General features: G+C 36.7%; 4 protein-coding genes, 2 long non-coding RNA genes and 1 pseudogene across 11 annotated transcripts in view; 5 read left to right on the top strand and 2 right to left on the bottom strand.

Moving 5' to 3' along the window:
• LSH4 (LIGHT-DEPENDENT SHORT HYPOCOTYLS-like protein (DUF640)) overlaps positions 1-1,471 on the top strand; it is a 3,862-nt gene extending 2,391 nt beyond the window's left edge. Inside the window, exon 3 of the transcript XR_015955171.1 lies at positions 1,222-1,471. The gene's annotated coding sequence lies outside the window, so the exon portion shown is untranslated. The remainder of the gene's footprint in view (positions 1-1,221) is intronic.
• A 2,476-nt stretch (positions 1,472-3,947) lies between these two features.
• Positions 3,948-4,993, bottom strand: LOC148691849 (uncharacterized). Its single transcript, XR_015955216.1, has 3 exons — positions 4,923-4,993; positions 4,539-4,794; positions 3,948-4,381 (listed from the first exon to the last, which is right to left on the bottom strand). It is a non-coding gene; the product is annotated as an uncharacterized LOC148691849 (long non-coding RNA).
• A 63-nt stretch (positions 4,994-5,056) lies between these two features.
• LOC148691848 (uncharacterized) lies at positions 5,057-7,137 on the bottom strand. 2 transcript variants are annotated; one of them, XR_015955158.1, is made up of 5 exons: positions 6,855-7,137; positions 6,658-6,768; positions 6,522-6,548; positions 6,401-6,426; positions 5,057-5,384 (listed from the first exon to the last, which is right to left on the bottom strand). It is a non-coding gene; the product is annotated as an uncharacterized LOC148691848 (long non-coding RNA). The 2 variants fall into 2 exon arrangements; XR_015955157.1 differs by having other exon boundaries at positions 6,658-7,135.
• Positions 7,138-18,882: 11,745 nt separating this feature from the next.
• Positions 18,883-21,969, top strand: LOC137738098 (putative methyltransferase PMT8; annotated as a pseudogene).
• A 13,385-nt stretch (positions 21,970-35,354) lies between these two features.
• LOC137737452 (uncharacterized) lies at positions 35,355-43,994 on the top strand. The gene is made up of 14 exons (XM_068476929.2): positions 35,355-35,670; positions 37,721-38,100; positions 38,272-38,446; positions 39,902-39,985; positions 40,072-40,313; positions 40,442-40,661; positions 41,009-41,088; positions 41,173-41,257; positions 42,360-42,491; positions 42,588-42,701; positions 42,816-42,863; positions 43,004-43,088; positions 43,173-43,229; positions 43,654-43,994. Exons 2-14 carry the CDS (start codon positions 37,880-37,882, stop codon positions 43,749-43,751), a joined length of 1,641 nt encoding a protein of 546 aa, XP_068333030.2. The 5' UTR covers positions 35,355-35,670; positions 37,721-37,879; the 3' UTR covers positions 43,752-43,994.
• Positions 43,995-44,755: 761 nt separating this feature from the next.
• Positions 44,756-48,439, top strand: LOC137738192 (Tetratricopeptide repeat (TPR)-like superfamily protein). Of its 2 annotated transcripts, XM_088682169.1 has the most exons (3): positions 44,762-47,549; positions 48,000-48,087; positions 48,168-48,439. In XM_088682169.1, exon 1 carries the CDS (start codon positions 44,953-44,955, stop codon positions 47,290-47,292), a length of 2,340 nt encoding a protein of 779 aa, XP_088538295.1. In that variant the 5' UTR covers positions 44,762-44,952; the 3' UTR covers positions 47,293-47,549; positions 48,000-48,087; positions 48,168-48,439. The 2 variants fall into 2 exon arrangements, with proteins under 2 accessions (XP_088538294.1, XP_088538295.1); XM_088682168.1 differs by having other exon boundaries at positions 44,756-47,549; positions 48,000-48,439.
• A 1,939-nt stretch (positions 48,440-50,378) lies between these two features.
• CKL10 (casein kinase I-like 10) lies at positions 50,379-57,628 on the top strand. 4 transcript variants are annotated; one of them, XM_068476257.2, is made up of 14 exons: positions 50,379-51,251; positions 51,402-51,442; positions 52,278-52,347; positions 52,455-52,603; positions 52,686-52,781; positions 54,047-54,117; positions 55,194-55,255; positions 55,362-55,425; positions 55,525-55,609; positions 55,884-56,010; positions 56,140-56,213; positions 56,326-56,386; positions 56,776-56,909; positions 57,032-57,628. In XM_068476257.2, the coding sequence occupies exons 1-14, from the start codon at positions 51,176-51,178 to the stop codon at positions 57,308-57,310; spliced, it is 1,389 nt and encodes a 462-aa protein (XP_068332358.2). In that variant the 5' UTR covers positions 50,379-51,175; the 3' UTR covers positions 57,311-57,628. The 4 variants fall into 4 exon arrangements, with proteins under 4 accessions (XP_068332358.2, XP_068332359.2, XP_088538543.1 ...); XM_068476258.2 differs by having other exon boundaries at positions 50,399-51,251; positions 56,779-56,909; XM_088682417.1 differs by having other exon boundaries at positions 50,523-51,251; positions 51,402-51,515; positions 56,779-56,909.
• Positions 57,629-71,772: the final 14,144 nt, after the last annotated feature.

Here is a 71,772-nt window from a genome sequence, read left to right as displayed (position 1 = left end):
GCATCTGATAAACGCGTGTATCAAACCTTATTTTCACAACCTTGCTCATAGTAACATAAGCATTGATATACTTGCACTTGTCTACTTGTTTGATTTTTTTAACTAAGTTGTGCATTGTATGGATTGAAGTGTTCTCTGCCGTGCTATTGTTTACATTTTTAATATAAGCTGTGCATTATGATATTTTTTTTATATATGTGGGAGATTAATTTAGACTTATGTATGATATAGATATTTGCTATCGGGGACATGATAAGTAGAGTAGTGATCAAGAATGCCCAATTAAGGTTTAAGTCCACCACATTAGGGAGATGATAATTGGACCTAACACATCCTCTTATTATCAATTGATTTTAAGTTGAATGCTGACATCCTAATAGTTTGTTGTTATTGCACAATTGAGCGTTAATTGAGGCAGCTAAGTTTTCTTGACTATTTTGCAACCAGGTTCTATATTTAATTCAGGGTGTAGGGTGTCTTATGAATGTTAATTTTACTCCTCTATGTAGATATGTGCGAGCGCACATAAGAGAGTATGAAGCTTATTTTCGGGTGCTTGTATGATGGACTCTCAGGTTCTTCGATCATAAAATTTTGTTTGGACGATTTCAACTTAGTTTATGAGCTATGATTGTTTGTTAAACATGCATGTAAACATATTCAAATGGTGACTTTTAGGTTAAGTCATTGTTAAATGAGATCCATCTATTAAGGTTTTGTTTATTTTTAATTTCAACGGAAGTTTAAGTCTGAATTTTCCCCTTTGTTTGAATACAGATAAGGGATTGCAAGCATGTCAATCGTATTGACTATCTATGCATACTATATTTATATAAAAATTAGTGTTGGTAAAAGCTAGAACCCCAAGAAAGCTACCTTGTTGCTAACTTGGGGATTAGATTATTACAAGCTAAGCTACCTAACAAGAATTGATCTTCTTTTTTCTTTTACATTTTGCTCCGGTCTGAAACCATGCTATTCATGTATCACTGTATTTTTGGTAACACGGTTGGCAATAAACAGAATTCCTCAATGACAGTGGCAAAACTGTATGTATCCCTTCTCCCCCTTACATTTCCATTAGTGGATCTTATATATATTGAAAGTAATCTCTATGTGGTTGCTATTGTCAACTACAAGCATTCAGTTATAGTTTGGCTGGAAGTTTCTTTAGCCTCGTTTCATAGGATCTGATTGGAATGAAAAAACAACTACTTTCAGGTATTTTGAAGGAAGAAATGAAAAAATTGTGGCCAACATAGAGGTAGGAGATGGATTACTCAAGAAGAAAGCTTATCCATTCCAATCTTCCCCAAAATGGTACGATTGGAAGGGAGTAGTTTCTTTCGTGTCTAATCCCTTTCTAAGTCCTCAAATGAAAAATCATTCTCCACTACCTTTGATATACTTTGAATTTAGAAGGTAATCCATTTCACTTTAATCCTAGACACCAAACAAGAGATTTTGATATTATCTTGTCGTTTTTGATAGTGCATTTGCTTAGTTTTTAGTTCGTAGTATACTCGGGAATCATTAAACATGTCCAAATTTGTGTGCGTGAAATGTGTTAGCTAGGCTGTTAATTAGATAGCTTAAGAGTAATCACTAAAACTGCGAGCTGCCTGGATTTTTCAAATTTACAACGAAAAATGATGTAAAGGGTATATTGACAGTGTATTCGGATCATGTAAGTTGTTCTTCAAAAATAAAATTTGTTTTTGAGCTTAAAAAAAAATAAAAATAACCATTAATAATATAAGTTTTGTCATGGATAGCCTTTGGAAAATCTTCTGGACGATCGAACTTCAATATTGTATTTATGTTAAGCTTTACATTTTTTTTATAGCTCTAAAACGGAATGCTTTAAAACCTACACAACATCGTAATTGTGTTACAACATGATGTCAACATACAAGGTCGAAGTTAAGGTTACACCTTAATCTTTCAAATTTGAGTCGAAAGTTACATAATTATATTAACATTATATTTAGTTACATCAAATAACGTTCATATTACTATACCAAGGTTGCCCCTTACGGTGTTAATGTTGGGTAACAACGTAATCGTTCAAATTTACATTCCAAAGTTACATAATTATATTAATGTGATATTTAATCATGCCAAATGACTTTGGTATCACTATACCAAGGTTGCTCCGTAAGTCATGGATGTTAGATTACATTGTTTTTTTTTTAGAACATACGATAGTATCTACACTAAGAGGATGGGGGAGTGGGCTAAGCCTCGTAATGGACTAGCAATAATGTGATTCAAATTTATCTTTGGTAAGAATCGAACATAAGACTCTTCAAAAACATGATCAAAGTGGGGCAAGACTAGCTCTCCACTACCATTCAGATCACACAGAATCAATAGGCCAGGTCAAGCCAATCTAACTTCCCAATGCAAGTAATGAATAGTGTAAAATGGCGATGATCCGAGATGGTAACTGGAATTTAAGTTGCTATCAATATAAATTGCAGTCATCTCATGTTAGTCTTGAGTTTACGAATATAATCGTAAAGTTGAAACCGAGATGGAAACTGGAAGGCTATATGTTTTGCAGTTAAAACAAAAGAAGAACTGTCTTTATGTCAGAGAGAAATAGAATCTGTACATGTTTGGGCTTTGTGTACCAGATTTGGTTAAAAAAGTTAAGCTCAAATAAATAGGTACAACTTTATAAGATCTGGCTGGATCATGCAAAATGCAACACTTTTTCTTTGCTATATGCACTCTTCGTTTGATGGTCACAAAGCATCAATCCTTCTCTTGTGAACAACCAAATAGTCAAGTTACGAAATCCAATAAAATGTTCATTCTTTGTTGGAAAAGTAAAATAAATTGTTGAGAAAATGATGCATGGCAAACTTCTATCTAAGCAACAATTGGTACTTAACCATTTGGGGACTCCTGTGTGGTATTCTTTTAGTGAAAGAAGCATGTGGTATGAGTCGTGTGACAGCCTGATAAACCTACACCATATGTATCACCTATCTAGTTTGGATTGGAAAATTCGAAGAGAAGATCAGTGTGGAGTTTTCTGATCCATCGTAGCTTTGGGAACAAGCCCGTATTTTCTCCAGTGCATCCTAGGCCAGAAGGCCTCCAATGCATCTGTAACGAAGAGAACTAACTAAAATGAAACTGTCAGCGGTGACCCGCTACGAGTTAATATGCCCCTGTTTTCTTTACGCCTGAGATTTGTGTTGAATCGAAGTGTAAAGATGTGAAGAAATATTCTGCGTCGGAAAGTTAAGTAAGAATAAAAGAGCTATAGTTGCCATCGCCACTGATGATATACCGTATGACATTATGTCATTATATATATAATAGACATAATTAATTATGTATGCATGAATTTGGGATTGGAACCTCAACATTTTATATGGTATCATAATAAATTCATCAGTGTGTGAATTTCATAAGCCACATGTGTGCTATGTAACTATATCATCCAATTAAATTATGAAAGATAAACACTACAAAAAAAATGAGCACTGCACACAAAAAATTATATGTGCCTTTTGAGGCCAAAAAACACCAACATTTGTGCTCATAGACCAATAGCAACAGTGCAGCAACTAAGTTTGTATCTGTGCCCTCTATGGGCGTCACCATTACTTATAGCACACAATATGATGTTTTGTGCCCAAAGCTAAGCACAAATACAACCCTTATTGTGTCTTACCTCTAATAAAGGCTACTGAATGTATGGTGTAAGATGGGCACAATTGCTATTTTAAAGGCTTAGATTGCTGTATAAATGTTAAAGCAAGGGCACAACTTTAAAATTGTGCCACTATTATATTTTAATAAATACAATAAAACTCCAGCACAATTAAAAATTTGTGGCATAATTGGATATTTTTATTTAAACATGGAAATCATCAGGTTGCTCATAGAACCTAATTTCCACCTAAATTTAGAAACTTACAAATCATCCATTACAAACTAAACATAAATCAACATTAGCACTAAAATAGTGAAGTTAATATATTACATAACTCATGTTCTCGGCTAAGACCGATTCATGCAACCTAACAATACAACCCATCCAAATGTTAAACCAAAAAATACATGTTATCCTATGCTGGACATACCCGGGATTCTCTATATACAACAAAATATAACATATCCAAGCTTGTATCCCCAAGTCAAACGTACTAATGGTTAAACTAGCAATATATAAACAAAATACACATCTACAAGGGCTGCTTGATGACAACTAACCAGTATTCTCATAGACCAACCATACATAAACATGCAGCAAAAACATGCAGCAAAAAGAAAAAAAAATGTCGGAAAAACTGACCTTTAATTGTGATTCTAACGAAAACAGCGAGGTTGATTGAACCTACAGATCATGCGCAACCCTCTCCTAAAACCAAAGCAAACGCAAGATAAGCTAAAAATAAATAACTTCATTCAATAAATTCACAAAATTAACTCCAAATCACTAAATTAGCCTCTTGAATTCGGCTAGAGATCTCATCAGGAAGCCCAACATTTTTTTGGAATATGATTAGCATTCTCACCTGTCATTTTCAATGTGAATTTCACACTTGCTTTCGACTCTAGCATTGTCAACCACTTTTGTTCCAAATCTTGTATTCCAGTAATGGGCCCCAACATCTTGCAATTTAATAAAGGAGCATTGTAAAGACAAACGAGATGCATAGAACAGATAAAGCTAATGACAGAGAGCTAAGCTAATTCACCTCTTCCAAAAGTCCATGTCTCCACCCAAGCCTAAACATCCCAACATTGCCCCGATAAGTGTGTTGTCCTGACCTGCAAGATTTATAAAGAAGAAGCAGAGAAATTGATGCATAACCACAGATTAAAAATTGCAGACAGAATAAAAGGAACAAATTGAAAACACTAAAAAGAAACAGCCAACTGACATCAGAAACCTTTACCTCTGCTTCCCCTTTACATGCTGCTATAGTGTTTGTTTTTCCTTTTCGATTTAGAAATCTGCAATTCTGCTATAGAAAATGAGAGAATTCAACACAGTCGACTATTACAAATATATAAATTAACAAAATGCAAATCAAAACTAACCAATTCAATTAGATAATACTGCAGATTTCATAGGTATTTGTTAAGGTGTAAGCTTAAGGCATTAAATTTATGCAAACACGTTAAGTATGTGTGTAATCTATCATAAATCAAATGTACACAAAATATGAAAAAATAAATAGGTAAATATGCTTTAAAATCAGTTCACAAAAAAGGGAATTAACATGCCATCACAACTTTTCAAACCGCTATTTTATTTCTTCGGTCTCACCTTCAAGTGTTCTAAAATCATGGAAGGTGTTGCATATGTCCTTTACTTTGCAAAAATGGAACGTGCAAAACGAACAGCCAAATGAAACCTGTAATCATAAATTTTAGAAGCATCAGAACCATAATAACTTGTTGTTTCATACACCTTAATTCCCTTAAGGAAATAAACTTTGAAAGAAATGGAGCAACTCGAAAACAGCAACTAATATTTCTAACGAAAAACCTCTTTGCTTACCAGCATAGAATATATATTAAGGTATACTTTACAACATTTGGTTATCGGCAGTAGAAACACAAAACACACTTCAGTAAAAAGCATTTAAGCATCTAGAAAAGTCATTCTAATCCATGTAATTTCAGACTTAAACTTTTTAATGCATATTTCCAATATGTATAAATTGTTATATTTTATATGATCAAATTTTAATCTAATTTAATCAAAAAATTCTAATCTAATTTGATATAATATACATGTCCCCAAGGATTGATCATATTACCAATTATCAAATCACATTCTCTATTTCTCTCTCTAACATTTTTCTACTCAGTTTCCAACTCATTTCAAACTTATTCAAAAGGCCAATTCAGTCTACTTCTCTATATGCTGCTGGGTTTTCCTGTGCGAGCTTAAAGCAGCTAGCTTACCACCAAAGTTCAAATCTTTACCAAAATCCCAACACAATTCTCTCTCTCTCTCTCTCTCTCTCTCTCTCTCTCTCTCTCTCAACATTTTCCACTCAGTTTCCAACTCATTCAAATGCAAAGGAAAGCTGAATCTGCATGCAGTAGCTAAAGCTCAAATCTTTACCAAGTAATTTTCTCTTTATTCATCTAATTATATACCAAAATAAGAAGCTTTACCAATTCAATTTCTTCTTCTTCTTATCATTTCTTCCCAAAAAATACAAATCCATTTTAATCCAACAATTATCAATGCATATGCAAACTGGTTCCTTGAAAACCATTAAAGTAGAGTTGGAAAAAATGGGTCAGTCATGACGAAATTTAAGAAGTCACTAAAACGAAAGCTCATACAGATAACAAAGTTCAAATGTTGTGCAAATAATCGAAAATCGTAAATGTGGAAAAGTGTGAAATTGCAAACCTCCTTGTATTCCATGTATCCAATGACTGCAAAAATAATAATAAAACAAAGATCGATCTCATGCACTAAAAAAACAACAAACAAATATCAGAGCAGCATTAACATAATAACAACGACATACCAGGGGAACCAGCAGAAGTGGCAGATACTAAAAAAACAACAAACAAATAGGAAAAAAGAAGTAAGCAATCAATCTTAATTTCCAAAAAAATCTATAAAATGAATAAATAAAAAGAGAGGAGAGAAGAAAGACAAACATCCACAGTCGGCCATAGAAGGAGAGGAGACGTTGGAAGCAGCGGGAAGGGAGGCGGCTCTTGTGATGTTCAAAACGACATCAAACGGAGCACTGCTCTTGAAGACCACAACTAACCCAAAACAAAATTATTACAGTTTCATCCAAACTAACAAAATTACAGAATAAAAACTGAAAGACAGTAGTTATGAATCACACCTCAGCTGTATAAAATTTATTTCCCAACAATCTAAAGACAGCCGGCGCTCAAACAGAGAAGAAAACAGGAAACAGATCCGGCCAAGATTCGCGAATCCCAGACAAAGACGAACGCAAAAACTGCGAAATATTTGCCCCCCGATCGCAACTCTAGAAATAGAGGAGACCAATTTTATGAGGATGGACAAAACACCCACAACTCTAGGTTTAAAAAGATGCAAAACCCTCCTCAAATCAGAGACCAGAAATAAGATCCCTTAAAACACGAAAAGCAGGAACTTTCCCCCAATTTTTTTTGATGCAGAGACCAAAATTTTTAAGAAGAACAAACAATCGCAGAAGAACACAGCTAGAATAAGGCAGGAATCAGAGAAGGACCAGAAGAAACAAAGGGTTAAACGCAGAAGAAGACCCTCGAACTCGAAGCTGAGAGTATTTATTATTTATTAATATTTACTGGACACAATTTCTAACATTTGTGTCAGAAAAGAGGAATTTATAATTATTAAAATATATTCTCTATTTGAAGACCCAATGAGAAGTAGAGTGATTTATTATTTATTAATATTTAGTGGACACAATTTCTATCATTAGTGTCATAAAAAGGAATCTACAATTATTAACTCATTTGTCTATCTGAAGACCAACTAACTTTTGCACAAAGACCAACCCTAAGGGCACAATTGTTGGTTATGTGTCACTGCAGGTAGGACTTTAAAACCAAAAACCATATCACCAAGTATAAAAAACAAACCTGCAAGAAGATAACAATCCAAAAAGCAATTCAAAAAGATACGAATCTAACAAACATTCATTGCACCTGGAAATGATCCTTTGTAAATCTAAAACATGCCACTTAGTACTATGGTGTAGTGGTATTCTTCTTTACTTGTAAGTGAGAGATCTGAGGTTCAGCTTTCGGGAAAAACAAATTTGAACAACATTATTGCTAACTTATTTTGAGGCTAAAATATTGCACGGTAATAAACAGCTTCATACCATTATTTACCACAATTTTATAAATTTTAATTATTGGTGTGCTAGTGGAGGTAAAGACAAACGAGAGAGAACATATAGTGCCTTTGACAAATAATTTTTATAGACACAAAATATTTTTTGTGCCCATTTTCAGTAAAAAAGTTGTCATGTGATCCCACTCGACACGATTTCCGTGCCCATTACTGTTTTGTGTCTGCTTTTTTTAACATTGGGCACAATAGATGGTGCCCTCTATGGAATGGGAATTGTTTAAGCTTTTTGGTGGTCAAACTGACACAAAATTCTCAATTGTGCCCTTTATTTTGTACCCAAAGCTCATTTTTCTTGTAGTGAAACTGTTATGACGAAACCACTAGATGATCCTTAAAAAAAAAATCTGATATATGCCACGAAAGGTTTAATGCTCAAACCATTTTATCAAGGATGACAATCTATTTTTTTTATAACAAAGATGATGATTGTATTGATGAGCAACCAATACAAGGCTAACTACAAAATGAAGGGATTATGCCAGTTCAGCCAAAGTTTTTTATTCGAAGCAAGGGATAAAGAACAAGAAGTTATGTGTCTTTGCCTTTTGGTCTCCTCTTATAGTTGTCAATAATCAATAAAAACAGTTGCCAATAACCTATAAACAAAAAAAGCCTCGTGGCAGATAATGATTTTGCTCAATATTATGAAACAAATGAGAGGAAATTTAGGATTTTATCGATTGAATAACTTCTAGCTTTTTAGAAGTGCTTTTAAATGACTAAAAACATTTTTAGGGAAAATACTTTTGTGTTGCAAAAGCACTTGAAGTGTTTTTTGCAAGAAATACAAATTATGTGCTTCTTACATGAAGCACTTCAAATGCTTTATAGAATTAACTTGTATTTTTATTAAACATTGGTTTCAAATGTTCTTTTTTAAAAGAGCTTAAAGTCATATAAATGAAATGTCCAAACGAGCCATTCATATTTACACTAACTATGAATATGAACAAACAAATAAAACAATCTTACCTCAAAACCCTTGTGCATGCCTGCATGGTTAGTGCAAGCGATGAGAAAGTGTAAAATTAATAATGAGTTTAGATTAAAGTAGACTCGGGGTAAGTCTCCAGTGTGAAGAAAAAAAAAAAAAGGCAATATCACCATATTAAAAAATCTAATAGTCTTGCCAAACACGATCGTATATTGCTCATTTTAATGGTAGCTGTAATGAGAGTAATTTACATGATAGTAGCATACTAGCACCGTGTTATTTTATGTCAAGATATCGTTATATCTTTAGCGACGGAACGGTAACAATATATACTCTTGTCATAAATTGTTGGATTAAGTATCTAAAACCTCTTAGCTTTTTAGTGTCATTCTAAATTGGTCTCAACCATTTTAAACATTCCAAACAAATATTCAACCTATTGAAAACGTCACGTCCTTTAAGTCCCAATAATTTTTTGTCACATTAACTAGGGTTTATTTTGTCTCCATCATCAATAGAAGGTTATGAAAGCATGGCTTCCACCAAGTAACGCTCACCATCACACCCTTTAGTCCATCACTTCCAACCCAACGCACAACCACAAACTCCATCCTACAACTCAAGCTACCAATATCGAGAATAAGGTAATAGAGCCTGTTGAAATGGTATGGACTACTATGATACGGCCACCAAAATATTTTCATTGCCCACAATAAAGAACTGGAAGCTTGACTAGCAAAAACTCGGCAAATGAGGAAATCACATGAGTAGAAACAAGCTCTTTGATATCCTATATGAATTCTTAACCCTCTTCTTTATTAGGAGATTACCCGATCTACATATTCGTTTTCAATTTTATTCATGGATTTGTTTATTTATTTTTATTTTTTCATCTTCATGTCTTTTTTGAAGTTATTTAATTATTATTTTAGTGTCAAAGTAAGCAAATGAGTGGGACTCATTGTTGCCACATGTAAATTTAATGAAAAAAATCAATTGGGACATAACGGATATGACATGCTTAACAGGTTGGGTACTTATTTAAAATTTTAAAAAATGTTGAGATCAATTTGAAATAACACTAAAAGGTTATGAGTTTTAGGTATTCAATCTTTAATTGATAAGTTGGTGGATAGGGAGTTATCCTATACATGTTATTGTTAGACAGGGTCCTGATCATAAATCCAATCAAACCTTATCTCAGGTTCCAAATCGGCCAGCAGTTCACACCACACCGAAGATGGTGCATGGCAACTGGCAAGTCACATGCATGCTAGCTTTCCAGAAGGAAGTCGGCCAATCTTTTTAATGATAGTCTTCATCCTACTGTATATTACCGTACTTAATGACTTTTTCAAGTATATTGTTTATACAACTTATATTATTAAAGAGTGTTATTAAACTATTAATCAATTGGTATTTTAATAGAGTGCTTACCACAATTCAAGCCGTTTCATGAGAACATTTTCCATTTTTTTTTAACTTACCCTTTAAAATACTACGTCAAAATGTTAAAGATTAAAGGATTGAAGATTTTTTTTTGCGACGGTAATATTGTTATATAGACCTGAAATCATATTTTTTGATGAAAACACAAAGATTAAATTGACTGAATAGATAAATGTAGAGACTAATTAAGCCGTTTCATGACATTTACCGATAAAAGGGACTATATAGGCTAACAAAAACCATAGATTAGCTAAGTTGGCTAAATAACTAAAATAGATAGACCATTTTGACATTTACCCATAACGGCTTAATTTAGAGAAGTCAGTGATTCTAGTCGGTGCTCCAACTTAATAACAAAGTGGTTAAATTGGGGGGAATTATAGAGTGCTATGGCAAGAAGTTCTATACCATGTTTGCCATTTCACAAGTTTAGTTTCATACCGTCCTTGTGGTGCTTTGCTTTCGAAGGCTCCATAACCGGCTGAGAGGCTAAGCAAATCTATCCTAGCGCCGGAAAACAAATCAAACATATCATCATATTAACATATCTACAAATTTGTAAACGGTGTTTCGGGTGTGAAGCCCACCATGCAGAATATAACTACATCAATCAAAAGAGTTATGATGCGCTTAGTGTCGATTAACTGAACCAGAATGTAGAACTCTAAGTGCTTCACCTTGCATTCTTTACGAAGCACTGGTATATCAGTATCCAATATCTTAATAATATAACTCGTTAACTCCTTATACAAAGTGCACTCAAGAACTGATAATAAAATTAATGTCGAGAGTAGCCACATCGAGTTTGCATACGCCAACTAGAAGCATATTGAAAGATCTAAACAATTAAGGAGCCCTAGGCTTTTACTATATTGATAAGAGGGATTATCATGCCTCCTCTTCTGCTTGCATCTCTAGTCTCTACTCCCTCCTTTGAAATCTTGAGAGAAAGATGTTATTTATACGTTCAAAAAAATCATTGCATTGCATGAGGCAAGGTACGTAGTATGTGTAGAAGAATAAGAAAAAAATAAAGTATTAGAGATTGTTAAGTTTGAGATTAATTGTATTTTATTTCCTACCTTTCGTTATTTATAAATTTGATTTGATACCATAATAACTAAGGAAAAATAATGAAATGGATTTGAAAACTTTGAGTTTTAATGATAAAAACAAAATAAAGGGTAAAGTGAATAGTACCAGAATTGACTTTTTAGTGTAAAAATGTGGTTTTTCGTTAAAGTGAACAGTATAGTAGGTTTTTCGTTAAAACTCCCTAATAACTAACACAGTACCGTGGGCTTTTCGTTAAAATTTCCTAACTAAGGAAAACATCGAATCTTAATTTATCCAATGTCTATCTAGTAATGCCTATGACCAAATTTCTGGTTGTATAAAGTGATGTAAATGATAGGTTAATCTTTGGTGCTGCTACAGTTATTTTACCATTGTCGCTGCTAACATCATAATCGTAACCTTTCGCTTGACACATTCCTTCTTAATATTTTGCTTCCAGTTCTTCGCCCATAGTTTGTTGGGTTGTTACAATGTTGTTCTCTCTCCGAGAAAAACATGCAACGCTGATGATAGTTGATGAATCATCTTCAGTTAATGTTAACCCAAGAACAGGCTCTTTGGAAGATTCGTCTCTTCTTCCTCCAAAATTCTTGACATCTCCCTTCTACCAACTAAGAAAACAGGAACGTTCGCCAAGATTTTCATGTTGACTGTATTCAAAATTTCTTTCAATTTACAACACAAGAGGCTCGCGTTCTAAAATATCAAAAACCACAGTTGAATAAAAATCCGAGCAAATTTCTCGACCAACACCGAGGGACGCATTAATCCTTGTCTTCAATCTCATGCAAGCACAAAATAGCCAAGTTCCATCGTTCAGATGAGCAGGACAAATTGTATGCATGGTTCCATATTGTTACACAAAATGCCGGAGTAATTTCTTCGCATAGATGAGTGAAGTAGTGCATGTTCTTAATTGTTTCATCACAAATATCGCGAATTTTTTTTGCTTTGGAGTAGTTGGAGTACTCTTTTTCTTTGTATAGCTGGTTTGGATAGATGAAGATTTAAGACTTTCTTGATTATTTGTAGAAATTAGGCTGTATACTCGCGGACATAAAAAGATATATTACATGTCAATTGGTATAGAGAAAACTCATAATACCACACTTTAGAGCGTCAATTTTCGTCTTCATCCATAGAATCCTCGATCCGTAAAATAAATCATACATCTCATCACTAACGTCTGCAAATTTATTGTGTTTCTAATGTGAAACGCCATGTAGACGGTGACTACATTTGCTACGCTAACTGAACTGGGATGTAGCGCTTCGAGTGCTTCATCTAGTTTTCTTTACAAAGCACAGGTATATTAGTAGCCCCTATCTTGATAGTAGAACCCATTAACTCCTAACGGAGAGGGCTCAAAAACCGAGACAATGCCACTGTTACTCACCTTCATCAATGCCACTGTTACTCACCTTGATCCCAGAAGTCCGACCATGCATGTACCTCTCCTCCTATCCATTGATGGTGCGCCGGTGCATAAGTCTCATCGCTGCCGTTCTTTCCGTTATGAGGAATTTTGGGTTAACCATGATGGATGTGAGGAAGTCATCCACAATGCTTGGGCTCAGTATACGGTGGGTACTCCAATGTTCTACGTTATCAACAAAATAAAAGCTGTTAGAGTGGCGTTCCTCAAATGGCAGCAACTAGTGTTTCAGGGGAAGACAGGAGGAAATCTCTCAAGTGAGGGCCAAATTGGGTTTCATCTTAGCCCAACCCTTATCGGAGAACTCCTTAGCGGAACGATCAAATTTATTGGCTCATCTTGATGAGTTGTTGGGGCTCGAGGAGTCTTTCTGAAGAGTTAAATCTTGCTCACTCTGGTTACGAGATGGTGACAGAAACACCAAATTCTTTCATCAAAAGGCTAACAATCGGAGAATGAGAAATCATATTAAGGGAATCACAAATGCCCGAGGCCTCTGGGTGAAGGATGACAGAGGTATTGAGGGATACTGTGCTTAATTACTATAGTGATTTGTTCACCTCCTCACCAACACATAACCCTGATTTGGTGCTTAATTCTATTGAGCCCAAAGTTTCGTCCGCTATGAATCAGGAGCTGATCAGGGGTTTTTCTGCAGAGGAAATGAAAACTGTTGTTTTCCAAATGAAGCCATCGATGGCATCGGGCCCTGATGGGATGACACCACTTTTTTTTTCCAACGCTTTTGGCACATTGTGGGTTCCGATGTCACGTCTGCGGTCCTCTCCTTCCTCTCTACTAGGAAACTACTCAAACAAATCAACTACACACTTGTCTCTCTCATCCCCAAACAGAAAACTCCTAAGGATATGACCCAATTGCACCCTTTCAGCTTTTGCAATGTTCGTGTCCAAGGTTTTGGCTAACAGACTATAAGGCATCCTACCGAATATTATCTTTCTCTCTCAAAGCGTTTTCATCCCTGGAAGGCATATATCAGACAATATCATTATTGCATCTGAGATCTCCAAATTCCTAGCTAAAAGGCGTTGGGGGAAGAACGGCTTCCTGTCATTGAAGCTTGGCATCAGTAAAGCGTACGACCGCATTGAGTGGCCATACCTCCGGGCTATTCTTCTTAAGCTGGGCTTCTCTCCTCTTTGGACTAACCTGGTTATGGCTATGGTTACTACGGTCTTGTATTCCTTTATCATAAATGGATGCTCACGTGGTTACCTTCACTCCTCTCGCAGCCTTCTGCAAGGTGACCCCCTCTCGCCCTATCTATTCCTCCTATGCGCCGAATGCCTCTCGGCATTATTGGCAAAGTCGAAAAGGGATGATCTCCTCACTGGTATTTCTATTTGTCCAGGTGCCCCTACGGTTAATCATTTGCTTTTCGTAGATGATAGTCTTCTCTTCGGCCGGGCTAATGAAATAGATTGCCTTTTAATTGCCAAGGTTCTTTATGATTATGAATCAGTCGCAACATCAAATCTCCCCTCCATGCGAGATTGGCTGCCCTGTTAGGTGTACGGGTGGTTAATTACCACGAGAAGTATATGTGTATGCCGTTTTTTGTTGGGAGAAACCGTTCATGAAGTTTTGGTTTTATTAAGGATAGACTGTGCAAAAGACTCCAGAGTTGGAAATGGAAGCTCTTAAATGTTGCTGGAAAAGAAATTCTAATCAAGACTGTTGCTCAGTCCATCCCTATCTTCACCATGAGTTGTTTTCTTCTACTAAAACACCTCTACGAGGATTTAAATAAAATTGTGGCCTCTTTCTGGTGGAACGGTTTAGAGGGAGAAAGAAAGCTTCATTGGTGCTCTTGGAACAAACTTTGCACCGCAAAATTGGAAGGTGGACTTGGGTTTCGTGATTTGCATGCCTTCAACCTGGCATTGCTAGCTAAGCAAGGTTGGTGTATCCTTACTACTCCCCAATCTCTAGTGGCTACGATCCTAAAGGCGAAGTATTTTCCTAACTCGTCTTTCATTGAGACTTCTATTTGCCCCACTGATTCTTATTGTTGGAAAAGTATCTGCGCCGCTAGGTGCATCTTTACATTGGGTTCTCGGTGGCAAATCAGATGAGGGACTACTATTAGAATCTGGGAAGACCCATGGGTACCTTTACCTTGTACATTTGGTCCCTTCTCTGCTAAACCGAAGAGATGCTCCTTAAGCCACGTAAATGAGCTTATTGACCCAATAACCAAATCTTAGAACACTGATCTTTTACTATCTGCTTTCTCGGTAGAGGAATCATGCGCCACCATTTCCATCCCTATCATTTATTGTTAAACTCAAGATCTCCGGGTTTGGTACTATGACAAAAAAGGCATCTTCACTGTCAAAAGCGCTTACCATCTGGCAAGAGCTCGGGCCTTACAACATAATTTGGGGGCCTCTTCGTCTGGAACCACGAATCCTTATCTTCGGTTCTGGTCTAAGGTCTGGCATGCTAATATTCCACCCAAAGTAAAAATATGCTTCTGGCGCCTCTTCAATGATTTGGTTCCGGCCAAAGCTATTCTTTCTAGGCGGCATATTGTGGTGGATACTTCTTGCGTCCTCTGTAATGGTCCTAACGAATCTATTATCCACCTCCTTAAGTTGTGCCCCTTTGCCAAGTGCGCTTGGTTGTCCTCGACTTTGGTTAATCTTATCAAGGATCACAACCCACCTTCCTTCTCATAGTGGGCATTTGATGTTGCTAACAAGATTCCCAAGCATGACTTTAAGGCGTTTCTCATGATTTGTTGGGCAATTTGGGGAGTTAGAAACAACAAACTTTAGAACAGATCGTGTGAGACCCCTGACTTGGTTGTTTCCTGTTGTATAAATTGGTGGCATGATTTTGCTCGTACTTCTGCTCTTATCTCTCCACATACTATGAGGCTGATGGCCCCTCCCAAATGGATCACACCACCTTCAGGGGTTCTTAAACTTAATATCTATGGTGTTTGGAATGATATCACTAAACGAGATGGCTTTGGATGTGTGATCCACACAGATTCTAGTTCCTTTGTGGTCGCCAGATATGGAAGCATTAACAATGTTTTATCTCCTGTCCAGGCAGAGGTTCTAGCAGCTTGTTTGGCGGTGGTTTGGGTGAGCGAAATCAGATATCAAAATATTCTATTTGAGTGTGATTCGCTCCAAATTGTGGATTCGCTAAGAGATCCATCTACCAATATCTCCTTTATTGGACAAATCCTAGAAGACATCAAGGCTTTCCTTCCCACAATCACTGGAGCTTCTTTTGCCCACTTTCGCCGCCAAGCCAATGAAATCGCCCTTAGACTTGGTCGTTTAGGCCTTACTCTTAATCATATTTATACCTAGCTAGAGTCCCCTTCTAGTATAATTTGGGATTTACTCGAGGTGGAGGCTAGCTTGAATTAATTTTGACTGCTTGTAATGTCTCCCTTCAATCAATACAACCTATTAACTTTTCTTTGAAAAAAAAGAACTGAGAAGAAGAATCATTGGTAAGAGTAGCCACACCGAGTATGAGTGTGCCAATTGGAAACATATTGAAAGATCTAAACAATAAAGAAGCCCTATACATTTGTAATACAATAAACAATTTTATCCTAAAGCACAATGTAAGCTTGACGATTCATTTGGAGCTTTTTCCCCCTCCATGGAATGTTTAATAATCCTCATTTTGTGAAAGTCGTGACATTAAGTTGAGTATTTCAGTATCGCACAATAACTTATTTGGCAAAACCTGTAGGTTTCATAAACTCATTTCTAAATTGTAAATCAAATCTCCTAATTTTTTATGTATAAATTGACTAAAATGATCGGAAATCAAATCTCAATTGTTGAACTACTTGACAAGATAATGATAAGATATTGGCAATATAACGATCAAATACCAACCACATACAGATAAATATATCATTCCATTTATGTGTGCAACTTGGGCGAGTTAGGTAGTCAGCCCAACCTTAACCTCGCCTTCACAATTTGGCCTTGGAGTTTGGTTCATGTTCATTCAAACTCGGCTTTCAATTGAATCGGGCTTGCTTAGGTACAGTTCGAGTTTGCCAAACTTTATCAAGATCAATCTTGCAACATCTTATTTGTAGGATTTTTCATTATTTGTAGGATTTTTCAATTTTGAACCAATCAACATCAATACTAATTAAAATTCAATTGTACACATCATCATCCACACCAAAGTTAAACCAAATGGAAACCGTTTATAATGTTTCAACTATGCGAATTGGAAATTAAATTATAAGACAGTATCAAAGCTTCAAGCACATGAAATGTAAAAACAACTCTACCATTCATAATTCACGCGAAAACTAACAACAAACTTCAAGTATAATCATTCCAAAACCTACACCTAGCTTATATAATAGAAGTAAGATGAGTAATGTGTAAATGAGGGAATTTGGGCTAGAAATTAGGTTGAGTTTGATTTAACATGGGTGGGCAAGGCAACAACCCAACCCAATAAATGATCAGATTAGGTTTGGGCAAGTATTTACTTCTTTTAATCTGTCTAATCTGGTTGGAAAATGGGTTGAACATGGACAAATTCTGTTTGACCCTACCGTTGCACCCTTGATTTTAGTAATTTAAATTTAGTAAATAATCATTTTTATCAATTTTCCTAAATTTTATCCTCCTCTACCATTAAAATAATTAAACCTCAAAGTGGCCATATACAACATTTTATTTGGAAATTGACAATTAGAAATCAAATTCCAATTATTTAAGTGATCAAAATTAAATATAAAAAATATTACGAACAAAGTTTGAGAGTATAACCCGATATTAACTAATTAAGCTATAACTCACTTGCATTTTACTGAAAAGGCAATAATGGGACTTGTACATGAACCATAATGACGAAAAAAATTTCAGTGTGACCAGGACAGCTGAACACAACTTATCCCTCTCTCTCTTGTTTACTCAAACTCTCACAAATATCTTACCAAAAAATTGTTTGAAATCCGATCTCTCCCACTTTTCATTCTTTTTTACTCCCTTTCATCCCTTTGTTTCTATAAAAGTACCAAAGCCTCTCACTTTAGATCCTTTCAAACCAAAGCAGGGATCTTTATGGACCACTGTTAGAAAACACCCACTTCGTTATTCCAAGTAAGCTCTTGCTCCCACCTTTTCTTTTGCATAAATTTTCAATTTTATTTGCATCAATTTTCAATCTTTTGCATAAGTTACTAATCTTTTGGTGGATTTGGTTGAATTTGTACCTTATTGGTTTTGGTCATTTGTTGGGTTTGATGCTTACTGATACCAAATTTGGTAGTTTTAATAGGAAAAAAAGTATGAATTTCATAGTTTCTTGAGTTGAAGAATGAAGGGTTTGTCATGATTATGTTTTTTTGTTTTCCTTTCGATTGAATTGTTATCCCAGATCCGTGAATTCAACTATTAAGTGCTGTCATTGTTTCGATTTCAATTAAGTGGAGAAAAATTGATTAACATTTATTTTGGTTTATACAATTTAGCGGATCAATCACTTACATTGCTTGGTTGCCAATTTAGTTGATGCAAGTGTACCTGGTCGGCATCGAATAACGTTTCCCATTTTATCAATTGATGGTCTACATATTTGACTTAATGTTTGAACTCTTGTTAGGCAAGGAAAATTAACATCTTTACATTTAACATGGAAATTTTACAATACTATGTTCGGTCGGGAGGTTACATTTAAACATTATGGCAATACTATGTTCTGTTAGAGGGTTGTATTGGCATAAGTTAGCAAGAGCAATTAGGCGTAGTTGTTAATAGAAAAGTGGATGGTGTTTGATCTGTCACATCCATTCAGTCTTTTTCTTTTTGAACCAGTCATATTTGAAACGGTTGGAACCATGGAGAGGTATCTTAGTTGCTTTGTACATTAAGTGTAGGATTCATTTTTCTTTTCTTTGTGCCTTAAATTGTTTGTTACATGTTTTATATGACTACTTGGTCGCTTAACTATTGTATCTTGATTTCCGGTCTAAAGATTTTCATTGCCAAGATTGAGCGAGAATTTTGTTTTGTTGCAACAATAAATTGAACCTTTAATCTTTGAGCTTTTGAACTGCGTATGCTTGCAACAGAAGAACTAACACCTCCTATTTATATGTTCATATGCACTACAAGTTTTGATAGTGTTGTTTGATACCTATAACAGGTTGTTCGTTGTATCTAGTCTAATGGATCTCAAAAGAAAATTTGTACCATTGTCTTTAGTATTAGAGCTGTGGAAAGGCAGCACTTGGCATTTGTAATAATTAGACATAAGACAATTTTAGTTAGAAGAACTTCAAAACTACATAAATGATGAGAGGGGGATTTGATCCGGCCCAAAAGAAGCATATAATCACATCTCTGTGTATGGTGGCAATCCTTCTTGGTTTCTTATGTGTATTATGGGTTTTAGCTCTCAAAGTTATGGTGCATCATCACTAAAATATGATAGCAGATCTTTGAGAAAGCTTGGTTCATCTTGTTTGGGTGAGGATGAAGATAACAATAAGAAGCAGGATGAATCTTCAACAAAATTTGGGCAGGAAAACGGAGAGGACAATGTCACATTGAAGAGCTTTCCTGTGAGTTATATATTACTAAACTTGGAACACTGAATCCTCTCCCCCACCCTAATTCTCCAAACGCCCTCTATCTTCTGATAAAAATATCTAGTTTTAACATGTCAGGTTTGGCCTATTTTGTTTGGCATCTACTCATCTTGTTTCATTTGTCTACTCATGACTTTGTAAGGTTTGTGATGATCGCCATTTGGAACTTATTCCTTACTTAGACAGAAATTTAATATACCAAATGAGACTGAAATTTGACTTGTCTTTGATAGAGCACTATGAAAGACATTGCCCTATCCCAAAAGGGCGTTTCAATTGCTTGATTCTTCCTCCACCAAGTTATAAGGTATTATTGTGTCAAAGCTGAATATTTAGACTGCTATTTAATAGCTTCTTATTCTTGGAGTTATTTATTATTCCCAGATTCTGCAGATGGTAAACATTATGGTTGTTTATCTTACAGATCCCAATCAAATGACCCTCAAGCAGAGATGAAGTTTGGAAAGCAAATATACATCATACTTACCTTGCACATGAGAAATTCAGTCAGAATTGGATGGTTAAAAAATGTGAAAAGATAAAGTTTCCTGGGGGAGGCACACATTTCCACTGTGGAGCTGATAAGTATATTGCTTCAATTGCAAATGTAAGGTTTCCTCCCCTTAGTGTGCCAAAAAAAAAAAAGTAATATTGGTGGATGATATTCTCTCTTTATAGATTTTGTTGAATTTCCACTTGAACTTGGCAATCCTTTATAGGATTTTGTAATCTCTTATCTACTCATTTTGATGGATTTAATGATTTTTTTTTTTATTTTTGTGTTGCATGAATGAAGCATTAATATTTTATGTTGTTTTCAATTGGCAAATGCTCAACTTTTCCAAAAACAATTTGAACAATGAAGGAAGGTTACGAATAGTTTTTTATGTTGGCTATAGAGTTGCAAGTTTTGGAGCATATTTACTTTCATCTTATATTATAGCAATTTCATTAGCACCTAATGATGGGCATCAAAACCAGATCCAATTTGTTTTAGAAAGAGGAATACTAGCCTATGTTGGTGTTGTAGGAACTAAAAGGCTTCCTTACCCTAGAAAATCCTTTGAACTTGCTCATTGATCCCGCTGTAGAATTGATTGGCTTTAACAAGATGAAATCTTCTTTCTTGAGCTAGATAGGTTGCTCAAACCAAGAGGCTACTTTGCATACTCATCTCCTGAAGCATATGCACAAGATGAGGAGGATCTTAAGATATGGAGAGAGATGAGTGCCTTTGTGGAACGCATGTGTTGGAGAAGAGCTGCAAAGCAGAACCAAACTATCGTTTGGCAAAAACCATTACCAAATGATTGTTATGTGGAAAGAGAACCTGGTACTCAACCTCCTCTTTGCCAATTTGATAATGATGGGATGCAGTATAGGGTGTGCCAATGGAAGCTTGCGTCTCAACATACTCTGGTCATGAGTGTTTCTTTCTTCTACGTCTTTTATATCAGCAGTAGGACTTTATTGAAATAAACTAATGTCAATCTCTTAGCAATATCATTGTGCATTTAAGGTGATACTTTGCCAATGAGTTTGGTAGTTTACGAACTATTTTGCAAAACAATGTTTTTTCTCGATATAATCAGATGATCATACAGAAAAGGGCAGTGGATTGGCTCCGTGGCCAGCTAGATTGACAGCTTATCCTCCACAACTTGCTGATTTTGGCTATTCAAATGAAATGTTCAAAAATGATACGGTATAAATGACAACACTATTTTTATATGTTTTAGATTGCAATTTTTAACTGATTGCACTACTCATAAATATTTTAAATAAATGTATTGCTTCAGCATTTTTCTTGTTATGCAGAAAGTTCGGCCATATATAGTTGAGAGTTATTGGAATCTCATGAGTAAAAAGATCAAGCCAAACACTCTGAGGAACGTAAACATGAGATCATTTGCAACTGCTCTGAAGGACAAGGATGTTTGGGTAACTGAAGATGGACCAAATACACTTAAGCTGATATATGCTGGTATGCAAATCAAGTTACTAATATGCTGAGCATGTCACTTTGATAAAGTAATTCACTTAATATTTTGTTCGTTTCCATCATGCTCTTCACACATCAAGTCATAGAACTTGTAGAAATCAAAATCAAAATCATGACCGTAAAGATTATTAGGATAAAAAGGATCCATATTGAAGTTTTGACGCATTTGATATTGTGTTAGTAACTTGATTCTCTACTTTGACAGGTGTGAAGCCTATTCAACGTACCCTCAGACTTATGATTTACTCCATGAATGCAATGTTGAGGATCTGCTACTTGGGATGGATCACATACTCAGGCCCACTGGCTTTGTAATAATCTATGACAAACAATTAGTAGTAGATTTTGTAAAAAAGTATCTAACGGCATTGCACTGAGAAGCAGTGGCAATATCTGACGCCAGTTCAGATTCAGACCAAGATGGAGACGACGTTATGTTTATTATCCAAAAGAAAATATGGCTGACAAGTGAAAGCCTCAAGGATTCGGAATAGGAAAGTGCCTCTTCAGTTCTTCGTTTCAGTTTCCCTTTAATTATCTGCTATCCCAAGGGATTAAAGTCATGATCTAGTAAACACTACATTTTGTGGCATTACAATGATGTTTACATCATTTCTTCTTCTTCTTCTTCTTCTTCTTCTTCTTCTTACGTTCGATTCTCGTCAAAGGGGAAGTTGAACCACATTATTATGGCAAGCCCATTGTGAGGCTTCGATCACTAGTGTAGATACTATTATTTGTTCTAAAAAAAAAATATGCATAGATGTTCTGCTTTGGCTTCCAAATTATGGAAATTTATTTTTTTCATGTTCTTTTTTGTTTGTTATTAGTTATTTTATTATATATTTTGTTTTTGTTTTTTGTCAACATTTTCTATTTGTTATTTGTGGGATCACGGAAAGACATGTTACATTATACTTTGGAGTTTTGAAATAATGTTATCAGCAATTGACAATTACACTTGGCTATAAGATATGCACGCTCATCAAGCAATATCGCAACGCAAATATGACTTTGCTTCGTTAGAGTGTACTTATAATCAGTCTTGTGTCGGGTTTAGGAAATGTTTCCCCTTGTACCAATTAGAAGTTGATATGAATGATTTTAAGATCCTACGAAAATATTTGTGACTTAGGGAATGAGTTGAGCTCAAGTGAGAAGAAAACAAATAACCTAACTTAGCATTTAGTATTTGATCTATATATGTGGAATCTATCAAGTTGAGGAGACATCCCATGTCAAGGGTGTAAGTAATGGGCCAACCTCATCCAACCATAATGTTAATTGCCATGACAAATTGTTCTTGTTTGGATCAGAATAATCAACAAAGTAGCTATAAATAACATAAAGCAAAAACGGATATGTTATGTTCATTTTTCACATTTGTTTTGACATTCAACAAAGAAAGTTCTACAAGATCAACCACAACCGCACAACGAACAACAATTGGTTCTATTCGTAACCCTACTTTGATACCAACGCCGTTCGTGTGTTAATCTCGTCCTTATGTCCAAAGTTTAAGATTAAGGGATTTATATGTTTTGAACTATGAACTTCTTAATGGTATAAGGAAATAAGTAATTTTGTGGCGGATGCTTTGGCTGTTGTTGCTCATCTTATTCTCATGTAATCGTGTTTGGATGCAGATCCGTCTTAGGCTCATTGGCTTGGTTGCTCTAAGCGTTTGTAATTTATTGTTTCTTATTACAAGGAAAAAAGAAACAAGTCAAACAAAAAAAAAGTGTGCAAAAATCGCTATTCGTGTGTGAAAAGATATTGAATAATCATTTATATCCTCCACTGCCCAAAGGCCCCAAAACACAAGCTCTGGCTGTTACATGTGGTAATGTTTAATCTTCTCTAAGATGGATCACAATCACTCCATTTATGTGAACATATATCATGCTTTTGACTTGAATTTCTGCCATTTTGTAGGACACAGAGGACCCCTTATCTGGGTTCATGGCCCTTTCTATTTAGGGCTACACTAATTCTCACTTCTCTTTGTCCTTCATTTTTGTTCTGTTATGTCGTTGGAATTCAATTTTTCCAAAAGACAGAATGTGAAATTGAATTGAGAGTGTTGTTGTCAGCTGCCACGTAACAAATGTGGCAAGGAAACTACAGCCTTTTGGATTTGTCCTGTTGTTTGGCCAGGCGCAAAATATGAATATGATTTGAGTTGGGCCGGTTCGGGTCTAAACTACTTTAGAAACATTTTATTTGGTTAATTTCTCATATGTGTGTGTGTGTGTGTGTGTGTGTGTGTGTGTATATATAATGTATATGCATATACCAAGTAAATTTCAAATTTTGTGGTCAACAATCGACCTTCAAATCTCCTCTTTTTAGAAGGAAGTTGGTTCACAGAGGAAAGCATAATAAAACACTGGTTGTAATGGGTAATTTTCTTTAGCTTAAATGTTTGTGTGCAATGAACTATGTTAGTAAGTTAAGTCTTAAATGTTAAAATTGGTTGTGCTAAATAAATTATCATGTTGGAGATGACATTCAAAGCGCAAGTCCAAGCAATGATCGTTGTTCTAACATATGTAAGTTATAATATTTAAGTTTAGGATGGTAACTTTGACCTGGAAAGTATAGATGCATTAGTAGGAGAAATGTATTATTTACGCACTTACTTACTTTGTTGCGTAGAATGCCTTAATGTGCTTAGAATTACATGAACTTTTAAGAGCAAGTTTTTATGGTTGTTGGATATTTTGTAGCGAAGTTTCAGCTCCATTGGCGCTTAAGAGGATGTGAACACTCAAGTTTAAATCTTCTTACCAACTAGCTCTTGATCTAGTGACTCTTTTCAATATTTAAAGAGATTCTAAATTTTAGGCTTCCAGCTCCCTCCTCAATTAATCAAAAAATTAAGATCTCCCTCCCTCCCTCTAAATCACAAACAAATTAATGATGACATAAAAATATGGCTTCAGCCTTCAGGTACGATGCTCCTAGCTGAAATGCTAAGAAAAGTTTTGAAATGGGCACCAATCTTGTCCATAACTTGAGTAATTTGTCGGGATAATGTGACAAATTCAATTGTCAAAGACCTTTGGCCCGATGCTTCTTCCCCCAAAAAATGCTCCATATGCCTAACATAATATACAAATTATTGTACTACGTTCTGTTATTTGTTAAAACAAAACGTGATAAACTAATTTACATAGCATTCACAATGTATTTCTTTCCATTCCGTTCCTCTGGATTTAAACAATATTTTGCTTGTAATACAATGGTATATTTACATCAAGGAGTGAAGAATTTAGGTTAAGCTGCATAATAAGTTTTCTTTGGTATCAAATTTGATATGCATGAAAGTTAAACCTAAGAACTTTCAGTTATAAATAAAAAAAAAATATTATGAGATTGTAGTACTAAATGACACATTCAATTATCCTTAATGCACATATATTTATATACAGTTTTGAATAAGTTACCATTACAACGACGATCTAAATAAATCTCAACACACATATAGTCATAGTGCACATATGCAGTGATTTACCAGTGAAAATAGTGTCCATAGTGATACCCTGGTTCTAAGGAAACCTCCTACTCGACCACTACAAATCAAGTAACCAATGTTTGTGGGACAAACCATGTTGTGGGGCTATCTTTGCCTGAATGCATGTCTGTAGAACATGATTGAGTGAGTAGTATATGCTAATTAATTGCATTATAATAACAATAGTCATAATCTCACTCGCAATTTTATAATTTTTATGTTTAGTTAGAAAGTCATCCAGAAAATAAAAAGAAAATTAGAAAGGAAAAGAAAATGTCACGTCCATACAAAGAGAAGGATTTTCCCTAAAGTCAAACCATATTTTTTGCTTACAGCTGTTAGTTTGAATAAAAATCCACTATTTTTTTTTTTTTGAGAAAAAAATCCACTAATTATATATGAGCTTTGTTGAATTAATGGGATGAGGATACTTTCCAGATCCTTTTTGTAAGGATTCTGAAGATCTTCCAATCACGTCCGTTGATTGTATATCGTACGATCAGTTTTCATCAGGTACTATTTATATTCAATTTTAAATAAAAAAATTTACAATGATTTCTAATTGCACAATGTACAATGAATAGACGTGATTAGAGGATCCCAGGAATCCTTACAAAGAAGATCTGAAGAGGATCCTGATTCGAATTAATCTCTATGTGTTATAAATTTTGATTAATTAATCTACTTCTCAATGCACTTTTTCATTGGGATCAGTCGTATGCAAGGTCTAAGATTTTTATGTTAACGGCCAAAAAGATTTATATATTGCAGGCAACTTTTAGGAATTAATTATTTTAGTGAAGAATAATACTAACCTTTGAATTAAATTAATTGTGATTAGTTGTTTTTCAATATTGTAAGTGAGAAGTCTTAGATTTGAATATCGTGGATAGCAAATTCGATTCCAAATTATGGTGCCCATTGTGTCTTAGCCAAACTCCCCCTCTTGATAATGTAAAATATATCATTGTACTAAAAAAAATTAATTATCATTAGTAGATACTATATGTAATATTTTGTATTTGTTATAAAAGAATATAGAGAGAGAAAGATAAAAAGGCGCTTAGATATTTTTTATGTGTGTGTTTCTCCTCCTCGGTATATTTATTTGTGCTAATCCTTCTGGAGCTTAAGAATCATACAAGAAATACAATTAAGTATATGGATCTAGTCCATGTCTAACCCTACTTCTAATTTACATAATCACACTTTTTTTTTATTTTTTTATTATGGATATAATTTAGAAGGAATAGATATATTATATCTAATATTCTTATACTTTTTTCCAAAAATTTAGAACCAATATTGGCCAAGTTCAGTAGAATTTTGAATCAATAATATGGGTCCTCCCTTTTAAAATTAATTTTTCAGATAGACCATACAAAGTCAGACCTGTTGACCTATCTTATTTCTAATCCTTATTTCGCCACAAGTGCTTGAACATGTTTACCTAACAGAAACGGGAAAAGAAATAAACCGAAAAGCTTGAAAATAGGAGAAGTAAGGAAAGTGAATCTAAACCACTAGTCCTCCTAGTCGATCCGATATCTTAATTTTTGTATTTATTTACGGATTTTAAGGGAAATTTATACTTTTTTTATTCTTTACGTGTAAGTAAATGCACGTGGAAGTTAAGAAGTGAAATGATTCCCTTACCATATTTTAGTAAACCTATAAAACTTAATAATCGAAATGATTTCAATTCTGTCAATTAATACTACAGTATAGTGGTATTTGTGAGGCAAAAAATACTCCCAAAAATCTTGCAGGCAACACATGGTTTTTTAGCCAAGAATGATTGCTCTTATTAAATGAGCAGGGTGTCCCATGCTCACCTCAACATAGCGGACTAGACTGCTCAGAGCTCCACTACACGAAAAGTCAAAGGTATTTAATGATAGGATTATCCCTAAATTAATCCTGTCATAAATAGGTTTGACAAAAAAAAATCCTATCATAAATACATTTTTAATTGAAGACGAACTCTGTTAAGTAAGTAATCTCAATCACATTTATTATGGGATAATTACTTTTATTTCCACTATATTATTTACACAATATCTTGGGAATATTCTCACCAAATCAACCCTAAATGCCCGGCCACCTCCTCTATAAATACCCTATTTCTCCACCAAAAGTGAGAGAGCTTTTCTATACACATAAAACCCTAGGAGCACTCATCATAGGCGCGTGAGGCTTTTAGGTTCGATTCTTACCAAAAGCGAATTTGAACATTTACTGTAGATAATATCGTTTGTTAAAAGAAATTGATTTCAATTCCTATTCTTTATAAGTAAACACGCCCTAAAACGTATATGGACTATACTAACAAGAAGTTAAGTTACTATCATCTTGACCAGAATGGCAAGGGACAAGACTATGATATGTCCGGTTTTGGTCATCAGCACCATCCCATCCTCAATTATGACAACAGTCCATTAGGGCAATAATATAAGTCATGCAATGACCAAAAGGCATTTGAAAGGGTACAGGATATGAACCAAAGCCTTACAAATTTTAAAATGAATCAAGGACTAAGGTCCATATATTACGTGGAGTGTAGGGTTTCCAATACTAAAGTGAGATGGTCCCATTTCACAAATGGTAAAAAGCATACTATATATATGAAACATGTGACCTCATGTGATTTAGATAGTGACATTGTTATCGGTTGCCTTGTCATGCAAATCCCTTTTGTAATATTTAGCAAAAAAGTTGTTGCTAGTATTACAATGTAATGGTACTATTCTTTAGTTGTAGGGATTTTTTTATAGTACTTCGAAATATTTGACTTTTAACCGTTAGATCTTTAGTCGAAAACATAAAAATCAAGATTTAACAATGAAAAAGTCTGGAGTATTCTATATTATGATATAATTGTTGGTATTTATAAGTGTATGATTTTAGATTCAACTCTCAAGACTGATGAATTTAATCCTTAAATGGTTGATTCATTATGTGGCCTGACTAATTCATTGTGTAGCTCAAAGAACTGGCAAGAAAGCTTTAGAAAAAAGCTAAGCACAAAAAGGAAGTGAAAGCAAAGAAATGTTTTTGGGGTGCCCCTGCCTCCATCCCCACCCATGGCAAGGGATTTGCAGCATTTCGGGCGGAAGTCGAGGCTTTGAATGTGTTTAATAGAAAATCATGGTTTTAGTTTAGGTGAAGCAACTTAATAAAAAGTCATTGTTTGGCAATTATTCTGGACAGTTTGCTAATGGAGATGTCATTATTCTTGGTCGTCCAGCTAAGCACACCATATTAGGCACCGTTTTAGTTGTACTTTTGGTACTTTGCCATACGAACATTTGATAGGAGTAAAATGGATTTGTATTGTGATGGGTAGAGATTTTAAGGTTCTTTGAGTCTTAAAAATAGAAGTTCGAGCATAGGTACATAATTGGAACTCAATGCATGTCATGCGTTTATTTTTATTTTTCTCATCATGTAATTGAAAAACTTCTATATGTGCATTGTATGTCATCTGTCTTTTTTCTCTCGTCATTTGACAATAATAAAGAAAAACTTCTATTGTACATGTTTCATGTTGCCTCTCTCTCTCTCTCATTGTTTATGTGGCATGCCACAAAACACAAATATATTCTTTCGATAATAGTAAACAATGCATTATGACGATAAATGACAGAATCTAGACTCACTTGTAAAGTACCTTACTAAGAAGTACCATTGTTTAAGAGAGATTACTTTTAATGAGAGTAAGATTGCATTGTTGAAGTAACTTTATAATGTTATTCAACAATTCGAACAATTTGTATTTAAAAGCTTAGTAATGAAGCATCATTGCATAAAATCTATAAAACTAAAAATTGTTTGACCATTTATTATTCTTGCGAAAATCTCAAAATTTATCGAATTGTTGTGTTCGTCTAAAATTATGTGCCCATACTTAGATGATAAAATCATTTTAATTTCGCATGGGGTCTAAACAAATAGATTGCTCAGCTCTTCAAATTGCATTAAGGGTTAGGCCTGCATGCAAAATCGATAGTTTCTCAGTTACTAGATCACATAAAGACTGTTTTTTTTTTTTTTTTTTTTTGTCAATGATCACATATAAAGATTACATTTTCTTATCAATATAAAAAGATTACATTAATAGAAGAAAGCAAGAGTAATATAGCATTCCATATCTAAGAAGAAATATAGTCTCCTAAGAGCGAAAGCAAGAGTAATATCACATATGTTTTTGATTGTGGTCCAATTCCTAACTTTCCTATACTTTTGGAACTACTTAGGACTTAGGTTTTATTTTCTTTTATTTTTGGTTGGTGACCCACTACGACCACACACACACACACACCCAAACCTCTTCGTTGACCATCTCTCTCTTTCTCTCGAATTTCATCCGTTGTCCGTACAAGTTGTACGGTCACTCTTCAAACTAGCTTCATCTTACACGGATCGACGTTGAGGAGGTTGCTTTTGTGTTCTTTGTGAGCTCAAGAGCTCATCCATACCCTTAGTTCGACGTGAGAGCTCGTAAAACCCGAAAACTATAGAATCCAGTTTTGGGTTACTGTTCATGCAGTCGTGATTGTGGACTTTTCTTCGAGTTTTAAGGTTCTAGGGAGTTTTAGGACGTCTTCACGAAGCTTAAGGAAGAAAGTTGGAGTGTTTTGGACGTCAGGAAGCTTAGTTTTGGAGAGTTGCAGTGGTGGCCAGATTATCATGGGTTTTTCCAGCAAGATCCCGTTAGATTTAAGTCTTAAAAGTGGTAAGGTTTTGTTCTACTCATTGTAAGCTTTATTTTGGTACAAATTTCATGGATTTTGGTTAAGAAATGAGAAAGATATGAAGTTTTAAAGTTTTTTCAGAAACCGGTGAAAATTTGAGTTTTAGACGGCGGTGACCGACGAGGCTCGTCGGAGAAAGAGACGAATATTCCGTCAGAGTTGACCGAATATTCTAACGGCGTCAGGTAACGTCGTTAACTTCTGTTAAGGTTTTAACGGAATATTCCTAACTGCCGTTAATTGTTCTGTTAGGGTTGGCCGCGCGTGAGGGCACGTCTGGTCGTGCCTTGGCTAGCGTGTAGGTGGTCGGAAAATTTTTCTAAAAATATACGGATGTTGGTGGTGTTGAGTAGATCACGTTGGTATATTCAAACACCCCATTTGAGCAATGTATGAAAAGTTATTAGCTAGTTTCGTTTATGTGCTTTAAGTTGTTTCGCATATAGGTGAGACCTATCCTCAAGACAAGGGCAGTCAATTGAGGCTTGGGGACTACGACCCTTCCACATACCAGTGAGTGGGCTTTTGGTTTTTTGTATATACCTATATACTTGAGATTTTTCCCAAAAAATCGATTTAAATGAAATTGTGTTTAGAAATGCCATGCATATTGATTTATACGTAGATCATTGAATTAGTATAGTATGCATAAATGTGATTTGACGTTGTGGACGCTCAGGTAAGTACCAGGTGAGTTGTAGATTGTTTATGTAAGTTGATGATTATGTGAGATGTGTTAGTGCTCCCGCCATGGTGAGGGCATAGTCCTTCACGTGATGTTCACCTCCCGCACCATATGCTCACCTTAGATCCAAGTTAGGTACACAGTCCTGTCGTACAGACCACTATAGGTGGTTCCAACTCGTAGGTGAGCCGCGATTATTCGCACAGTCTTCATGTGATCGTAGCACTTAAGCATATTTATTTACACCTAGTCTTGTCATACAGACCACTTTAGATGGTTCCGATTAGTGTGCAGGTATATTTATTGAGATGTGGATTTGAGTCGTACAAGTCACGTTAGGTGACTCTGGCTGACATATCATTTTGCATTGATTTATATCACCTGGCTTACATATTTTTATGTTGAGATATCTGACATGGCATATATATATGAGGATTTTGCTATTTAAGCATGGTTGTGGTATAGTTATGTATTCTATTTTCTGGGAAATTATACAGGTTTTACGGCGAGGGGTTACTATCTTTGATAATTGAAATGGTTTTGAAAAGCTTTGTTTTTGCCCACTCACACTTTCTATTTTGCGCCCCTCCAGGTTCTAGTTAGGAGTGCTTTTTGGTGGCTTGCGAGGAATCCACGGCAGTTCTGACAGGTTATCACCATTGTATGGTCATCTTTGGGTGTTGTATAATTAGTATTCGTCCTGCTGGACTGCACTTAGGCTACTTATGCTCTGGTTGTGAATTCACACTTAGTTTCGTTTTGCACTTATTCTTATCTAGTGCTCTAATTAGTTTGGTTTTTTTATTTATTCGCATTTCTTATATTAATATTGCTTACACACTGTGTACATGGCTACATCACCCTCACCTGATAGCCAGCACGCCTTGATTTCGGTCGGGGTATGTCAGTTTGGTATTAGAGCGTAGGTTTGGCAGTCTTGCATATTTTGTGAATATTCTAATTATTTTGGTGTCTTCTGTCAAAACTATGCCGCCTCGTAGAAAGCCACGTCATCCAGCTGAGCCTAATTTCCCCGATATAACTTAGTTAGGGGAAGCTATAACCAATGCGATTCAGTCTTCGTTTCGCCCTCCTCAGAGAACTCCCTTGGAGACTATGTATAACTTGAAGTTGGATAAGTTTGAGGGTAATGAAGGACATGAAGGAGCAGAGCAGTGGCTCGATCATCTTGAAAAGACTTTCCGAGTGATGTAAAGTCAAGGTAATCTTCCTCCTGAAAGGTGGGTCGAGATGACTACATGGTTCTTAGGTAAAGAACCAGCATCCTGGTGGAGATATGAGGCTTATCAGTTGACCCCAGAGGAAATTGCTGATGGGAAATGTTTAAACAGTTGTTTCAGAAGAGGTTTATTCCCCCGAAGTATATTGATTGCAAGAAGCAAGAATTTACTCAATTGAGGTAGGGAAGATGACGACGAATGAGTATTACAGGAGATTCACTTACTTGTCTCGTTATCATTCAGATGTTGCTGCTAATCCGATTGAGATGCTCTGTCGTTTTAGATTGGGTACTAAGAAGAAGTGGCGTTCTATGGCGACCACTACTCATTGTGCTTCTTACCAGGAGTTTTATGAGATTTTGTTGAGGATTGAGGATTCAGATAATATGCCTAGTGAGAGTGAAGATGAAGAAGAAAAGGACGGCAATCAGAAAATAGATGATAAAGGTAAAGGTCAATCGTCTCAAGGATCTTGCAAGACTCAGAGCTTTAAACGAAGTGGAGCTAGTTCCAGTTCTTCCAGCGGTGGTTTTAGTGCCACTGGTCAGAGAAGAGGTGGTAGATTTTCTATACGTCCTAGATTCCAGAGACAGGGGGTGCTAGTAGAGGAAGTGCTCCGTTGTGCCGCAGATGTAATAACATACATTTTATGGAGTGCAGGAGGCAGCAGTGGATGTTTTACTTGTGGTAAAATGAGGCATATAGCTATAAATTTTCCTCAGAATTAACAGAAGCCCCAGCAGCCTTCCTTGCCACCACTAGCGCCGATCCAGCAAATTCCACAGTTTGGTAGTTATGGTCAAATGGGTCGTGGTGGTGCTTACCATTATCAGGGTGACGCTGCTTCTTATGCTTCAGAGCAGTATCAGTATTTATAGGATCCTTATTATCAGAGTGGGTATCCTCAGTATTCTGGAGGTTATACGCCGTATCTTTCCATTCCAACTGGTGGATTTCAGTGGTACCAGGGAGGATAGCCCTAGCAAGTAGGGATTGCTTTTAGTAGTGCAAGATCTTCAAGGCAACCTGGTCAGCCAAGTCAAGGCCATGGTGTGCAGGGGCGAAATAATCAAGCTAGTAGAGGTCGTGGGGGACGACAACGAGCCCAGGGATGTATTAACAATATCTCTTTGCAGTATTCTCAGAATCATCCGGACTTGATCATGGGTACGTTAAACATTCTTGGTCACTTTGCTAGAGTTTTAATTGATTGTGGTGCTACGCATTCTGTCATTTCTCATACCTTTGTTCAAGTGATGCAAACTCATCCTACACCTCTAGGGTATGATTTAGAATTTGCTATGCCTAAAGGGGAGAGATGTTATGTTGATTGTGTTTATCCGGGATGTATAGTGATGGTAGAGGATATAGTTATGCCAGCTAACCTTATCCCGTTAGATATTGTTGATTTTGATGTGATTTTGGGCACAAATTGGTTACATTATAATCTAGCCAATATAGATTACTACAGGAAAATAGTGACTTTCCATCATCCTAAATTACCTAAGGTTACTTTTGTGGGTGAGCAGAATGGGGTGAGGCATGGTGTTATTTCTGCCATAAGAGCTAAAAAGTTGTTAGAGAAAGGTTGTCAGGGATATTTAGCTCATGTGGTGTTAAATGATGTTGCTCCTAGTAGTGTGAATGATGTAAAAGTAGTCAGACATTTTCTTAATGTATTCCCTGATGATTTACCTAGATTGCTGCCAGACCAAGATGTGGAGTTCACTATTGATATGTTTCTAGGTACAGACTCTATATCTTTAACTCCTTATCGAATGACTCCTGCTGAATTGAGGAAATTGAAGATTCAGTTGCAGGAATTAGTTGATAAAGGTTTTATTTGGCCTAGTACTTCACCCTGGGGAGCTCCAGTGTTATTTGTGAGGAAGAAAGACGGGACTTTGAGGCTATGCATTGATTATAGGTAATTGAATCGGGTAACAATTAAAAACCGTTATCCATTGCCGCGTATAGATGATTTATTTGATCAGCTTCGAGGCACCTGCGTATTTTCTAAGATTGATTTGAGGTCTGGTTACTATCAGTTGAAGATTAAAAGTGAGGATGTTCCTAAGACGGCTTTTAGAACTTGATATGGTCATTATGAGTTTCTTGTGATGCTATTCGGATTAACTAATGCACCAGCAGCTTTTATGGATTTGATGAATCCAGTATTCGAGCCATATTTAGATAGGTTTGTCATTGTCTTTATTGACGATATTCTGGTATACTCTAAGTCTAAATCAGATCATGTTCGACATTTCACTTTGGTGTTGAAGAGATTGAGGGAACACCAATTGTATGCTAAGTTTAGCAAACACCAATTTTGGTTGAGTTAAGTGGCATTTTTGGGACATGTTGTATCCGCCCAAGGTATTCTGGTGGACCCTCAAAAGGTAGCAGCCGTTGAGAATTGGGAGCAACCACGAACCGTCACGGAGGTACAGAGTTTCCTTGGTCTAGCAGGTTATTATCGATGGTTTGTTAAATATTTTTTAGTTATTGCATTACCACTAACGAGATTGACAAGGAAAGATGTTAAATTTGAGTGGGACGATAATTGTGAGCAGAGCTTTCAGCAGTTGAAGTATTGTCTCGCTCATGCACCTGTTTTGGCGCTCCCAGATGATAGTGATAATTTTGAGATCTACAGTGACGCTTGCTTGAATGGTCTGGGTTGTGTGTTGATGCAGCATGGCAGGGTGATTGCTTATACTTCACGACAATTAAAGCCTCATGAGATGAATTACTCTACTCATGATCTGGAATTAGCAACCATTATCTTTGCTTTGAAGATTTGGAGACATTATCTTTATGGTGAAAAATGTAAGATTTATACGGATCATAAAAGTGTCCAATATCTTTTTACTCAGAGGGATCTTAATCTTCGGCAGCGAAGGTGGATGGAGTTGCTAAGTGATTATGATTGTACGATTGAGTATCACCTTGGTCATGCAAATGTGGTGGCTATGCACTTAGTAGGAAGACTTTACTTAGACTTAATGCTTTTGTATGCTTGTCATATTCCTCTTCTTGCTAATTTGAGGTCCATTGGAGTGAAGTTAGGGGTGGAAGCTCGAGAAGAAGCTTTACTTGCTAATTTCCAAGTTAGACCAATTTTAATTGATCGTGTGCTCGAGGCTCAGATGAATGATGAAGAAATCCAGGAGTTAATTGAAGCAAGAAGTCAAGGAAAAAAGGAAGATCTCAGAATTCGGTAGATTGATGACATGCTTATGTGTCAACCCCATAGTTACAATCGGCCCCAGCCCGGTATCTCAAATCCAAACAATTTTATATTAAAACGTTGAATTAACTTCGTTCTTAAAACGTTGAAACCAACTAAACTAGTAGACTAGTAGCATGGTCTTTCTCTTTGAGAGAAATCCGATCATATACTAATAGAAAAGATTACAGTCGAAAAGGAGAAAACTTAGTTCGTGCTATTGCCTTAAATAATGGTATTATTTATGTTGTTGATTCCGCTTCTCGCCTCCTAATCTTGTAATTGGTTCGACTAAGAATGTTTGATTTACTTAAGCTTTTGATCCGACACGTGTTTACGTTGGTAAAACTTGATGCAACTGTTGCCTCATTAAGCGTAAGCCCCACCCAGAAACTGAATTTTTCTTCAAAATACATTGAATATTTTGGATAAGAAATGTAAATGTACGGACACAGGAAAGAAAGAAAAACAATGACAGACAGTCAGACAGTCACTGAAGCAATAAATATTAAAAAACTAAACTCGAAAGTGAAAATATTATATAAATTAATTGGGAGTGATAGAGAGTCAAAGGGACTTGCAACCTTTTGGAAAAGGCGAAAAAAAAAGGAAAAAAAAAGAGGAGAGAGAGTAAAGAGAGAAAGAGGAGAGAGAGTAGAGAGAGGGGGGAATGGATGAATGAAACGGGGAGGCATCCGAGTCCTATTTCTCATGACATGAACACACCAAGTGCTCCTCTCTCTTCACTTCCCCACTTTCTTCTTCAACACCCAACAAACCATCCATCTCTCTCTAGGGTTTTCACTCTCCCACATCACCATTGCCTCCACTGCACTTCTCCTGCTGGTGCGTGTCTCTCTCTCTTTCTCTCTCTTGAATCGAACTCTGATTTCCTTTGCGTTACTTAAATTTGGGATTTTTTGATGTGCTTCTGTCACTGTCTCTCATTGTCTAATTTGTTTGATTTGCTTCGTTTTGCCCTTTAATTATTGTTTAATTTTAGTTTGTTGGTTGATCGAATTTATGGGTTTGTTTGGCAAGAAATTGTGGGTGGAAAGTGTTTTTACTTTTTGTCATTGGGTAAAATTTGGTGTTAAATTTATTGGATCGTAAAGTAGGATTCGTTTTCCTCTTCTGGTTGAGCTTGGAGTTGGAGTTTTCGGAATTGGTGAGTTGAGTTCTGGGGTTTGCTCGTCTGATTGATTGATTGGAGTGTCAATGTGAGAAAATAGTAAATTTCGGACAACGGATTTGCTGTTTTTTTTATTGTTGTTGCTTTTAAGCAGATTTAAGAGCTTGCTTGGTTGGTTACAAGTTACAACTGGAAAATGTAGCAAATATCATGCTTGGTAGGCATATTGTAAAGATGTTTCTTTTTTCCCTAGAATATTGTGCTGAAGCGACTTGAACTCTTCATTTGTTTTATACTTCTGAAAACAGAAAAAGGCAAGTTTATGAATTGTTCACATGATACTTCACACATGCGTATTGAGTCTTGTTTCCAGAACATTGCGCCAAAGCCACTTATCGGAACTCTTTATTTGTTTTCTTAATCTAGTGATCCTTCTGAAAATATAAGGCAAGTTTATGAATTGTTCACATGATACTTTGCACGTGCTTGTATTGACTAGTTTTATTTCAAGAACCAATGCCGAAGCCACTTGTAGGAACTATTTATTTGTTTTCCTAATCTACTGATCCTGCTAAAGACAAAAAAGTTGCAAGTTTATGAATTGTTCATGCGATACTTCGGTCGTGCTTGTATTGACTAGTTTTATTTCAAGAACATTGTGTCGAAGCCACTTGTAGGAACTTTTTATGTGCTTTCTTAATCTAGTGATCCTTCTGAAAACATAAAAGGGCAAGTTTATGTATTGTACATGTGATACTTCACACGGGCTTGTATGGACTAGTTTTATTTCCAGGACATTGTGTTGAAGTCACTTCGTAGGAACTCTTTATTTGCTTTCCTAAAGATCCTTGAAAACAAAAAAGGGCAAGTTTATGAATTGTTCACGTGTGTCACGTGCTTGTATTGACTAGTTTTATGTCAAGAACATTGTGCCAAAGCCACTTGTAGGTACTTTTTATTTGTTTTCTTAATCTGGTGATCCTTCTGAAAACAACAAAGGGGAAGTTTATCAATTGTACATGTGATACTTAGCACGTGCTTGTTTTGAGTAGTTTTTAAGTATTACATTGGCAGCATAATCAGGGATCTTGGGTACATAACTGGGCCCTAATCTATGAACCCAGATGTTAGTTAAATGTCTGGTTACGTAACCAGCGGTTCTGAATCTTTTGCTGCAAATTTTACAGAGTTCGGAATTAGTTGGGTCATATCCAAAGGCTGCGTCGCTTTTATGCCAAAGAAGCATAAATTATCAGGAAATGGAAAGAAAGCGAAGACTTTATGGGGATGTATAGTTTTGGCTGCGCTATTGGTAATCTGGACAGAAAGGAATTGAGTGATTATGAGGATTTTGTAAGTAGCAGCAGGGGGGAGTTATGGGAGAAAGTTCGTTTTTGGTCGTCATTATGGGCTCGGTTTTGTCAGATTTGAAAGATTTATCCTTCTCAGTTATTTGGCTCGACTAGAAAGCTGCTATCAATTACCTTTATGAGTTGTCATAGCCTCTTCTTTTTAGGAGATTTTAATTTTTGCTTCGCTGACATCTTGTCACCTGTGTAATTTTATTGTCATTAGCAGTAAAATGTCATTTCTTTCGCATGTTTGTGATTTTCTAATTTCTGACATCTTTTGAATGAGAACTTGGCATTGGAAACGAAAAGCTGTGCATTTTAGTTTTATAATTGGTTAAAACAGATACTTATTGAGGATGCAATTTCAGATATAATTGGTTAATTGACCGGTCTTTGGTTTTTGTCAATGCAGGAAGCCTGCATTCCTCAATGCGGTAATCAACCATGCATTGGAACGGATAATGTTTTATGAGACTCTTGTTTGCTGAATTTTGTTTGCTTTAGTGATTGGGAGATAAAATGCACATATAATACACTGGTTAAGTGGTTTGACGTTAGTTGAGCGATACAAATGGAGTTTGCAAGGTCATGGTTTAAAAGATTCAAGTCCAAGGAGAAGGTGAAGTCGTCAAAGAACAAGGACACTACAGGACATGGGAAAGAGGTATCAAAAACCCCAACAACGGAAGAAGTGCCTTCAAATGTAACCAAGCAGAGGGTTGCAGCTGCAAAGCAGTATATAGAGGATCATTACAAGAAGCAGATGAAAAGTTTGCAGGAGAGGAAGGAGCGGTATGTGTTTAAATAATTCTCTTTATAGTGGTGGTGTTAGACAGGGTAAACTGTCTGACACCACTTGCTAAACTACTTGATGCTTCTCTTGATTGTCGTGCCTGATTGTTGAGTTTTTCTCCATTTTTATGACTTGGAGTAATGGTTGATCATACTTTTAATTTAATACAGACGTAATATACTAGAAAAGAAGTTGGCTGATGCTGATGTGTCTGAGGAAGAGCAAACCAACTTGCTAAAGTACTTGGAGAAAAAAGAAACAGAATATATGCGTATTCAGAGGCATAAAATGGGTGCTGATGATTTTGAACCACTGACAATGATAGGAAAGGGTGCATTTGGAGAGGTATATCTTTTCTTTTTAATAATGTAGTACACTATCAATTTTGTTCTGAAGTATCCACACACCACGACACGTCTGTTTTGTATGCGTATTATATTTGACCATTTGAAGAGTTTGCAGTCAATATAGGTCATGACTGAAAATTAAGTTCTGTATGTATATGTTTTAAGGGTATTCTTGTAGTGATAGTCAGGACTTGGGAGAATAAACTTTTAGAGCATCTCCAAAGTAGCTGTCAAAATGTCCAAATTAGCTTTAACAGTCATAAAAGGCAGCAACAAAATTTTCCAACTGAGAAGCCAAATCTGATGTGGCATGACATCGAATAGCAGCCCACACCCTTGTTGTCAAATTTGATAGCAACGTCCAATATTTTTAATTCATTATTAAACACTTTTCCATGTCGCCTATCCACCTTCTTTCAAAGCAAACTGAAAAAGACAAAATAAAAAAATAAAAAAAATATCTTCTTCATCATTTTTAATTCCTTTCACCTGGAATTCCAAAACCTTCAAACTTCTTCGTCTCTAACCATTTGCAGAGTCCCCCCCAAAACCCTTCTCATTGCCCTTTCTCCCTCTTTGTCGTCGTCTTTTCTCTCTGCACCTCTGCTCGATCACTTACAGTGTTGGCCGGTCAAGCTCGTTTCCACCGTCAAGATGGGATTTGGGGGCCTTCGAAGAGGTGGGGTGGGGTTTGGAATATCGGTAAGGGTTGGGGTTTGGGTCAACAGGGAAGAAGAAGTGGAAGGGGCTGGGATTTGGGTCAAGATGGGGTTTGGGGGCCTTCGAAGAGGTGGGGTGGGATTTCTCTTCGATCTTGATCCACACAACCACAAAAGTTTAATTTCTGCAACACAAGATTGAAACAACAAGGAATTGTGATTTAGGGTTTCACAATTGTAAAAGTTAATTTTGATAAATAGGAAAAAATGAATGCCAAATCATTCATTATTTATTTATATTTTTTGCTGAAATTGTAGAAGTTATTTATATTTGTAAAATATAAATATAAAATAAAAATTGTAAAAAGAAAATAATGTAATAAAATAATAGTTCAATTTGACATATGGGGTGGAGACTAAAATTTTAGAAGATGTCAAATTGCCACATAGGCTATCAAATTTAAATTTTATGTTTAAAATTTGACATCTCCTTTGGAGATGCTCTTAGGCTCTAGTTGCATTATGGTTATGGTTTTGGAAGTGGCATCTATGGATGGATTAGGTCTCACATGTCATCTCAACTTTGGGTTAGCAGCAAACCACATCACGATACCTGGAGTTGGTTCTCATGTGTCGTATTAGCTCTAGTTAGCATCCACATGCATAGATTGCATTGCAACTTGGTGGATCTTCTGACTGTTTTTGGGATATATAACTCATCTTGAGAAATAAAAGTGGCCTTAATGCATTATGTATGGCTTACAACATCTGACCTATTCCTTTCTCTGATACAGGTTAGAATCTGTAGGGAGAAGGCAACTGGTCATGTATATGCAATGAAGAAGCTTAAGAAATCAGAGATGCTTCGGAGAGGCCAGGTATACATTCTCTCATACCTTTTTTTTTTAATCTAATTTAATTTTTCTTCGCTGGGCTTTGTACAATTGATGTTTTTTCTGTTTAGGTGGAACATGTGAAAGCTGAGAGGAATCTACTTGCTGAGGTTGACAGTAATTGTATCGTCAAGCTCTATTGTTCGTTCCAGGATGAAGAGTACTTGTATCTAATTATGGAATATCTTCCTGGTGGGGATATGATGACTTTATTGATGCGCAAGGATACATTGACAGAAGATGAAGCTAGATTTTATATTGGGGAAACCGTCTTAGCTATTGAGTCCATTCATAAACATAATTACATCCATAGGTAGATTGATGTTAGTTTGATTATCTGATTGTACAGTTGTACATGATTTATACATATGTAGATGCCCTATTATCTAATTCTTATGTCTTATCATGATGAATGATCCTTTCCTTTTTAATGTGTTACAGAGATATTAAGCCTGACAATTTGCTGCTGGATAGAAATGGTCACATGAAATTATCAGATTTTGGATTGTGCAAACCATTAGACTGTAGTATACTTCAAGAAAAGGATTTTTCTGTGGGAAAAAATCTTAGCGGGGCTCTTCAAAGTGATGGACGGCCTGCACCACCAAAGCGTACACAACAGGAGCAACTGCAGCATTGGCAGAGAAACCGGAGGATGCTTGTAAGTTCTAATATCATGTTCTTGATATGGTTATCATTACTGTAGTACTGACATTGTTAATACAAATTCAGCATGCTCTTGGTTATTGGTATCCTATGCCATTATTGTAAATGTTTTAACTCTAGAGTTTATCATTTCAATTTACAACTTATGATATTGATACTTAATCGTAGTGCATCCTTAGGTCTTAGTTACACCTGAGCTGGTCTAACTCAAATGGCATTCCTTCATTTTCTCATCAATATACAGAAATATCTATATAATTATCATATACCTAGAGATATCTCGAGTTCATTCTTTGTGATGTCATTGTGTTCAAAATTTTCATACCATTTTTCATGTTGTAGGCTTATTCTACAGTTGGAACCCCTGACTATATTGCCCCAGAAGTTTTGCTGAAGAAAGGATATGGAATGGAATGTGATTGGTCAGTGTATAAGACTTGGCTATCTTTTTCAACTTTGTATTTCTTGTTGTACATTCAGCTGAGATATTGTTAATACTGTCCCAGGTGGTCCCTTGGGGCTATTATGTACGAAATGCTTGTGGGATATCCACCCTTTTATTCAGATGATCCCATGTCAACTTGTAGAAAGGTAATATCAAGAGTACTAGTTTTTACTTTTCATTTGATATGTCAGCAATACCATGCTATGCCTTTAGGGGATATGTGTCATAGACATGGCACTGATAGGATGCAATTTTGTTATCATGATCCTCATAGATATATCATTATATGGAACTTTCTTTTGGGTAATGGTTAGTGTTGATTCTGATTAAGTTTACTTGAATAACAAGAAAATAACAAACATTGAACAAACTCTAAAGACCTTGTCTGTGGGTAGCGTAGTCTTTGATACTACTCTTGTTGCAAAATTATCTTAACTTTTTTGAGGTCTACTTTTTTTATTTTTCCTTGTTCGTTGAGGTCCCTGAAATATGGTGCTTTTGTCAAGGTTTAGTGCTAAGTATTTTCTGGGGCATGTGTAAGTTATTCCCACAGAAATGTTTGAAAATTGTGTCACACAATGAAAGGGTACTTTCAATGTAATATATGACTAGTATATCAAGGGAAATGTTTCTCCCATTTTGGTTACGTTGCCCATCCTTTTAGAAGTGTATGGAGGTTACATCTTTACTGATTACTGTATACAGGCTTAGGATAAGTGAGGTCATTGTTATGATTTGAGAAGTTCCTGGAGTAACAGATTTGCATTGGCGCTGTGTAGAGGATGGGATCCCGTATTTGATCTCATTTCGTCACATTTGGCTGTAGAGACGTTGGTAGTTATTCAGTCAACTGGTCCATTACCTCCATACATGAAGCTGTCTTTATTCTTTGTCTTCTGATCCTTATAGAGTCTCTTCATATTTATGTATTAATTTACATTTTTTCTTCTTAAACCCTAATTTTCCTGTTTGTATTAATGGCAATTTCCTTGTGTCTCTTTTAAATATTACTTTGTTCTCTTTTTTCCTTCAATTTATCTCATAATTGCCGTCTTGCTACAGCTTTGTGACTTGTAATAAAAATTTCAATCCTTGTCGGTTTATCAAAAAGGAAAAAAATGGGTTTTATTTTGGGTCTATGGCTAATTAATTCTTTTTCTTGCTTTTATTCACATGTTGAATCTCAATTTATTCTTGTTTGTTTTGGCATTTATGGTTGAAAAAGTACCTTGTTTCTTGTTTATCCAGATAGTTAATTGGAGAACTCATCTGAAATTTCCTGAAGAAGCCAAACTCTCTCCAGAAGCCAAGGATCTCATTAGTAAACTCTTATGTAATGTTGACCAGAGGCTTGGAACAAAAGGGGCAGATGAAATAAAGGTGTTGTGTGGTGTGTTCTATTCTAGCTTCTCTAATCTAATGTTGCAATTGGAATAGTAATTGGTAGAATGAACTAGTTGGTCTTGTTATTTCCAGGCTCACTCCTGGTTTAAAGGAATTGAATGGGACAAATTGTATCAAATGAAGGCTGCATTTATCCCCGAGGTCAATGATGAGTTAGATACCCAAAATTTTGAGAAGTTTGAGGAGGTAGATATTTAGTTTCTTGTATGTTTGTGTATGTATGCATAACGGTATTAGCCATTCTCGGGGCATGTTTTTCCTAATCCTTTTTATCCCTTTACCCTTATTTGCTGGTCGTAGGGAGACAACCAGATTGAAACTTCAACGAGAGCTGGTCCATGGAGAAAGGTTGGTACTATTAGTTTCAGTTGTATGAGTTTTGAAGTTAGAGCTCTGCTCTTGTAGTATTTATGTTGGTGTCTCACATAAAGCTTCAGCTGCGTGGGCATTGTGTTTGCTAATGTTTTTGTTGCTGTTGTCAAATGTAGATGCTATCTTCCAAAGATGTCAACTTTGTGGGTTACACATACAAGAACTTCGAAATTGTAAATGATGACCAATTGCCTGGGATTGGTATTGTCTTCCATCCTTTATAGCTTGTTATCTATGGACTCCTTTGATATGGTTTTTCTTAATTGTATGCGTTAATATCTGCAGCTGAGTTAAAGAAAAAGAGCACAAAACCTAAGCGGCCTTCCATCAAGTCCCTTTTTGGTAAGATTTTCTAATATGCTTTTTTCTTGTTCATATGAAATAGCATCCACCCTCATTTAGTGGTGGTTAGTAGTCAGTGAGCATTGCCACCCTCATGTTAGACGTAAAATACATGTGCATTTATTCACATTCTCGGTTTCTAGTCCACCATCCAAAATACCACCTGGGTGTTTTTTTTTCACAGAAACAGACACAAAGAAGATTATAGGCTTTTTAGCTGTTCAAAACCGTTACTTTCCCACATTACTTTGATCGCTGAATATACTGGAACAACCTCCTTTTCTGGATCCATTTCTTTTGTTATATGACTTATTACATATGATTTGTGTTTCTAAGTGTCTGAAGAAACGTCAGCTCCTCAATTAATTTTCTCTTCCATAATCTCCAGAACACAACAGAATTGATTGATTTGGTCTCTTTACAGATGATGAGTCTGCAACGGTGGCCAATCAACCTGTTCAAGGAAGCTTTATGAAACTCCTTCCTCCCCAATTAGAAGTCCCTGAGAAACAAAGCGAGTGAATCCGGGCGAAGTACACAGTTTATCTCATAACTTTCAGCTGCTGTAGAGATCCAACCAAACAGAATATTTTCCGGTGATTAATTTATCTGTAGATCCGTTGATGAGGGGCAAAGGCCTTGGAAACAAATGGTTTTTGTTACATATTTTCTGCAAAGTATATATTCTTTGGAAATGGTTGTGTATTCTTTATTTGTACCCCCTTTTTTTTCAAGATTAAAAAATCCGTGTACAATTGTTCCACATTTGTTCATGTATTTTACTTGTGTTGATGATTGTCATACTAAAGCTAAATATAAAGAAAGAGTAATTTGAAACCTTTTATTGATAGGCTTTTGGCCCGAAATTTGTTACTTCTCGTCTAAAATCGAAGTTTAGAAATCAACCATGTCAATAAACGGGATGAAGTTGAACCTTTATTTCTTTGTATTTTTGTTTACAGCAACGCTTCATGTCTTTAACGTCCTACATGCATCAAGGTGGACTCTGTTGTGCATTCTGGATTGCCCTCAAGAAACTTGTACGTTTTAGTCCTTTAATAAAAGGACAATAATAAAAACCTCACCAACTAAAACGTGAACAAATGTTTTAGGATGAAAATCACACGTTCATCGTTGTTTACGACTCTTTTATAAAGGACTTTGATGACATCATTATATTGTTGTTGTACATCTTGTGTCAATGATTTAACGTTATATGTTAAATTTTTTCTACGTTGCGTTTTATCATTAGCACAAAATGTCAAAATGTAATGTACTTGTGCTATGTTGCTTTGTCCATAAAGACGCTAAAAGCACAACTGTATAAACCCGATGATTGATTTTCACAAATCTTTTTTAGCCTCCTACAACCCTCTTTTTTATTTATGGTGATTGAATTGATAAATCAAACAAAAAAATAAAAAATAAAAAAAAATAAAAGCATACGTGATTGGGGTGTGGAGAGGAGAAAAAAAATTGTTAAAATGTCACGTTATAAGCACGTGAGTCAATTTTTTCAAGGCAACACATAAATTTGAAAACAAAAAACTCACTTGCTCCCCGCCACCCTCTCTCCCCCTCCGGCAGTGCGGCTCCACCCATGACTCGGGAAATCCAGGGCGCAGATTCTCATCCCCGTAAGGAAGATTAACGAAAAACAATGATCTCATAACCCTAATTTCCAAAAAAAGCCAAATCGCAAAAAACCTCTAAACCCCATGAAATGAGCTCTGCCTCCATCCAAACACTGCTAAAGACCCTCTTCAAGAACCCCAGCACCATCAAATGCCAATCCCATGCCAAACAGCTCCACGCCCAGATCCTCAAATCCAACTGCGGCCCTTCGGCTCCCGACCTCTCCTTTGTCCTCTCTGTTTACTCCACCCTGAACCTCCTACACGACTCCCTCACCCTCTTCAACTCCCTCCCTTCTCCTCCCCCCACTCTCGCTTGGAAGTCGGTTATCCGATGCTACGCCGCCCACGGCCTCTGCCACCGTTCCTTGGCCTCCTTTGTGGAAATGATGGGTTTTGGGATATACCCAGATCACAATGTGTTCCCTTCTGTGCTCAAATCATGCGCATTGCTTGGGGACTTGAGGTTGGGCGAGTCCGTCCATGGGTGTGTTGTTCGGTTCGGTATGGATTGTGATTTGTATACTTGTAATGCACTTATGAATATGTACGCAAAGTTAGAGACTTTGGAGGGGATTGGTGGGCAGAGGTTTGGTGCGCCCAAGTTGTTTGATAGAATGCCTCAACGAAATCAAGTTTGTAGAATTGGGTCTTTGGAGTTAGAAGGTGAGGCTTTGTGTAGTAGTCAATCAAATAAACTGGTTAATGACTTGCAGATGCAGGGTAATGGTATTGATAGGACTGTTGGTTTGACTACATCTGTAGATGTAGACCCTCCACTTCGCGCATACCAGCAATTCAATGATCAGTGTCGTAAAGCTTTCGAGCAAGAGGAAGGGAAAAGAGTTGCCAGAGTGGATAGTGTGAGAAAGGTCTTTAACTTGATGCAAAAAAGAGATATTGTTTCCTGGAATACAGTCATTGCTGGGAATGCACAGAATGGGATGTATCGAGAAGCTTTGGCAATGGTCAGACATATGGGGAATGCTGACTTGAAGCCCGATGCTTTTACTTTGTCTAGTGTCCTTCCAGTTTTTGCAGAATATGTAGATGTTATCAAGGGAAAGGAGATTCATGGGTATGCTATAAGACGTGGACTTGATGCAGATGTATTCATTGGGAGTAGCTTAATTGACATGTATGCCAATTGCACTCGAGTGCAAGATTCCCTGCAGGTGTTTAACCTGCTACCTAAGCGTGATGCCATTTCATGGAACTCGATCATTGCAGGATGTGTGCAGAACGGTATGTTTGATGAAGGACTGATATTCTTTCGTGAGATGTTGATGAGTAAAGTTAAGCCTGTGCATGTATCCTTTTCAAGTATTATTCCAGCTTGCGCTCACCTGACAACTCTACATTTGGGAAAGCAGCTCCATGGATACATAACTAGGGGTGGATTCAAGGATAATGTGTTTGTAGCAAGCTCACTGGTGGACATGTACGCCAAATGCGGTAACATTAGGATGGCAAGGTGGATTTTTCACAAAATGGAGAAACATGACATGGTGTCATGGACAGCCATGATTATGGGATATGCTTTGCATGGTCATGCACATGATGCCATTTCCTCTTTTGAGCAGATGAAAGAAGAGGCCATAAAGCCCAACTATGTTTCTTTCATGGCTGTATTGACCGCATGTAGCCATGCTGGATTGGTAGACAAAGCTTGGAAGTATTTTAATAGTATGACTGGGGAATATGGGATTGCTCCCGGTATAGAGCACTATGCTGCTGTTGCAGACGTTCTTGGTCGAGCTGGAAGGTTGGAGGAAGCTTATCAGTTTATCTCTACCATGCATATATTACCGACGGGAAGTGTATGGTCAACATTGTTGGCTGCTTGTAGAGTTCACAAGAAAGTTGAATTAGCTGAGAAGGTTGCTGAGAAAATATTTACAGTTGATCCTGGGAACATGGGTGCTTATGTCCTATTGTCAAACACATATTCTGCTGCTAAGAGGTGGAAAGATGCAGCAAAATTGAGGATCACTATGAGGGATAAGGGATTGAAAAAGAAGCCAGCCTGCAGCTGGATTGAAGTTAAAAGCAAGGTTCATGCTTTTGTGGCGGGAGATAAATCCCACCCACTTTATGATCGAATAATTGAGGCTCTAGGAGTCATTTTGGAGCAGATGGAACGAGAAGGGTATGCGCCCAACACAAATGAGGTGCTCCATGATGTTGAAGAGGAGCAAAAGAAGTACTTATTGTGTCACCACAGTGAAAGGCTTGCCATAGGATTTGGCATCATTAGCACTCCTGCTGGGACAACAATTCGAGTAACAAAGAACATTAGGGTATGCGTGGACTGCCACATAGCAATAAAATTTATGTCAAAGATCGTTGGGAGGGAGTTCATTGTTAGGGATAACAGCCGGTTTCACCATTTCAAGGGTGGAGAGTGTTCGTGTGGAGATTACTGGTAAGGAATCTCTTTCCAGACAGTCATTGGCACATTTTTAGGTAAAGAGGAGGAAAAAGGGGTAAAAAACACCAACACAGAAGAAGTGTCTTCAAATGCCACCAAGCAGAAGGTTGCAGCTGCAAAGCAATATACAGACGATCATTACAAGAAAAAAAAAATGAGAAGTTTACAGGAGAGGAAGGAGCAGTATGAGTTTCCTTCATCTCTCTTTACAGTGGTGGTGTTAGACAAAGTAAACTGCCAATGATCTTTGGAGAGGTACACGTTTTCTTTTGATAATGAAGTAGTGTATCATTTTTGTCCGGTTGCATCCACATACCACGACCTGTTATATTATTATATTTGATCATATGAATAGCGCTTGCAGTCAGTATAGTTCATGACTGCAGATTAAGTTCTATATATAGATACTGCATACGCTGTTCCTACCTCCCTCCAAACAAATAAGAGATGCAAAAAAACTTAAACTTTGTCCCTCTTGGATTTCATTTCTATTGCTTTTTAGTTATTTTAAATTGATGGTCAGATTCTGGGAGGCCTGTACTGGAGTTAGTTCCATCTGTCATGTTAACTCTAGTTAGCGTCGATAACAAAAGTAGCATTATTGCATTATGCCTTAATACATTGTAAATTTGTAATCAACATATTGGTTTTTCCTTTTCTTTGTCTTTGTCTTTGTGTTACCTATTTCTTTCTCCGCTGGTACAGGTTAGAGTCTACAGGGAGAAAGAAAGCAACTGATCATGTACCTGCAGTTAAGAAGCTTAAGAAATCAAAGATGCTTGGGGAAGGCCAGGTATACATTCATCTGTTCGAACATATTCCTCAATCGAATTGAATTTTTCTTCACTGGCCTTAGTGTATCGTTCTCTATAGTTTGTGCATGTGAAAGCAGAGAAAAGTCTACTTGTAGAGGTTGGCAGTAATTGTATCCTCAAGCTCTGTTGCTGCTTCCAGGATGAATAGTCGTCTTTTTTTGTTTACGCATTAGGGTTTAGGATTTTAAAAGGCAATACCGGCCCTGACTCATTGGTTGGATTGGGGCCGGACCAAAATTCAAACGATGAGGCGGGCTTGGTAGTAAAAAATTTTATTTCTGTTTTTCATTCTGTATACTGTATACATTCATTAATTAAATTTATTGAAGTAGTGTCTTTGTCTTTGAAATAAATAAATAAATAAATAAATATATTTAGAGAGAGAGAGAGAGAGAGAGAGAGAGTTGCTTCTTGCTTGTATTGTACAAATATATTATGAATATTGAGTAGTTGTGGTTTTAGGTAGAGGCCACCATCTCCCATTGATCCACAAAACCACAATTCCAGTCTCCAAATCCAATAAATAAACAATTGTTAAGGTCAAATCAGTCACCAACTATTTATCTGTTCTGCACTAATACTCTAATAATATGGATTGGAAGCTGGAAGCCACACTTGAATACAATTCTGTGAGAGAGTGAGACACACATTACTCACTCACCTGAAACTTTCTAAGTAAATATTGATTTCACTTTCTAGGTGTAATGATTTTAAGCAATGACTTAGAGCACCAAAACTATCAGTTGTCATGTTAATTTCTCAAAATATGTGACTATTTGTACAAGAAATGATAAACGTAGACTCTTTTTTTAGCTTTTAACGTACTCTTTTGAAATTATATCCATTGATTTTTGTTTGATTTATCCAAATTCGTTGGTCAAAATTCAGAAAGTGTGAGAAGCTAAAAATAGTATATGAAAATCATCTTTCATGCACAAAATGATTGCTTCCATGGTTTAATGTTACCACTTCATTTCAATTTACTAGGCTACTAGCTTCTTGATACGCTTTCACGTTAACGACAAGGTTTTTTGAAAGTCATATTGCTTTCATGGGCAATTGCTCTAAGTTGGACTACGGGAAAATTTTACCCAAAAAAAAAAAAGTTGAACGACAATAAGAACTTGATATTATATTTAACTTGACTAAACTCATATCTGTATTAAATATTTAATGTGAAACATAACTAAGAAAGAAAAACAAAAACAATAATAGAGAGACATTTTTGTCCCCTGTTATGATATAGATATATATAAATATATATATATATATATATATGTATGTATATATTATTATAGCATGAAAGAGACCTGAAGAAGTTATCGAAATCCAATTTGACTGCTGTTGGTGGCTGATTTGTAAGTATGCGGAATGATTGGTTCCCAAATCTGAAATCTTACACCCAATACTTAATAATGGCAAATTTGATTACTAAATTCAAATTACACGTAATTCTTGATGAGCGATCTGTATGCCTAACAGTTACAAATTGTTCGGGTAAAAGCACTTTCTAACGCACTTATTAGGAAGACAGCAAATTAGCATAAGTAAAAACAGCTTTTTCAACAAGGATTTAAATTGCTCTTGTAACTGAAAATAATGCTCTACTATTTCTGCAAATACAATATAAGAAAGTTTTTAGCATTGACGACAACGGTACTCGTAAAATTCAAAAAGGAAAAATATTAGATACGTCACATCACATAACAATATATACGGTTATAACTGTAAGAAAAACTTATTTGGAACAAGTGTTTGCTTTGACAATTTGTCATCAAGTGCTACTCACTGTTATTAGGAGAAAAAAGGGTGTACACACACGTTACACATACCAATTTTTGTTCCTTTTACATGTAAGAAACCAGTGAATTTCACGACACTATAACAATGTGTATAAAATCACAACTTATTTCCAAGAAAAACTAATCAGTAATGGTTTATATGCTGAGAACAAGTCATCAAATATAAGATGCGTGATCACTTATTGTGAGAAATTACATAACCACGCATGTTTTTAGTGATTGTTACGTTGAAGGAAAATAGTGAACTTGTCCGAGTTCTAACACACTTGCGACTTATTGTTCAAGTGGAATTTGAAGCTTGGAAGAGCTAAAAGATAGAAGTTGGACAATCATTCACCAAATTAACATTTTCTTTTTTGTTTATTTCTCACATATCAAATACAATCCAACAAAATTAAATAAATAAAAAACAAATATTTACATAGATAAATGTAAATGATAAAGTTCAAAAAACAATTCATGTAGCCATAAGAAAATGTAATAGTAGGATATCATATATCACACACGCATCCATCTCTTTCCCATTCCTTGCATCAATCAATCCTCTTTCCTTCCTTCCCCTCTCCCTTCTCTCCTCTCTATCATCCCAAATATTCCCCCTTTCTCGCACCGTCCAAATTTTCCCGACAAAATCATAACTTTCCCAGAAAACCCAAAACCCCTTATCCTCAACCCAGATCCAAAGATCCCTTCTTTCTTCCAAAACTTCATATTTTTTTCCTTCTCTGACCGTCAATAGTCGCAAGCGATAGATTCTTCTCCGACTTCATTCTTTTTCCGGGCTGAAATTTTTTCCCATTTCGTCTGAGAAATTGAAAATAATCATCCCGAAGTAGCCCTCTCTTCGCATTCTTGCTCCAATTCTTCTCCTAAGAAAAAAGGCCCAAAAGTCCAGTTTTTGGCTCCACTGATTAGTGGGTTTCTTTTGGATTTTCAAATTTCACATCAATTTTGTGGATTTTGGACTGTAGGTTCAAGCATTCATTTCAAATTTTTCGTATATAGAATAAGGATTTTTTAGGGGGTTGCATTGGAGCTGGAATTTGATGGATCTGAGATTGCATGAGAGGAATTGAGTGTTGAGTAGAATAGGAGGAGTTCGAGTCCAATAGCTGATGAGCTTTTGGAGCAGATTTGGTTCGTAGTTTAGTGCTGGATGGGGTTGTAAGTTAAGGGGGGTGAAGTGGGGGTGTGGGGTTTTAGGGGCTTTTTTTTTTTTTTTTTTTTTTTTGTTGTATGATATTTGATTGGGATTGTTCAGACCATGGATCATGTAATTGGTGGGAAGTTTAAGCTAGGACGAAAGATCGGTAGTGGATCGTTTGGAGAGCTTTATTTGGGTATGCAATTTGTATCACCATTTCGATTGTTGGAGAAAAAAAAAATTGTTGTTTTAGTGGCATTGCTTGATTGTTTAGCTTTTGTCTAGATGGTGGCCTTGTTTTTCGGGTTTCTGAGAATTATGTTGGTTTGGTTTTGCTTTGTTTCAGGTGTTAATGTACAAACTGGAGAGGAGGTAGCTGTCAAGCTGGTACGTCTTGGACATGCTTTGTTCTTAGTTTTAAATGAAAAGTTGTGGGGAAGTTTGACTATTCTCGTTGATGGTATTGAGCTCTTACGCATTGAATGATACGATCAGTTTTTGGTAACAATTGGTTAAATTTGACTTTGACATGAGGTTGTGAATATACTAGAAGAAAGTTGGTATAGCACTGTTAGATCATATGGAGTTAGTTGCGTTTTTAATAATCTGAATACAGTTAGCATGTTCATATACTTGGATTAGCATTTTGCTCACCGCCATTACTTCTGAGTTAATGTGCATGTAAGAGCAAAACGTATTCATTTTTTTTGCTATTTTAAGTTCTAGAAATTGTAGTATCCAAACTTTTGTTAGAAGTTTTCTTTACCAACATCTGCATTGGCATATACTTGTAGACACCCTATACAATGACCTCACAGTAATTCTTCTGAGTGGTTTATTTAGCATGGGATTGAGTATTATAACACTGATGGATATTCATGCTGGTGAGCATAGCTGACAGATGTTGAAATAGTGGAAAGATAGAAGGAGCAAGTTTAAAAGCTTTTATGTTTTTTGTTTTAGTTTACTGAGATGTGTAATATTAGTGTTGAGGTTAACAAACCAAATGGGCCTCATTAAGCTATTGATTTGACAACATTGTTCCATGGTATTTGAATTTCAAAGTATAACGCAAAATTGGAGTAGGTGCTCTACTGTTATCTTGTATCCTTTATTATGATTCAGATGTCTTTTGATGGTTCTTCATAGTAGTTAAACTTCACCTAGCACAAGACTGAGTACTTACATCTAAACATTTTTTTTTATATTTTTGTTCTCTCAGGAACCAGTGAAGACAAAACACCCCCAGCTTCATTATGAGTCAAAGTTATACATGCTTCTTCAAGGAGGAAGTGGGTTACTCTACTGTGTTTCTTTTTTTCTTTCTTTTGTTGTGAATTCATGTGAATGTGTACTTTTAAAGGCCTAACTTAACGTTTGTATTTGAATATCTATTTAGCGGGTGTACCCCATCTTAAATGGTTCGGTGTTGAGGGTGAATACAATGTCATGGTTATTGACCTGCTTGGTCCCAGCCTTGAAGACCTGTTCAACTATTGCAATCGGAAGTTCTCTTTGAAGACAGTTTTGATGCTTGCAGATCAATTAGTAAGCTATCAAATTATTTTGTATGTAAGTTTATGTTGTTAACATGGCTGCCATGCTTATGCTTCTACATTATCTTCTGTAGATAAACAGAGTTGAGTACATGCACTCACGGGGGTTTCTTCACCGTGATATAAAGCCTGACAACTTTTTAATGGGCCTGGGACGCAAAGCTAATCAGGTACTTGTAGACTTTATGCTGCTTTTGTCTGTAATGGTCATCTTTGTTATGTTTTGAGATTTTTCTATATGAATATATATGCATTATGAATCATTTTTTCCACTTAAGATTATTTTTTGTCACTTCCATTGAGATTTTGGATGGTTGAGACTTACTTTTGTGGGGAAAAATCTGAATACCAAATAAAACCGAAAGTAGACCTTGTAAGAGAGTCATGGGTTTGCGCATGGTGATTACTGTATGAATGCATAAATTTGCAAGTTCTGTGGCTGTTATTCTCCTTGAATATATTATACTACAAAAATGATATGATCTAATCTCTTAAGCTAAGCCGTTTAATATATTCTTCTAGTTCTACAAATAAGTGTTATTGTTTTTTATTTTTAATAAATTGGTAATGGCTTCTTTAGTTGAGTTCGTTAAAAGTCAATGCAACTATAGTAAATTTTGAGTGCTAGTTATGAGTCGAGTGCTTGCAGAAGATGCAGCAAGTGAAGACAGGTTAATATATTATTTTAAAACCTGGCTCATCCATAGGACAGTAAAGTTAATGAGGTCTGTCAGGTATGCCAATTGGTTCTTATGATTTGATGTATCCACATTGTGGACTTATTATTTTGCATGACATACATAACAGGTTACGCGGTTAAATCTTTCTTCCATAAGGTCATAGCTTATTTACAGGGATTTGTACCATTTTAATAACATAAACGTCCTGATGCACTAGTGTAAATTAATTGAAAGCTTGAACTCATTTAAGTAGTGGTGGAATTCAAATTTCACACCAGATTCCATTCTAAAAATGGTATAAATAGATGTGCTTGGAAGGATAACCAGTCTATAAATGTCACAAACCTCTAATTTAATTTATCTTTAAATGTTGCCAGCCATCAAATTAGAACTATTACCTTCCATCTATTGTACTGTGATGGAGAACTGGCTTTTGTTCTTTCATTTGTCATGGAAGTATCTTTGATGAGTCTTTTTTTTTTTTGTTATTTTGCTGACACCACTTTTGATTATTAGGTCTTTACTTACACGGTCACAAATATACTGTATTTATTCCTGTCTGACCTTTCCATATAGTATCTGCTCTTAGGAACTGAAACTTAGGGACTGAAACACCTGTATCTTATTGTTGCTTTTATCTAGATTAATCATCTTGCCAAGCTCAGATGAAAGTGCGCACAGCACTAAATTAACTACTCGCTTTGTCGCAGGACAGGCACTGAACATTTATTTTCTGGATTTTGTTTCTGCCACAGGTATATATCATTGATTATGGCCTTGCAAAAAAGTATAGAGATCTTCAAACGCACAAGCACATACCATACAGGTATCAGATACAAGAAATATTTGTAGTATTTTAGTTTATTGTGCATCCCTAGTTTCTACTACATCTTGTCTAAAGAGGAAGTTCAAATTTCCCCTCCCTGTTTATTGTATTTTGTAAAAAGCTAGCCTTGCAGTGTTGGGGTATCATATTGAAAGTTATTCACTACACTTGTGTCTAGTGTTCAAAATGTTGAACAACACATTTTGGGTTTCCACCAAACCAACAAAGGGAATCAGTTTCTGGCATCTCATAGATATGACTCAGAGATGCTTAGAGACGGGTTTAAAGGTCATACCATGTGTGAACCTATGTGTTCAACTGTTCTACTATTGATGGATCCTAAATTTTTATTGAGACTTTCATGTTATGATTTTATTTTTTGCTCCTGAAGTTTTATTGATATTTAACTGAAATCAACATTCTTCATCTTGGTTGCGTCATGTTGGGGGGAGGGGAAAATGCCGCTTGCACACGCATCTGTGTCTGTGTTTTCTGCTTATTTAATATTTTAGAATAAAAAACTAAAGTATCACTGGATGGGTTTTTATAAAGATAGTTTGTCAATTTTTATGTACTTTTATCCTGGGGTATCTTGGGCATTGTTTCAGTATCTTTTCGATTATAACATTGATAAGTTGTTATAATTGTGTTTTTTTTTTCCCCTTAAAATATTTGCTCTCGTGTTACAGACTGTATTCTCTGCTGGAATATTTGAATTATTTAGAGACAAAAAAAATTCATAGTCGGATAACTCTTTTATGAGGTTCTTACATCCAAATTGTTATTTCCTTGTAGTTGTAAGGACTACATCTATAATTTTACTGAACACAAAAATGGCTTTACACTTATATAACAATTCTTAAATTCTTACTTAAGTTTTTCAACAATAGGCAATTTAATGTTCTTAATTTTTAAGTTATCCTTTCTGTGTTTTCCTTGATTTGATCAAATTGATGTGGATAGAATTTTATGTAACCTTCTAAGATTATCAAAATCTAAAGATTGTCCCTTTTTATTCTACTTTACTTTTTGGTTTTCAATTCTAGAAATAGCTGACATTGTGGCATTTCTGACAGGGAAAACAAGAATCTGACAGGGACAGCCCGCTATGCTAGTGTTAACACTCACCTTGGCGTTGGTTAGTCAACTTAAAGTTATTGGAGTTGATGCTTCAGGAAGGTCTTGTGTTCTGGATTTACAAATATTTTACATATATCTAATTGTAATATTAATTTTATTTGCAGAGCAAAGCAGAAGGGATGATCTAGAGTCTCTTGGTTATGTACTCATGTATTTTCTGAGGGGGAGGTTGCATTCTTGTCTGAGAAGCTTAAATCACCAGTATCTTGTGTTTCTTTATTTCTTGAACTTCACATATTTAACTTGGTGGTGCGATTACTGTTTCAGCCTTCCTTGGCAGGGCTTGAAAGCAGGTACAAAAAAGCAAAAATATGACAAGATCAGTGAGAAGAAGATGCTAACTCCAATTGAGGTATCAACACTTGCTTTTATGTGTGGTGTATAACAACTAACAATTGTACCGTATTGGGTCGAAGGAGAATAGGAATAATAGATAAGGTAGGAAGCATACTAAATGGAGAGGATTGATAGCTGTTAAAATGTTATGATATTTATTTGTAACTGTGCAGTCACTGACTCACTGTCTATGAAATCATGATTTTCTGCGATCCTGTTCTATTTTTCCAATTACTGTTTCTGATGCTGTTTAACGAATGTATATGAATTACTGATATTTTTCTCTACAGGTGCTCTGCAGATCATATCCTTCAGAATTTACATCGTACTTCCTTTATTGTCGATCATTACGCTTTGAAGATAAACCAGATTATTCGTACTTGAAGAGGCTTTTCCGGGACCTTTTTATTCGAGAAGGTTAGCTTGTAGGCGTTTTAAGCCCAAATTTTAGTTCATATCTCATAGAAGCATTCTTCTTTAAACTTCATGATGAATCTAATTGGCTCTTAAAAACTGTTGAAACCTAATTGGTTGTAATTGGTGCAGGGTATCAATTTGACTATGTATTTGATTGGACTATATTGAAGTATCCGCAAATTGGCTCCAGTTCTAGAACACGAGTCAGTACCTAATTTATTGAGGATTTTCTATGTAAAGAAGAAAAATTCTTCATTTTTGTATGTGTGTTGGGTAATGATTCTGGCTTTCATATGGATGCCATTTTTTTTGCAGCCAAGTACAAAACCAGCTTTAAACCCTGGACCATCTGCAGAAAGAACAGAAAGACCTACAGGTTGGTTATTTTCTCGAGCAAGGCTTGAATGGATGGGTTTTTAATGACTTATATTCTTATAGATGCCTTACAGTTTCTTTTAGGGGTGTGCTATCCACACACCCCTTTTTACTTCTCACACACCCCTTGTTAATTTTTGTCCTTTGATCGTCTTCAATTCATCCGATCCGACGGCCAAAAATTAGAAGGGTGTGTGAGAAGTAAAAAGGGGTGTGGATATCACACCCCTTCTTTTATATGTTGTCTTTGTATCTGAGTTCTCAAGTATGGTCTTTTATTTGTTTTATGCAAATAATTTGGATGAACTTTATATTTCAGGTCTTTTATTTATTTGTTTTATACTGTTGTTATATATGTTAGCGTTTTTCAAGTATTTTTATATCTTTTAGCAGTGGCACAAGATTTTCGAGAAAGACTCTCAGGTGCAGTAGAGGCATTTTCTAGAAGGAATAGTGCTGGTCATGGTTATGGCGATCACTCCAGACATAGGTCGACTGATGATGCGCCATCGTCCAAAGACGTCGTGAGTTTTCTAACGTTTTCATTGATGTCTTGGATTTTGTATTCAAATGATTTTAAATGCATGTTATATGTCCTTACGATGGAGCCTAATGAAGTTGCACATTCTTTGCATGTTTCTTGCAGCAAGCTGATTCAGAAAGGGCTCGTAGTTCATCTAGAAATGGCAGTAGTTCAAAGAGGCCAGTCATATCAAGCAGCCGGCCAAGCTCATCTGGTGAGCCCAGCGAGAGTCGGTCAAGCCGGCTGGTCTCAAGTAGTGGCCGCCTGTCCACCACCCAAAGGGTTCAACCTGGGTATGAACCCAAAACATCTTTCACCCGAGCATCCGCTCCAAGAGGTGGCCGTGATGACACACTTCGGAGCTTTGAACTCCTTTCAATCGGCACGGGAAAGAGGAAGTAAGGTCTCAAGATTCCTTTTGTATTATCTATCAAAGATGTCTCGGCACTAAAATGGTTTTGCAACAGCTTACTCTGTATATGTGTATCCATTGTTGGGTTCATTTCACTGTTGAAAAGCTCAATGAAGTTTCTCCTTAGACACTACTACCCTTCTGTTTTACCATCTTCATGGATTCTCACCGTTACGATGCATCGGAGACTCACCCAGGGAAGAGATTAACCATCTCACTTCAGGGAATTGTCTATATATTTGAGATACTGATAGCTGTAATAGAACTTATGTCATTTTTCTTACCTGAAAATATACCGTTGCTTAAAACGTGTGCCGTCAAGTGCTATTATGCTCTCTTAATTTTCTAAGTTGAAATATGGTGCCATCTTTGTATCCGAGTTTGCTCGAGTATCTTGCTATAATTGGTTTAGGTGCCAGTGGAATGAATCGTCCATGACATTCTTGTGCACCAAATGATGCGGCAAGAATTGGCATACCTAGCAGTATTCGGTTTATTTGGAGCAATGGATAAAAGCATTTTAGGAAGAATTTATTTTTCTAACTTGCGTGGGAGGCTTGGATTCATGAGTCATGACCAAAACATTGTTTCGATCTTATGCACACTATTGAACTTGATGTGTAATGGTGGATTTTCTTGGTGGTTAAGGCGTTCTCTATGTGCCGGTTGTGTCATCTCATTAATCAGCTTTTGGTGGTGCAAATAGCTTGAAGCTCAAACTGAGGTTGCGCATTTGGGTTGCCAATATTAGAGATGCTGCTTATGACTTGGAGGATGTCATGGCTTGAAAGTGGCTACCGAGCGGGAAGGAGGCATGAAGAATATTTTGATAAGATTTGGCTGCATCTTCACAAGATTGGTACAGAAATCCAGCCCATTACTGCCAAGATCTCTAATTTGAGGGTGCTTTTGCAGAGTGACAATACAATAGAAATAAGGGAGAGCAGAGTTGCATCTTCCTTGCAATTGCACGACAGACAACGACAATGGAGGAATACTTATTCTCATATTATTCAACGTGATGTTAGTGGATTAGAGGGCTGTGTATAAGAATTGATGTTACAGTAGTGCGTGATGTGGTAATCTGGGTCAGAGTCTCCCCGGAACGATTTGAATTGCGGTCCGGACCGTTGGCCTGATGGGGTCTGGTCGTGCCTCTAGGGTTTCCTTATATAGCGGGCGTCGTCGCTCTTGCTTTTTAGAAGATTCAGGTTCATCGAACCTTAGGTGACGGGTTTCCGCTCTTTGTGCCCTTGTCGCATTTAGGGGAGGAAAGTCATGTTGGGTTAGGAGTATATTCCCAGAAGTAACATTGGCGATTTGCCCGTTGCGCAAGGACCTCTTCTTAGATTAGTGATGTCTGTTGAAGTTGGAGCAGTGGGTGACACTATGGGCTCTCTTTCAGGGGTTATGATACTTATGTTCCTGTAACTAAAACAGGAATTTGAGTTTGAGGGGTAGTCCCGCTTGAATTCACCAAGTTCTTCATGCGATTCTCGATGTCGATGAAGCCGAAGTAACTCTCCACCCAAGGAGTCACTTTGATTTTCATTAGGGTCTCGCAAATTTGATCCATGGAAGAGGGGGTGTACTGGCAGGACCCTCATTCTGTTTTTGGTAAATCAAAAGGTAATCTCTCACATTCTGCTAGGGAAGAAAATAATAAAAATGATAAACCCTATAGGCTGAGGCCACAAATTCCATTGCCGTTGGAAAAGGTAGAAGTCCTGCCCCAATTAAGATAGGAACTAGAAGTGGAATGAAATGTATAATCCATGAATATTGATATTTATATTGCATAAAAAAATTAATGGCCATCTTTTCTTGCGGATTGTTGCTTGTTCTAGGAGTGGCATAGTTGTTCAGGCAGTGGGTTACCCCGTTCTTGGGACAGTGGATGCATCGGAAAATAACAGGGTTAACATTGGCGTTAACAAAGCTTTTTACAGTAGTCATGCTTGTGGTAGAGTGATCTAGTCAAGATGAATATGAGTTTGCTTTCAATTAAATCACTAATTATTGGAACCAAATTTGCGCACCGCCGTGAGGTGGTGGAGGCACAAATTCAAGTAACCTGCAAAATAGAGAACAATCGTGAGTAAGCCTAAGACCGAGTGAGAGTATGTTGGCCAAGGCCTTTCCGATGGCCAAGTTCGAGTAACCTGCAAAACTGGCACTGGGAGGGGGGGGGCGAGTGTGCTGTCGGCTAAAGGCTCTCCGACGGTCAAGTTAGTAAGCAAGTCTTAGACTGAACCAGTACATGAGAAAATTACAATATAGAGATTGCGTTACCAAAGACGAACTAGAAATAACGATCGCACCCTCTTAGGAGTTGTGAATACTTGCAGTGCATGACAATTCCTAGATTGTAAGAACTCCAAGACATGAAGGATCTGATTGATTCCGTATCCTTATTAGATCTTGTGTCTGGCGGAATAAGTATGGTCATACTGGCGGAATAAGTATGGTCATACTGGCGGAGTCACTTGGACTTCGCCTATTGCCCCAGAACAGGATGATGGTGGCACTGCTGCTTTGTCTAATCCAGCACCGCTTGGAGCTGTTGAGTTTGTTACTGGACTTCTGAGATAATTATATTCTGAGCATCCTTACTCCAGACCTAAAAAATCATGGTTCCAGAACTAGCTTGCCCAAGTTGGCCTTGTTTATTAAGTTGAAAGTCTTTTTTGGTTTGAAGATCACCATCCGCAGTGTGCTCTTTAAATCTTGTTCTTCTTTTTAATATTTAATAAAATATTATCATTTTGCCTGAAAAAATAAGCAGACAACATTTTGTGATTGAACTATAATAAACCAAACAGACGAACACAATGTTTCCTATAAAAATGAAAATTTTCATGATACTATATTAAGAAACACTCAAACAGTGAAATGATTTTCATTTTGCTGATTTGTTTTTACAAACAATTGCATTAATTGGTTAGAAGGGAGAGGAACTGGTGAGAATTAAACCCGTATCGGGATGTATAAAGCATGACTGCTTTCCGAGGCAAATCACTATCCACTTCGTTTTGGCTTAATTTGTTCAAATGATTTCATAAATGGGGAATGAAATCCTCTCCGGAGCCTTCCTTCGGGATTTGTAGGGATCAATCAATTCCCGCCGTTCACACCAAATCGTGCAGCCAAAAATCTTTAACAGTTTTTTTTTCATTTTTCGCAACAACCGGTGCAACTCCTCCTCTACATTTTCCCTTCTCTGTGATTTTTCCTTCCCTGTTCACCGTCTTCTATCTTCTCCTCTCTCCCTATCCAACAATTCTCCCATTAATCTATCTATTGAAGAAAGACCCAGAGCTTCAAAATGGCTGAAAATCCTAAAACATTTTCCATCCTTCCACTAATTTTGAACAGAAAAAATCTGCAATTTCATATTTTCATCCCTCTCTCTCTCTCTCTCTCTCAATTTGTAACCCCATACATAAAACAAGGCTCTGAGAAGCTTTTTACGCAACCAACAAGGCCTTAGAAAAACATCAAACGGCTCCTTTACAGAACCAACTCAAGCAACAAGTTTTAAACAGGATTTGGGGGTCAATTAGAAGAAAAAATCAACGAAATTTGCTGTTGCATTAAGCTGAAATCTTTGCAAATTTTAGACAATTTTCAAATGAGATGTCAAAAATGTCATATAAACATATAACAATAATAAATAACATACCATTTACTTCAATTAAGATGTCAAAGCTGATATGAAAAAGAAGACTAAGTTGACATGGACAAAGAGATGTTAAATTGACGTTGCCTTAAAATATGGTTTTTGTTATTTCTAAATGCATTCCACTTGTCTTACCTTAAATACTAGAATATTTAAGTATTTTTGTAAGCATAATTTACTGAACAATTATGGAGGCCATAGAAATTATGGAGGCCATAGAAAGAGAGAAAGGTGTGGCAATAGTTGAGAGAAAGAGAGAGATGTGTAATTGTGGGTGTGTGTTATTCCACCCCATTGTGCCTTTATTTATAGTAGTAGGGAAGGTTAATTCCTTATCCTTTAGGATTACAACATTTAATAGGTAATCTACTCCTAATAGGAATATAAGATACATTCCCATACCTACTAGGATTTACACAATCACATTCCTATTCCAATAGGACTGCAACACTCCCTCTTGAGGGTGTAAATACTCAAGTAAATGGCGCATCAAGTCTTCAGTGATGAAGCAAGTACAATTGATGAAGTCGTCGGCATAATGAGCGAATGCGAGTTTCAAATCAATGGAAGAATGCATAAAAAGTAAAACTCACAAAACCTTTGCTATGGTAAAGCCCAAGGTGGGAGAAAAACCCATAGACTAAGGAGAAAAGTGAGAAGTTGCATTAAGTCAAAACTATATGTCTTTTGGACGCAAGTAGAAGAGCTCTCAAGGGTATGATCAGCCCAGGATGGGTGCTTCGTTAAAACCTAGTTAGGTAGCAAAAACCCAGTGGGAAAAATGCTCATAATCGTAGGGAAAAAGAGTACATTAAGATCAAGTGAGTATACTTCTAGATACTCCTCCTGAGTTTAACATAACTTCCAAATGAGAACTACAAGCATTGCATATGATAGTTAGGCATACCAATTCCTCGGACAAGCTTCTAGAAGGTAGACTTCGGCAGCGACGTCGTGTAGAGGTCGGCAATGTTGTCCAGGATCGGCTTGCATGACTTCAATCTCCTAATGCTCTGCTGATGTAGATGTAGATGCAATATGTCTTGTCGTTGACTTTGTTGATGTATCATGTCTTGGTCGAGTGGATACATGCGGCATAGTCTTCATGGATTGTCTTCAAGACTTAACGATGGATGAAAACACAGCAAGTACTTTGAATATGCTTAACAAGAACTCCTAACCATGTCTCACTTGTGGCGTAGTGAAGTGAGGTGAGTCTTGGAACGATTTGAAGATTTCACAACTAAGGTCATATCGTGAACCTCCAAGATATTGCAATATCCCTAACGGTTAAGACATAACCATTTGAGATTTTTGCATTGTGCGGGTTTGATAAGTAACCTGCGTCAGCATAATAACAAGGCAAGCATCATTTCGAAGATCAGGGGGTTGGATCCGCTCGAGATGCGTTGGAATTTGCCTCGTAGTACCTTTAGGGTACGTCTTTAATACCAATTCAGTAAATGCGTGTAGGCGTGGTGCTGCATCTTTACCAAGATCAACAGCGAAGGAGATGTCCTGTCTAATACAATGAGCTAAGTACAACGAAGCGCAAAGTTGAACTTTAGATATGAAATTTCGGATTCCATAACCTCTTCAAGGTCTTATTTGCATATAACGTATGGGCGATCATGGGTATATTCAAAGGTAACACATTCAGGGTGTAGTTCAACTGGTAGACCAAAATACCGTCAGCACAACTCTTGAACTTCATGTCAAAGCACAAATGAGTTTTCCCAAGATCCTTCATCTCAAATTCCATCTTCAGGTGCAAGGTAGTTTTCTCAAACTCTTCTGAAGTCTTAGTGAGATTCGTATTAACAACATAAATTGTAACTCTAGCAATTCAAAATAAGACTTCATAGTTTAACACGCAAGGGCATAATTCATATCCCTGACTGATCAAATAATCACTTAGACAGGCATACCACATCCGTCAAATTGTAAGTGAACGCCTCAAAATGAGTTAACAAGGTGTTCCGTGGTTTTGGAACTATTTGAACTAGTCCATGTAATTCTTCAAGAACTTACATGTAAATCTCCATACCTATATCCCTATGGAGAAAACGCTAACCACATTTCATAATGCTGCTATCAATCACAGGACGTTTTGAGAGAAACCTTGCACTATAAGGCATGCATCATATCGCACTATTTCATTCATCTCATAACACTTCCTTTCCCACTTATAACACAATAGGGTTACCTTGGGCAGTGTAGGAACAACAGGTCCAATACACACTTTGGTAAGAAATTTGACCTGGATTGTAATTTCAGTTGTCCAATTAGTTCTACGTTGCCACTTAATTAACGGAACACGGTTCGATATCGTTGCTTTTCATTTATGTCGATAGCTACCATATAAGTGAAATATCATCAATGATCATCTCATTTCAATTCCATTTAGCTTATCCAAACTAGTATACTGGACCAAGAACTTTAAGTCTCGGGAGCAATCCGGATTAATCTCATGAGATGGAAATGATTTGAGACAACGATCGAGTTTAGATTCATTGTTGTGCCGTGTCTTCCTCTTCTAGGGAAATGAATCTTACAAACTGAATGATCTGCCGTGCTTCAGGCTAAGACAGATTGATTGGCTATCTGTCGGTGTACCGGACCGTCCAACAGGGGCGTCTAAACCATCCAACAGAGGCGGCACATCCTCCAGGGATGTTGACTCGATGTCCGTTAAGTACATCTATCCTTGCAGGCATGTTTGCAGCTGGTATATGATCTCATCACTTTAGCTAGATCAAAGAAATGCATCTGGAGCAACATTCTGAAAACTAGAATTCATTGCACTTGCTTATCACACTTGTGCGGTGTAGGGATTGAGATGAGACATAGTGGGCAACGTCCACGCAAATTCGCGCCGTTCTCCAGGAACGTTGATGTTCTTATCTCCCCCTAACGGTGGGAAGACTGTCTCATTAACATGACAACTCGCAAATGAGCGGTAAAGAGATCGTGTGCAAGGGCTCTAAGAGAGCTAGTGTGAAGAAGAATCATGATCGACAAAGATTCACATCCTTCTTTGAGGACACAGGTTGGTACGTTGCGGCGGTGCAACTTGGCATATGGAATGCGCACCCAAATGCGTAAATACGAAAATTGTCAAGTTCGTACCCAGTAACCAACTGTAACGTCATATAGATTGGGTGACAATGGGCCTTAAGGCGGACCAACATAACTGCGTACAAGGATTGCATAGCCCTAGGCAGAAACAGAAAACTTGGTACTTTTACCAAAATTCAGGTGATCATTTAAATTTGCGCTTTATGATTGCTAGGCGAGGCTATGTGGGGTGAACATGGGAATTCGATGTTCAATTATAAACCCAAAATACATGCAATACTTTATCAAAAACCGTCGATATAAACTCTCTGGCATTATCCAATCTCCCTGGACCTTAAGGGATAAGTAGGGTGGTGAGCCCTTAATCGGCCATAAGGTTTAGCAGCAATGTGTGTGGAGAAACATGTGACCAGTTTGTCGATTCATCAACCAAAACCATAAGTATTTATATGGTCCACATTTTGGTTGGATTAGTCCACATACATTCCTTTGAATCCACTATAAAAAAAGAGTAGTGTCGTATCTTTGCGAGGAATGATATAGAAAATCAATTTCCTTAATGAGCATGCTTGGCAAAGTGTGCTTGTAGGCATAATATCCTTACTTCAGATAAAGAGATGCGTTGTAGCATCATTGTTCGACCTAAGTGTCCCAAAAGGTTGTGCCAAAGCAAGTAAATTGCTCAATCACTAGGCTCCAGGCCGGCCACATGTGGTGTATTCCTAGTTGGAAGACAACCCATTGGCACAAAATCAAAGCTTCAGGCTCATTTTTTGAGATGGTGCAAAGATATTTCACTCTATTTTCTTCAGTGGTTTCATTTATGGTCATTGTCATCTCGAATATCCTTAAAAACTCAACGTCAGGGAGAATTTAAGGTCCCTTAGAGCAATTCCAGCGTGTGAAACCTCCCCCCAGGCAATACATATGCTATCCACCCAGTTAACAGTAATCACCCTTAATAAACAGTAATTGCCTTTTGCATCTCCACCGTTGCACTTCAATAGCCCTGGCAATAGGCAATAAAATATTAGTATTTTTTTATTTATAAAATAATACAAAATAATTTTAATTGTAATTTTGGATAAAATTTTTAATCATTCTCGTTGCACCACGTGTTATTATCCGAAAAGTTATTAAATAATATAAAATAATTTTATTTGTAATTTTGAATAAGATTTTTAATCGTTCTCGTTGCGCCACTTGTCATAAAATCCGAAAAGACAAATATTGGTGATGGATTTCCGATAAGATTTTTAATCGTACTTGTTGCGCCATGTGTCATTATCCGAAAATACAATTATTGGTGGTGGATTTTTGATAAGATTATTAACCAATCATGTCGAGCCACGTGTCAAAATCTGTTTACAATCTTTGAGGATAGATTTCCATCAGATTTTTAACGAATGACGGCATGCCACGTGGCATTATCTACAACCTAATCCTTTCTGAATCCTCCATATAAGCCACCATCCATCCTCACAAATCTCACACCAATTTTCTCATGATCTCTATCATTATTCATAGTTTCTGCTTCATTCTTCACCAAAATCTCTATCATTATTCATAGTTTCTACTTCTTTCTTACAATGTCTTCTTCTTCCTCAAGGATGATGTGGGAAATCGATCAGCAAAAGGAAGAATTATTTAACCAATCAGAAAGAATGTTCAATCTCCAGGTGGCCCAAAATGAGAGGGAAGATTATGAGGAGCGTAGAAGGAGAGATGATGAAGCAAGAATGGTAAGGGCCTCACATTCCCGTGGAGTCATCCAAGCTATGGGTCAGATCTGCAGGCTCAGCCATTCAGGAAACCTTGATAGAAGCAGGCAACGACGAGGTACAGAACTCTTGGACGATTATTTTGTCCGTAATAGTGCATTCCTTGATACGTACTTTAGACATCGTTTTAGAATGGAACGACATTTGTTCAACAAAATCATGATTGCTGTTTGCAACCATGACTCCTACTTTGTGCAAAAGAAGGATGCTTTTTGGTGCTATGAGTCTCCTTCCAGAGCAAAAAATTACTGCTGCCTTGCAGAAGCTTGCATATGGAGCATTTGTAGACCAAGTGGATGAGATAACGAGGATGGGGAAATCAACCATTCTTGAGCCCCTGATGAGGTTTTGCGGAGCAATTAAATCTATCTACATCTTAGAGTACCTTCGGACGCCTACTGACATGGACTTGCAAAGGTTTCTGAAGAAGGGCAAGATGTGAGGTTTTCCTGGGATGATTGGAAGCATTAATTGTATGCACTGGACGTGGAAAAATTGTCCAAGTGCATGGCAAGACACTTATGGGGACAGAAAAGGAGCAAAAAGTATCATTTTGGAGGCAGTGGCATCTTTTGATACATGGATTTGGTATGCCTTTTTCGGGATTCTGGGAGCTCAAAATGACCTCAATGTCCTTACCCAATCCCCAGTGTTCAACGATGTCCTGCAAGGAAAGGGACCAAAAGTCACGTAATGCATCAACGGACGTATGTACGATGGGCCATGCTACTTAGCAGACGACATTTACCCAAGGTGGTCAACATTTGTCAAAACAGTGCCACGTCAGCGAAGTGCAAAGGAGAAACACTTTGCAAGCCGTCAAGAGGGGTGCAGGAAAGATGTGGAGCGTTGTTTTGGTATCCTTTAAGCTCGTTGGGCGATCATCATGGGTGCTGCCAGATTATTTGATGTAGATTCGCTTCGATCCATCATGATGATGTGCATCATTCTTCACAACATGATTATGGAAGATGAGTACGATTATGATGCTGTTGATGAATATGAGCCAAACACGATGACCAATTCAAGAACACGTATATATTGTGCTCATGACGCCACCGAAGAACCGGTGCAACATGAGCCATTAGAAAGGGATGGACATTACAATGAATTGATCATTCAACGATATAATGCACTTCAAAGGCCATATATGCACAATGCCTGGCAAATTGATTTGATAGAGCACCAGTGGGAATTGAAACAAGCTCAAGATACTTAAGTTCATTTAGTGTGTTTGTTTTTTTTTTTTGTGTGTTTATTTAATTTTATTTGGTGTGTTTCTTTTAGTTCATTTAGTGAGCTTTTTGTTATTTGATATGTTTATGTAATTTTATTTGGTGTGTTTAAATGTCTTTTGAATAAAGATTCCCTTACTATAAATAAATTACAAATAAAGTACTAAAATCAATAAATTGGAAACAAAATAAAGTACTCAATTCAATAAATAAGAAATTATAACCCAAAGTAATTGGAAAATTATGGGCTCCGATTACAAAAAGTACTCTATTCATCATCACTTAACCAATTTGTGGTGCTAGGATGATCTTCTCTTGTCGTGCTAGGACCATCTCCTCTTTCTCTTGCTTCTCTTGCACGCCTCCTTCGCACCACATCCGCTTTCTCCGACTTCCAAAAATATTTAGAATTTGGAGACTTCCCTTCTAAAGGCGTGTTCACAATGTCACGATCTCGTTAAGTTATTCTTCTTCTCTAACATGTTCCCTTTCTTGCCTAAGTAGCTCTCTTTCTCTCTCATTAGCTTGAAATGATCTCTCAACAGCTGCAGCATTTGCCTCCTCTCTAGCCTTATTAGCCTCAAATTTCGCCATTTCTCGCGCCAAAGTCAATTCACCTTGGCGAGCAAGTTGTTCCATATACTTTTCATAATCATTCTTCGAAGCACTCCTTTTTCTCTTTGAAGCCTTCTTACTTTCAAGCCTAATTGGATAACGTGTCGATCCCAACGCTTGTTCAGGGGGGCGTTTCGGGCACTTCTTATGCTTCATCTTCATGAACATGCAAGCCATGATCAGGTGTAGAGTGTAGAAGGGTGCTGTTCATGAAAACTTTTGGACCAACATGCACAACTTTGAATTTAGGACAATCTTTGACAATATTCCAACATTCCCACCAGTTGAATGATTTATTTTTGGATTTGGTTTTGGCACCATGCCAAGCTTGTGCTTGAAGTTGCTACACAATGTGGGATAAGAAATAATTTTAATGAAAGTAGGTAACAAATAAATAATACAAACAAATAATTATAATGAAAGTAGTTAACAAATAAAAAATACAAACAAATAATTATAATGAAAGTAGTTAACAAATAAATAATACAAACAAATAATTATAATGAAAGTTGGTAACAAATAAATAATACAAACAAATAAATAATATATTGTTACCTGATCCGCGTATTCCCCACTTCGAATATTATTACTGGCTTGTGACAAGGCGTCTCTCCACATACTAAATGATTGGCTAAGTAATTTCCAACGATTGGACATCGATTCTTTGGTTATTTTCCCACCCATTTTCTCAAGATAATTGGTATGAATAAGACTCCACATTTCTCACAATTGCATCTCGTTACCCGTAAGTGAACTATGAGTAACTTCAACGCAGTTATTACACAACGTAATATTTTCAAGAAGCATCCAATTCGTACTTGCATCAGTAGTCATTTTGTTGAAAAAAAATTGGATTGAAACTTTGACAGAAAGATAGGAATTTGATTGAAAGTAGTTGAGAAAATATGAAATTGTGGTGTAAGGTAGATGATAATGAGAAATTATTTATAGAAAAGTAAAAACAATTTTTTTAAAAAAAATTTCAGATTTTATTTTGAATTTTTTACAATTTTTTTAAAATTTTTATTGAACTAATTAATCTCTACCGTTGGATTTAAAAAAAATTGAATTCCAACATAGCAGATTGTGCCACGTGTCACAACGGTAACTTTTCTTAATTTTAAAACTATTTTTTCTTTTATTTATTTATTTATAAAGCAGAACAATATCAACCATTGATCTCAGATCCAACGGTTGATATTAAATAAGATTATTTTTATTTTTATTACGATTACAAATCGGACGGTGAAATTTAAGAAGTCGTTGAGATCGAACGGATCGTGGAAAGCCACATGGCCTCTCAACGGTAACTTTTCGAAAATGCCCTGCGGGCCCTAGGCGCTGAAACCGTGTCGTGTGACGCGCCCCCACGCGCAGGTGAAGTGCACGTGCCTGACAGAAAAAAAAAAAAATTTGGCTGATGCTAGGATGACGTTAGCCTTTGCGTCACATCCACTCGAGCTCTCGGGCTGGCAATTCCTCACGGGCTTGGTGCTCGGGCCTTGCCTGTCCATCGGGCTCCCCACGCTAGAGCATTGAAGCCGGGCTTGGGGGCCCTTTTTCCTGGCCTGTCCCTCGAGCAAACTCCAACGGTGGAGTTGCTCTTAAATGGTGATGCAGTACCATTCATACAACGAGAAGCGTACCAATGCTCTTAATTAGGTTGGATAGACCTGAAGTCGTTGTTAAAGATGTGATTTAGGTGTAAAGTTCGTGTGCGTAGTATGCATTCATCCAGGCAACTAACTTTCCCACATTCCTACCTAATCACATGTTTAATTGAATTGATCACATGTATTAAGAAACATGATTCAACTAACTCATATTTGAGGACAATATCAATAAGATTATCCATAAGTAAAACAAACACCAAACAAGAATCCAAGAACATGGAAAAATGTTCACAAAGTAACTGGTTTACTAAGGGGATTCGGCCAACAAGGCCATCCATGTCAAAATTCTGCTCTTCCAACGGCGTTTGGTGGAGCAAAATTAGTCTTACATATTGACTACTAGAATGGTACTCCTTAACAACATTGGTAGGGGCACGAATAGGTGCATAACCAATGATCTATTCCATCAAGACGGAAGAAGATTTTGCAGGGTTAAGGTTTGGGAATATTATCCCTTTATTCTTGAAGTTTTAGGTCTTAAGTGCCAAGGATCACGCTTCGGGTATGACGCCACACCTTGGCAGGCCCTGATTCTACCATATGTTGTAAAAACGAACTCCAAATTGGATTGTGAGAGAGTATGCCATTCGATGTATCCCTGCCAAAATAGTGCATCACCATTTAGTTAGGCTTTAACCGAACTGGGTTGAGCCATTCGGTAGACTCCAACAAAACTGGGTCCATACCTTTCTCTCACCTTTGTGGTAGTAATCAGATCGGAGAATTTGGTAAACTTCCTCTTTCTACACTGCTGCTTTATGGGTGAGTTAGAAACATGAAGGACGAGAAAAGTATTCTCTAGTCAAAATTCAATCGGATTTATAAACTTCAGAATTGCACTCATTCATGGAAGTAATCATGATGTGCTTCAAGCAATGTCTTTCATGTTTAAACGGTCCAAAGAAGCGAGCCAAAGAGCCATGGAATCCTCGTTCATGAGGTATTTCCATTTGTAATGCTTCGGGTACAAGTCTTCGATGAAGATCATGGTGGAGGCTTATTTAGCTCTTCCTTGCCATTGTTGGCTACAATGGTTTCTCAGCTTCTTGATAGTCAAGTGGAGATTCATGTCTTGTACCAACACAAAGTGGTTTCTAATAGAAACATCCAAATCAGGGAAATCGAACTTGTGATAGTTCGACAATCCATTGAATTGGAGGGAACAAGATTGTGATTGGTGCTATGAGAATAAATCATCCATAAGCATCAAAGTTAGAACATTCGGGTTCTAAGACATGGTTTTCATGAAAAATTTAGGTTTTCATGGGTGTATTGTTTTACGAAAACTTTGGCTTTCAAAGGCACTAAATTTGAAATTATAGGCTCAATTTGGTTTATGAACATTTAGTTCATAAAAGAGAGGTCCTTGCAAGAAACACAGAATGCAATATACAACTAAGTATAGTGGATTTGAGGTTCTTTGGAAAGTCAAGTGTGAGAGCTATGTTACTACGAAAGTATGTAACGGTTCAAAGTATAAAAATAAATTATTTAATTGTTAATGTCCAAAAGTGATCTTCAAGTAAATAATTTTGGATTCATTATTAGATTAATGGACTGCAAGTCACTTTTAATTAATTCAATGAATCGGGCCATACAGGGTTGATTGTAGAAGCAAAATAATATTAACATATGGGTTAAAATTATTTAAAATGCTAAAACAATAGCATTGGGTCGAAAAATTGCCCCCAAAAAAAGTAATTGAGCATGGGTTGGGTGCCTTGAGTAAAAGGCATGGCCCAAAAGGGCCTTGAGTGTAAACTTCAGGTCACGGGGTGAGGGAGAAACCCCAGCCGCAACTAGGCTTCAATTTTGGGACCAAAGGAGGGCACGGGACATGGCCCATCATGAGCTGGCCTTGGGTTTGGCGCGAGGAAACCCAGCCGCAATGGGCTAGCTGTCATGCAAGGCAGGCCGGGGTGCTGCAAGGCCCAGCAAGTTATGTGGCTTGCTGGCGTGGACTGCAGGCTAGGGTTGCAGGCCCTTTGCTGCTACACAAGCCCAACAACAAGAAGGTTGCGGCATGTAGGTGAGAGGACTCAGCCAAACGGGGCTGGTTTCAGTGTTTTGGGCTCGGGGCTTCAGGCCATGCCGAGGTGAAGTCCAGGTCGTGGCTTGGTTGCTGTGTCCATAGTGATGGTGCAGTGGTGTGCTGCACCATATCCCATTCCCCTTTCTTTCAAAAATCCCATAGGGTTTAGGAAACCCTAAAATTGCTTCTAATTTAATTTGATACTTTGACTCACATATTCCACATAACAATTTAATTGTGCGATGCATGAAACAAATATATATATATATTGACAAATATATAAACATATACAATATATACATCGGAAGGTAAATATAAATGTTGGGGGTTCATGCATCATGGGGAATGTTTTCATGCTT

Source organism: Pyrus communis, chromosome 13 (assembly GCF_041283825.1).
Source record: "Pyrus communis isolate YQ-2024b chromosome 13, ASM4128382v1, whole genome shotgun sequence".
Lineage (NCBI taxonomy): Eukaryota > Viridiplantae > Streptophyta > Magnoliopsida > Rosales > Rosaceae > Pyrus > Pyrus communis.
The sequence above is the reverse complement of the archived record's forward strand: the minus strand, read 5'-3'. Positions and strand labels throughout refer to the sequence as shown.

Bases quoted from the DNA above. Each gene is read 5' to 3' on its own strand.
- LOC137737452 (XM_068476929.2), top strand. From the start codon at position 37,880: ATGGAGTTTGCAAGGTCATGGTTTAAAAGATTCAAGTCCAAGGAGAAG. The intron at 39,986-40,071 runs GTATACATTCTC...TTTTCTGTTTAG, and splicing joins AGATGCTTCGGAGAGGCCAG to GTGGAACATGTGAAAGCTGA. The intron at 42,492-42,587 runs GTGTTGTGTGGT...TGTTATTTCCAG, and splicing joins AAGGGGCAGATGAAATAAAG to GCTCACTCCTGGTTTAAAGG.
- LOC137738192 (XM_088682168.1), top strand. From the start codon at position 44,953: ATGAGCTCTGCCTCCATCCAAACACTGCTAAAGACCCTCTTCAAGAAC.
- CKL10 (XM_068476257.2), top strand. From the start codon at position 51,176: ATGGATCATGTAATTGGTGGGAAGTTTAAGCTAGGACGAAAGATCGGT. The intron at 55,256-55,361 runs GTTAGTCAACTT...TTTTATTTGCAG, and splicing joins TAACACTCACCTTGGCGTTG to AGCAAAGCAGAAGGGATGAT. The intron at 56,910-57,031 runs GTGAGTTTTCTA...TGTTTCTTGCAG, and splicing joins CGCCATCGTCCAAAGACGTC to CAAGCTGATTCAGAAAGGGC.